General features: G+C 42.0%; 3 protein-coding genes across 3 annotated transcripts; all 3 read right to left on the bottom strand.

Moving 5' to 3' along the window:
- Window positions 1–15,429: 15,429 nt before the first annotated feature.
- Window positions 15,430–16,506, bottom strand: LOC131913764 (speckle-type POZ protein-like). The gene has a single exon (XM_059266548.1). It carries the CDS (start codon window positions 16,504–16,506, stop codon window positions 15,430–15,432), a length of 1,077 nt encoding a protein of 358 aa, XP_059122531.1.
- A 22,015-nt stretch (window positions 16,507–38,521) lies between these two features.
- Window positions 38,522–48,221, bottom strand: LOC131913763 (speckle-type POZ protein-like). The gene is given in 3 exon segments (XM_059266547.1): window positions 38,522–38,732; window positions 38,734–39,622; window positions 47,945–48,221. Coding segments are annotated over 3 exon segments (1,377 nt in total).
- Window positions 48,222–61,310: 13,089 nt separating this feature from the next.
- On the bottom strand, window positions 61,311–62,465 carry LOC131912558 (speckle-type POZ protein-like). Its single transcript, XM_059264863.1, has one exon. The coding sequence runs from the start codon at window positions 62,452–62,454 to the stop codon at window positions 61,375–61,377; it is 1,080 nt and encodes a 359-aa protein (XP_059120846.1). The 5' UTR covers window positions 62,455–62,465; the 3' UTR covers window positions 61,311–61,374.
- Between the last annotated feature and the right edge of the window lie 9,624 nt (window positions 62,466–72,089).

Below are 72,089 nucleotides of genomic sequence, written 5' to 3'. Positions count from 1 at the left end.
GAAGCAGCAGCCAGTGTTGTTACCAATAACACCTGGCTAGACTATGGGATTGGTGGAGCATTTCCAGTGAAACTAGGAAAAGTCAGCATGGTGGCTCAGGCTTTAATACAGCTAAAAATGAGGTGATTGTCAGGTTCAGGGAGGGGAAGTGCTGAGCTATGTTGTATACACTACCCTGTTACTGTAATGGTTTCATTTTTCTCTCCAATGAGTGGGGAACTGAAATACATTTCAGTTGCTGGTCCCAAGCACATTACAATAGGGTTTCTTTGGAGCAACTTGTCTGTATTGGACTGAGCAGAAAATATTGTGAAGGACACAGAAAAAAGAAAATAAACGTGAATATTTGGTTACAAGAGAAGGGGAAGAGAATTAAGGCATTTTTTCCAAACTCAGTGTGTGGGACTGGAGAGATAACTCAGTTAGCTAATGCAATTGTTGCTCTTGCATAGGACCCTTGTTCATTCCTCCTCTTGTTCCCATGGGCACATCCATCTCTGTAGGCTGTACCTACCCAAATAAAATATGAAATGAATAAAAAATTTAAAATCAGCTTGTGGATTCCAGTGGTGTTTCTGTTTGAAGAATGCCATTTTAGTCCATCCAGTGCTGCTCAGCTTTGGAAGTGTGTGCAGAAATCACACACACACACACACACACACACACACACACACACAAGTCAACCCCCAGTTTGCTCATGTATCTCTCATCCATTTCTCTGTTGTTGTTGGGTAATCCTTGTGTCTTTCTTAGGGTCCTGTTTACTAGCCTCCCAGGAATTGTGAGCTGCAGTCTGGTTATCCTTTGTTTTACATCTAGTATTCACTTATGAGTGAGTACATACCATGTTGGTCTTTCTGAATCTGGGTTACCTCAATCAGCATGATACTTCCTAATTCCATTGATTTGCCTGCAAACCTCATGATGTCACTGTTTTTCTCTGCTGAGTAGTACTCCAGTGAGTATATGTACCACATTTTATGTATCCATTCTTCAGTTGAAGGGCATTTGGTTGTTTCCAGGTCCTGGCTATTATAAATAATGCTGCTATGAACATAGGTGAGCATGTGTTCTTATGGTATGATTGAGCATTCCTTGGGTATATGTCCAAGAGTGGTATAGCTGGGTTTTGAGGGAGGTTGATTCCCAATTTTCTAAGAAAGCTCCATATTGATTTCCAAAGTGGATGTCCAAGTTTGCATTCCCACCAACAGTGTAGGAGTGTTCCCCTTGCTCCACATTTTCTCCAACATACAATGTCTTCAGTGTTTTTGATCTTAGTCATTCTGAGGGGTGTCAGATTGTATCTCAGTTGTTTTGATTTGCATTTTCCTGATGATTAAAGATGTTGTGCAATTCCTTAAATGTCTTTAAGCCATTTGAGCTTCTTCTGTTGAGAAGTCTCTTTTTGGAGCCTGGGGCCTATGCTGAGCCACTTTGCTCAGCCTTGATGTAGGGATGAGGGGACTGCCCTGCCTTGGCTGAGTCTACCAGGCAGGTGAGACTTTGCCTTGGAGGAGGTGGGAATGGGTGTGGATTGGGGGGTGGGGAGACTGGGGGCTTGCAGAACTAAGGATGAGGGAATGCATGGCTGATATATGAAATTAAGTGAGTTATAAAATTATATACATATATATATATGAAACTAGCAATAACACATAAAAAACATACAAACACTCCCTGCCCACAGAGACAGAAACACCGAGAGCAATACTCAACTTCATATGGAAAAGAACAGATACTAAATTTCATATGGAAAAGAACAGTACTCAACTTCATATGGAAAACAAGAAAACTTAGGATATCTAAAATAATCCTTTACAATAAAGCAGTTTCTGGAGGCATCACCATCCCTGACTTCATTCTCTGTTATAGAGCTATAGTAGTAAAAAAATAAAAAATAAAAAATAAAAAATAAAAAAAATTTAAAAAAAAAGCTTGGTTTTGGCATAAAAACTGAATTGAAGATCGATAACATTGGCTTCTGGTGAGAAAGTTCAATCAACAAGCTACACTTGTTCCATTCCTGGAGTGAGAAACTATATTAAAAGTCTTGTAATTGAGACCCAGGCAGGAGTCAGTTCCCCATTGAGAGAATTGCTCCCACTCTACAGAAGCATGCTCATGGAAGCTCAGGACTTACAGGTTGAGCACTTTTCTTACAAATGAGGGTTCTTGCAGGAATTGTCTACCTTCATTACAAATGACATATTTGAGGGAAGGGGTTTTCTGCCACCCTGGCCCTAAACACATACAGAAAAGTCACAGAGGCTACTAGTTAGCCACCTGCCAAAGGCTCCTAAATGAGGAACCAAAAATTCAGAGATCAAAACCAATGGATTGATTTATTCTTGATTGAGGGATGAGCAGCATTAGAGCCAGATTTCAGGAGAGCTAGGCTGGAAACTGCTGAGTTGATTGAATCACTGAAGGTATTTCCCAGTCCTCTAGGCTTAGTGAGTCAGCTTGTGGATTCCAGTGGTGTTTCTGTTTGAAGACGACCATTTTAGTTTATCCTGCTGTGTTCATCTGTGGAAGTTAGTGCAGTGTCTTCACTGACGCACACACACACACACACACACACACACACACACACAATCAATGAGACAATACCTAATGAAATTCTGTTAAACTCAGATATTGGTGCTTAGTACAATGGATATCAGCTGGGATTTCTCCAACAGCTGTTGGGAGCAGATACTGAGATCCACAGCCAAACATTAAGCAGAACTCAGTGAACCTCAAGGAAGAGGGGAAGGCAGATTGTAGGAAACATCAAAGACACAAGGGGAACAGAACTCATAGGTTCATAGGGGCTCAGAGACTGTAGAGGCAATTACAGAACATGCATGATTCTGTACTTAGTTCTTTGTGTACATGCTGCGGTTGTTTAGCTCATGGGATTTGTGGGAGTCCTAACAGGGGGAGTGTGGTGAGTGCTGACCTGTTTGTCTGATCTTGGGAACCTTTTCTTCCTTCTGGGTTGGTTCTCTAGTCTTGATATGAAGGTTTGTGCCTACTATTATTACATTTTGTTTTGTTGTGTTCAGTTGATATCCCCCAAAGACCTTTGGTTTTGTGTAGGGAAATAGAGGAGTAGTACATCTCTGTGGAGTGGAGGAAGGGGAGCCTGTGTTCAGATGGGAGTGTATGAGAGAAGAAAAAATAAAAACAAAAAAGGAAATAAAGAAAAATTGGAAAGACATTTGGGGAAGAAGTATTTGGACAGATCTGCAAATCAGTAAAGAATGTGAAAACCCCTGTCCCTTTAAATGCGGATGAAAGATACCTTTATCAGAGGAGGAGGTCATTAATCAAGTAGATAAGATGACCCACTATGTGGACAGTCAGACTCCTTAACTAGCCATCCTCATTATTACCCAATGGGCCCATGTTCAAAGTAGCTGAGGTAGCTGAGATGTGGATTATGCATGGAATGACAACATGGATATCCACTCATCAAGAGTGACCTGGTTACAGCTGCTGCTGAATGCCAGATCTGCCAACAACAGAGACCAATACAGAGCCCCAGATATGTCACTGTTCCCCGGTCTTACCAGTGAACAAGGTCATGAAGGATGAATACATTGGACTACTTCCTCTGTGGAATGGACAACACTATGTCCATCATGGAGGAGATACTTATTCTAGTTATATATTTGCATTTCCTGCCTGTAATGATTTTACCAAACCTACCACGCAGCATCTAACAGAATGCCTTCTCAACTATCATGGTATTCCACACAGTATAGCATGTGACCAGGATACTAAATTCTCAGAGAGAGGTACAACTCTGGCCCACAATCATGCATTCCACTGGTTGTTCCAGATTCACAGACTTACTGGAGCAGCTGTTATGAGCTTTTGAAGAGAAAGTTACAGAGCCAATGAAGTGGCAGCCACCTGGAGGGTTGGTGTAGGATTAGTCAGGAGGCAGGTTTCTCCATAGCCCAGATCCATGGGACCAGGCACCAGGTCGTAGAAAAGGGAATAGTACCACTCACTATCACCCCTGGCAACCTCTTGAGAAAAAATTTCTTCCTGTTTCCATGATCTGAAGTTCTTCTGGCCTGGAAGTTTTGATTCCACTGTGAAAGGTGGTGTGAGCAGTGTTCCTGTTTGGAGCCACAACAAACAGATCATTGAACCAGAAGCTCAGCCTTTTCCCAAACCACTTTGAGCTTCTGATATCCTTAATCCAACAGGCTGAGAAGGAAATAACAATGTCAGGTGGGGTGATTGATCAAGATAAACATCAGCCAATTGGATTCTTTCTCCACAATGGAAGTAAGAAAGATTATGGCTGTCAGGTAAGAAATCCTTTGTAGCTCATCATGGTGCCTCATTTTGAAATGATTAAAGAGGATGGGAAACTGTAACAGCCTAATCCAGGCAGATGACAAAAGGTACAGACACACCAAGAATGAAGAAACATATCACAATTCCAGGAAAGGGGCCAAGATGGGTAGTGATATTCCCACTGAAGGAAAGAACACCCACCCAAATATTTTGAGTCAAATTAAAGAAGCTTTATTTTCTGCCATAATAGATTTTCTCTCTAACCCCAGGTTTGAGAGGAATGCCAGGAAGATAGGAGATGTGGGGTTTTTATAATCCCCAAAACGCAAGGATAAGTGTTTTCCAACAGTTGGTTAGGTTCCAGAGGAATTTTGGTGACATAGGACCTTGACTGAACTTTCTCTTCAGGAGGCAATGACTAACAGAAATAGTGTTTGAGAGTATGCATGTCTGGTCGATGAAGAAACTGAAGATTACCTGTCAGTTTACTTACTGTTGCTCAGCTGTCTAAAGAGTCAAGTTTGGGCAAAGACCCTGAATGCACTGGGGCCATTGACACAGACATAGCCCTCAGCAGCAGTCAGGGCCTGGAGGTCTCCACACTCTTTTATTACTTTTATTATACCTTTGAGGTACAATTTGGAATCAGGAATGGTGATGCTTACAGCAGTTCTTTTATAGTTTTGGAATGTTTTAGCTATCCAATGCTTTCTGTATTTCCATATGATGCTGAGAATGGTCTTTAAAGATATGGAAAGAATTGTGTTGAAATTTTGAAGCAGATTGCTTTGAATCTGTAGATGGCTTTTTGTAGAACGGTCATTTTTAGATGTTAATATTACTAATTCATGAGCATCAGAGATCTTTCCATTTTCTGATATCCTCTTCAATTTCTTTGTCAAAGACTTGAGGTTTTTTTTTAATTTAATTTTATTTCACTTAATTTTTTTCCATAACAGTTTATTTATTTCTTAAAATCAGGTCATTTTCAATTACACTCTGAGTTTGACATTTCTGACACCCTTCTCGAAAAAACTCACCCAAATAACAAACAACACCAACAACAATCCAACAAAATATCCCCAGCTAATATAAGTATATGCTGCAATCATTGTTTACAATGACCTTCCTGTCATAAGCAATCCTCCTAGCCAATCTCAATGGTTTCATGAGATGCAGGCATTAATCACCACACACAAGGAAATACAGCTTTCAGGCTGATTTGGGTTCTTAATCTTTGTTTTTGAAAGGGAGTGTCTTTACATAGCCTTGGCTATCTTGGAACCCAATCTAAAGAGCAAGCTGGACTCAAAAATGCAGAGATCTGCCGGGCAGTGGTGGAGCATGCCTTTAATCACAGCACTCGTGAGGCAGAGGCAGGCAGATGAGGCCAGCCTGGTCTACAGAGCGAGCTCCAGGAAAGGCACCAAAACTACACAGAGAAATCCTGTCTCAAAAAACAAAAAAAAAAGGAGAAAAAAAATGCATAGATCTGAGTACCTCAGCCCCTGAAGGCTGAGATTAAATGCTGGACTCCTTTTTTAATTCAATTTTTTATTGATTCTTTGTGGGTTTCACATCATACATCCAGATCCATCCATCTTCTTGACCCATCATAGCTGCCTACCACCCTTGGAACCTCTCCCACAAAACAAAATAAAATTCAAAAGAGAAACCAAAAAATCAAAACAAAGAGAACCAAACTAACTAACATACAAAAATAAAGTCCCAGGGTGGAAGCTGTAGTGTGACACAGTGAGTCACACAGTACACCCTTTAGTCCATACATCTTAACTCGTAAGTGATCATTACAATGAGTCATTGTTCTGGTTTGAGGTCTCTAGCTTCTGCTACACTGTCAATACTGGGCCCTCAGTGAGACTCCTCTTGGATAACCTTCGTTGTTGCCTTGTGCCATAGAGATCCTGCATCTTTGAATCTGCAGTTCCAGCCCCTTCACATGCTCCAGCATTTCATACATGAGTTGTGTAAGCTGAAACTCTTGGGGTGGCAGGGTGAAAGTATCCTGACGGCTTGGGAAGTCTGGCTATACCTTGAGCTGCTAAGACAGCTGTGGTGACTGGAACTGTAATGGAACAGCTCAGCTCTAAAGGAAAAGGTATCTTGAGTGCTTGTAGAGTCAGGCTATACCTTGAGCTGCTAGGACAGCTGTGGTGGCTGGAGCTGTAATGGAACAATTCAGCTGTAAAGGAAAAGATATCTTGAATGCTCATACAGTCAGGCTGTACCTTGAGCTGCTAGGGCAGCTCTGGCTATACTTTGAGTTGGGGTGTAGTGGAGGATGGTCTCCCAGCAAGATATAGCAATCCTGCTATTTTCCTGGAGACCTGTTACAGCTGAGCTTTGCTGAGCCCCCACTTACGAGGGCTTCTCAGCAGAGCAGTGCTTCTTCTCTGGCCCAAGATGTTGCTTCTTCTGTTTAATTCTGCTAAAAGGGAAACCCCTGCAGAAACATAGCAATCTCCTCTGGCTCCAGAGAAAAATTTTTACTTTTTCTGCTCTCCCTTGCTCAGTCCCCTAAGGGACTTCTCAGCACAGTTCTTCTGTTCTGCTATGACTTGCTCAGCCCCCTAAGGGAAGTCTCTGCAAGTTTTTTTGGTGACAGTCTTCTACAGGACATCTTAGCAAGATTCCTCTTTTCTGTCCCAGCAAATGAAGATCTTCACACCAAGATTTTATTGAGAAAGAGATTTATTTGGGAAGGAGAAATCCAAGAGAGTGGCTGCCTCTACCAGGGTAGGAAAGAACGGTGACAACTAAACAGGCAAGTGGTTTATATAAGATTTCTTAGGGGTGGAGTTTCTCCAGGGACAAGGTTTTCTGCTCAGGGACTGGTTAGTTTCATTGGTCAGGGGCAGAGATGGTTCTGATTTCAGAGCCAAACTGTACTTCCTTTATTTGCTTTTCTAAGCTTTTGGGCTCTAATTCTAGGGCCTGGGCATATTTCTTTCACTGGCTCTGATTCTATGGATAAAGTGAATTTCTTAGGCACTAGTTTCAGAGTCAGGGCATGTTTCTTTGTTTCTGGGTTCAAAGATGAAGTGTTTCTTTCACTGGATCAGGTCCTAGATCTAGGACGTATTTCTTTCCCTGGTTCTGGGCGCCAGGGTCAGGGTGGGTTTCTTTAGCTGGTTCTTTTTCCCTACAAGGTGGATGTTGTGGTGCCAAATTGAGCCCTGGTTCTGGGCCTGGGTGGTAGCTGGGTTGGGCAGTGTGCCAGCTTTCCCTCATGGACACAACAGGGCAAGCTCTCCAGCATTGCTTTTGCTACCTCAACCACTGCAGCTGCCAGCAAGGAGTGTGGTCACTTTTTCCAGCCCTCCTGCCATCAGGCCATCACACACACACACACACACACACACACACACACACACACGCACGCATACACACACACACACAGAGAGAGAGAGAGAGAGAGACAGAGACAGAGAGAGAGAGAGAGAGAGAGAGAGAGAGAGAGAGAGAGAGAGAGAGATACACACAAGCACAACCTCCTGACCAACCCCCATCAACAAGGTCAGATCTGCTGTGTTGTCCTATTAAGGTACAGGGCCAGTTCTCCTGAGTATTGCAGCTGGTGAGGAGCAGGAACTTAGGCCATATAAGAAATTACAGAAAACAGCAATACAGTTGACATGAGTAATTCTGTTGTATTTTGTTAAGAATGTGTTCACATAGATATTTGTGTTTTCTTTCAATTTCTTTATCAAATGACATAACATTCAGTAAGAGATTAGCAATGGCTACCATGTTTAAATTTGAGATAATGAGAGAACATTCATTAAGAGACATCACCAACTATGCTAAATCTTAACGCATTTGTGATTGTATGGGGGACAGTTATATTATGTTAGATAAAATTATAACCTACTTAAATATATATTGCAGTTGCAATTGTATATGGGATAATTAAATTATGTTTAAGTGTAATTATGGTTTTTGCTTTCATCTGGAAATTAAGATGGATAAGGAGATATGATTGTGTGGGAAGTTGACAAGGGGTGAACTAGTAAAGGCTATTCTTGGTTGTCATCTTAACTATATCTGGAATTTTTTAAAATCTTAAAATGAAGGGCACACAAGAGGAATTTTTTGATTAATCTGAATTAGGAAGAATCACCTCTAATCCTTGAGGCAAGGAGACATACTCCTTTATTTTGGATCTTGATGGAAGAAGACACACTTTTAATTGGGCCCCACCTTCTGCTGGGAGCCTATAAAAAGATGAGGAAGAAAAGATTTTGGTCTTTGCCTGCTTGCTCTTTCCAGGTGGCAAGTTTGTCTGCTAGCAGAGTCTACCCAGGTGGCTTTGAAACAACCACACTGGCTGCTACTTCTGGAAGTCACCTGTAGGTCCTGAACATGTCCATGGACTGTTTCAGACTTTTCAGAGGGGGTTCCAGGAAGAGACCCTGTGCAGAAGCAAGGGAACTGTATGCTTCAGCCATCAAGTTGGGGTATGAGCCCACCATTGTCTTCCAGCCTGAGAACTCGGAGACATCAGAAGCATGAACTGTAATGAAATACAGTGCCTGAGTTTTTAGCAGCTCTGCATTGTAATGGTTAGCCAGTATTAGAATGTGGGCAGCATTATCCACAGAGAGGTCCCTGCAGAGGGCGTGCTCAATCATGAACTTCAAATGCTCCAGATCATATTTGTAAGCAGCTGTCAGTACAGCATCTACCATGCTGTAAGGTCTGCTCCCTTCCCAGTGTAAATGAAGCCCATCATTGCCATGACGACTTGTGGCTGATAAGATAAATAGGTAGATTGTTTAATCTGCTTTTAAAAAGGAACTACTTGTTTTAAATAGGACAAGTAATGACACTTTTTTATCTGAATCTGTCAATTGTTAATGGACTGGACATTGTTATTTATTAATGGAGTTTTTTTTCTCTGAATCTGTCAAATGTTAATGGACTAGACATTGTTAATGTAATTCTTGACTGTAACCTTCTTTTATTATATTAGACAAAAAAGGGGAAATGTGGTGATATATTACGTCCACCAATATATTGTGTATCCTAATAACCTTACCTGGGGTCAGAGGACAGAACAGCCACTAGATAGACACAGAAGCCAGAAAATGGTGGCACATACTCCTTTAATCCTAGCATTCTGGAGGCAAGATCCATCTGGATCTCTGTGATTTCAAAGCTACACTGGAAACAGCCAGGCATGGTTTAACCCCAGGAAGTGATGGCAGGAAGCAGGAAGGTAGATAAAGTGTGAGGACCAGGAACTAGAGCCTGGTTAAGCTTTTAGGCTTTTAGCAGCGGCTCAGCTGAGATTCATTCTGGATTAGGACTCAGATGCTTCCAGTCTGAGGAAACAGGATCAGCTGAGGAACTGGCAAGGTGAGATGGCTGTGGCTTGTTCTACTTCTCTGATCTTCCAGGATTCACCTCAATAACTGGCACCGGGTTTGTTTTTATTAATAAGACCTTCTAACAACTTGTGCTACATGTGGCTCCCTGTCATGGATCTCAACCAGGTTCCTTTTGCTCTCCTCCATGTCATGTTCAAACATGGCTCTGAAAACTGAAGACAGCTGCTAAGATGGACTTATGAGCCTGAAATTCCTGGCCAGCTACCACCAGGCAGCAGTTTGTGAATGGGGAACTCTGCCAAAGCTCTCATAGGTCATCTGCCATCATGCACCTGGAACCTGGATCCCTGGCTTCTTGCTCTAATCAGAAATGCAGAAGGAGTCCTTAACCATGATCACCTTGCAGAGGAGGGTGAGTTTGTAATCTAGGAGAAGCCAAAGCCCATGAGAGAAGATAAAATCTCCAAAGAAGAACTTTTTGAATCCTCAGTGTCAGTTTTGTAGGAACCTGATGACTCCTGGGCTCTTCATCATTTCTGTTTTCTCTCATTTGGCATGTAGGATCTACAAATGGAACTTTGCCCACAGTGTGCTCTTTGGACAGGTAGCAACACTAAGTAAGGTGACAGGTAATCTTTGCCTTATTCATCCACCCCATTCAGGTGTACTTTCAAACACCATTTCTGCTTGTCATTGGCTCCAGGTGAGAACGTGGCACTTTTATTGTCTTCCCACATTCCCTCCAGGCAAAAATGGAAGTTGGAGATGGTCCACCAATAGGAGAATTTCTGGACACTGATCTGTGTGTAGCCTCAGCTCTTCGCTGCCAGGTCCCCTGACATATCTGCTTGTGATGGTTTGAAAGTTAAAGCTTATACAAAAGGAAGAACTAGTATATTTTTCTGCTTTTACCTGGTAGTCACAATTACAAATATTTTTTAGATATTCAGTTTCTGTTTCCCCTCTGTTCCTTCTTGAGTGGGGATGGAAACTCTCTCTCAAATTTGCTACCCAGATTCAATATTAGTTTCAGAGAAGACAGTGTAGAGTACTAGGGACTGTTACATCACTCCGTTTTTTCTAGGTTGAATTTTAGGTCAATAGGTAACTAGTTTTGACCATTATTCACAACTGTTGAATAATTTGGGACATCTTATTCACCCATATAAAAAAGTATTGTGCTAGGGTTCTCAAAAGTACCAGAATATAAAGAATAAATCTTTCTATAGATGGGGTAGGGGTATTTATTAGCATGACTTGGGGGTGCAGTCCTGCTAATCCCACAATGGGTAGCCATGAAGGGGAAGTACAAGAATCCTGTACTTATTCAGTCCAGGAGGTTGGACAGCTGAGCTGTATTCAATATTGGTTGGCATCCAGAGAAGTATTCTCTAAAGAGAGGAAAGGAATGGATTTGCTGAAGGTGAGGGCAAGCAGGCAAAGAGCAACAACAGAGGGTGTGGCTGAATTTAGGGTGTGCCTTCCAGCATCAAGATATGGATTAAAGGTGTGTGTCTTCAGGCTCTGAGATCCAGATTAAATGTTTATCTCTTTCTACCTCCAAATACAGATTGGAAGTGGATCTAACTCTGCTACTTAAGCAGAACATCTCAGAGATGTTTTCTCCATTTTGGGATTTTAGTTCTTTCCATAAGAAGTCAAGTTGGAAACCAAGATTAAAAATCATAAGTAAATTTTGATTGTGTTATGTGTAGTCCTAAATGCTTCTCAATTCAATCATGTTGAATGATTTGAATTAGCCTCCCATACTTTATATTTCACATTTTAAACTGTGATTACTGTCTTCGTCAAACTTTGAACTTCCGTGCTTACTCTGTAGGGCCTTAAAAGTGAGAAAGTATTCTGGTTTCTAGCAGAAGATACTAAACAGTTATGAGGAAGGCATTTTGAGATGGTTCCTCTTCAAAATGTGATCTGTAAAATGCTCCCCACATCTATGATGCTCGTTTCTGTGAAATGCAGCATGTGTTCAACAGAAACCATAGAGGGAGGGGCTTTGAATGGATCCCCCTCTGTAGTGTGATCAGGAATATGTTCCCTTTACCTCATCTCTCTCCAGTTAGTCCTGTCTTAGAGAGACTCTCTAAGCCTAAAGGACACAGAAATAAGTTCATATTCCATCAGCTCAGCCATTCCCAGTCTGGCTCTATTGTAAATCTTACTCCAACACTACTTTCTGTTAATATAGGATAAATAATCTTTGGTTTTGACTCCTTGATATTTTATTCATCTGATAGACTCTTTGCAGATGACTAATTAGTAGCATGGGTGACTATTCACCAGGAGAGTTCAGGGTCACAGGAGTAGACACCCCTCCATCATTTGTGTCATTTGAAGGTTTTGTTGGTGATCACTTCAAGAACCATTGTTTGTAAGAAAGGTGCTCTAAATTGTGAGTCCTATGCTCCAGTGAGCATACTCCTGGAAGGCAGGTGTGACTTGCCACAGAGTTACTAAGAAACCTTGGGCAGTAAGCTTAGCCTTTGCTCATAATGTTTCTTATTTGTGGAGAGGCACAGGTGGAGCTTTTCTTTTTCCCATTGGTAGGGGGTTCACAGGGCAAACTGATTTAGTCAAAAATACTCAGATTCCCAGCAGTAGGAAGTGCATGTATTAAGCCTGGAGGGGGATGTCCTCCTAGCTGAGAGAGCCACTGTTCATTAAAAGAAAACAAAGCTGAGAGAACCACATGAAACACACACAAACACCCATACACACACACACACACACACACACACACACACACACACACACACACCAAAAAAAAAAAAAAAAAAAAAAACCTCACAGGACTTTCTAGCATATTTTCATACAACAGAACAGACAGGAGGAATCAGGTGAAGTATCAAACAAATTCTAAACAATGGGGAATAGCCCCATGACACCCCTCTCCTATGTGTCCACGCAGTAAGTACTTTAAGAAAACATTCCTCCAGACTTGAGAGGCCAAATAACTTTCTAATGTGTTTCCTTTTTGTGTGGAAGTGTCAGAGTCCTCTGAAGTGTTATGCAGCAATTGATTATAGGGAGGCTTGGATGCCTAGATTAGAATGGGCACACCCTGGAGCTCGTACTCCATACCCATCCCTACTCCAAGGGGACCTCATTCCATCACTCTATCCACTTCCGGTGTCTGGGATCTCAGTGGTATCTTCTGAAATGTAAGATAGCCACCAGAGAAGATATATTGGGATATACTCCAATAGAAATTATTTACAGGCTGACAATTACACTGGGTACGCAGGAACCTACTGGAGCATAGAGACTTTCTGGGGTAAGCTCTTAAGAACAGATTCTATATTCTGAATTGACATAATTCTGTTAACAAGAACAGTTATAGAGGCCAAACTGTAGGGGTAGAATATATATAGTTTCCACATCAGTATGGATGGTGATGGATTAGGCCCTTGTTTCTTTTGTTTTGGAAGGTAGTGCTGTGTAGGTGATGGATTTTGCAGCCTGAGTGGTACTTCCAACATGGAATATGGTAACATCTCACATTTATTCTGGACACTGAAGCAGCTGGCCATGGCCAACTCTCCTATGTGTCCAAACAGAATGTGTCAATCAGATTCCTCATGCAGAGGTGAGGTGCAGGTGTCAGATTCATCTAAAGCATTAGGCAGAGACTGATCACAGGGACTCTTGGGGACCTGAAACTCAGATTGCACCATTTCTAGATTTCACTGGACACCACACTCTTTTTTCTCTGATATGCTCTGAGAATCCCAGTGTCTCAGGTCTTTTCTCTGGAACCTCATTGGAAACTGCAAAACTATTGTGGGGCATATAATCTCAGGGTTTGAAGATATTTTAAAAGCCAAAAGAGACTATACAGATGTTCAGCAGACTCTAAGAGACCTTCATACAGACGAGACTACTATAGTCAGCAAAACTTTCTATAACCAGAGATAGAAAAATTAAGATGTTCTACGACAAAACCAAATTAAGCAATATTTGTGAACAAATCCAGTCCCATAGTAAGTGGTTGAAGGAAAACTCCAACCTATGGAGGTTCACTATAACCATGAGTAATACAGAGAACAAATCATCTGAGAGCAGTAAAGGCAAAAGTAGGGAAACATAAACAAAAACACAAACATCACCACCACCACCACAAGAACAATAAAGACAAAAATATTAGGAATCAAACCACTTTGATCATTGATATCTCTCAATATCAGTGGCTTGATTCGCAGTAAAATGTCACAGACTAACAGTGTGGATGTGGAAACGGACTGCATCCTTCTGCTGCATCTACAAAATACACCTCAACCTAATGGGTAGAGAATATCTCAGGGTAAAGAATTGGAAATGGATGTTCTAATAAATGGACCTAAGAAGTAAGTAGTAGTTGCTTCCATATCTAACAAAACAGACTTCACAAGAAACTAATCAGAAGACATAAGACACTATATACTCAATAAAGGAAAAGGGCACCAAGATAAAAAAAAATCAGAAACAATAGGTTCCACTTAGCAAAATGAAATCAAGATCAGATATGTATTTTAAATAGACTGATAAACCCTATTAAAATAGCATAATAGCTAAAAGTTTCTTCACCAAATAAAGCCCAGGACCAGATATATTTGGCACAGCTATCTACTTGCCATTGAAAGAAGAGTCAGTGCCCATCCTCCTCAAATTATTCTAGAAATTAGAAACAAAGGATCATTGCCCAATTTATTTTATGAGTCTAAAATTACACAGATAACTAAGTCACACTCTAATTCACTTATGAACACTGCTGCAAAAATACTCATCAAATAATTACAAACTGATCCCCAGAATATTCAAAGAGTACTTACCATGATGAACTAGATTGTATCCTAGATATGTAGGGATGATTAAGTATGCAAAAATAAAAGAAAATGCAATTGACCATATAAACCCCCCAAAGACCAAACCCGGAAGACGTAAACCTCATGATGATATCACTATATGGAGGAAGAACTTTTTTCAATATCTAACACTCTTTTATGAAGAAACTCAAGGAGAGATTGACACACAAGCGACATACCTAAATACAATAATGGCAGTTTAAAACAAGTCCATAGTCAACATCAACTTAAATAAGAGAAACTTAAACAATTCCACTAAAATCTGGAACAAGGCAAGGTTTGACTCTCTCCATTTCTATTGAATATAACAATTGAATTCTTAATAAAATCATAAGGCAACTGACAATAAAAGGGGCACAATTTGGAATGGTATAAGAAAGAATCTTTACTTGTAGAAGATAATATAATACATATAAGTTAGGTAAACAATTCAACAAGGAAATTCCTATAGCTAAAAGCTTTCAGAAAATAAGGTTGACCAAAATCAATGAATATCTTCTTTCTCTTCCCTGTCTCTTGTTAGCAAACATTTATGTTTGTTTACTCATTTCTGAGTCCTTGACCATATCTTTGGCTCAGTCCAATCCAGATAGGTTTCTCCAAAGAAACCCTGTTGTAATGTGCTTGGGGCCAGAAACTAAAATGAATTCCAGATTCTAACTCCTTGGACAAAAATCAAACCAGTACAACCAAAGGGTAGAGGCTGGGTAGATATACCAGAGTCCAAGACTCCCCATCCCTCAACCTGAAATTGACTCCTTTCCATGTGTATTAAGCCTCAGCCACCATGCTGTTTTTCCCTAGTTTCACTGGAAATGTTCCACACATCCCATAGTCTAGCCAGGTGTCATTGGTTAAAAACATTGGCGGCTGCTTCTGGGAGAGAAGTGTAGGAAAAGCCTGACCAGGGCCTAGGATCACTTCAAGCATTTACTAAGTTGCCCCTGGGAAGGGCAGTGAGTAAAAGCCATGGAACCATAAGCTTCAGCCAATAGGTGGGGATATGAGTCCACCATTGTCTTCCAGCTGGAGGTCTCAGAGACCTCAGAAGCATGAGCTGTAATGAAATCCAGTGTCTGGGTTTTCAGCTGCTCTGAGCTGTGGAGGTCAGCCAGGACAAGAGTGTGGGCAGCATTCTCCACAGAAAGGTTCCTGCAGAGGGCATCCTCACACATGACCTTCAAACGCTCCAGGCCATACTTGTCAGCACCTACCAGCAGAGCATCTGCCATGCTGTCCAGGTCTGGTGCCTTCCCAGTGTAAATGAAGTCCATCATTGCCTTGAAGACTTGTGGCTCCAGGTCAGGGATCTCAAAGCGGTTCTTTCTACTCTCCTCCATATCTTGTTCAATCATGGCTCTGAAAACTGAAGAGCGAGCTGCTAAGATGGCTTTGTGAGCCTGGAATTCCTGGCCAGCTACCACCAGACAGCAGTCTGTGAAACAGGAATTCTCCCACAGCTCTCCTAGCTCATCTGCCAATGTGCAGTTGGGAACTTGAATTCCTGGTTTCCTGTTCTGGTCAGAGATGCTCAAAGAGACCTGGACTATGCTGACCTTGCAGACGAGGGTGAGCTGGTCATCTGGGAAAAACTGAAATGCATGGGACAAGAGGAAGTCTCGAGCAATATATTTTTTATAACCCCAATTGCTGCGTGGCACGAACCTAAAGGCTCTTGGGCTCCTCCTGACTTTCATTTTCGCTCCTTCGTTGTTTATGATCCAGAACTGGAACTTTGCCCAAACATGACTCTTTAGATAGCTGAGTAACACTAGGTAAACTGACAGGTAATCTGCACTTTCTTCATCGACTCCGTTCGGGTGTATTCTCAAACACCATTTGTCATTGGCTCCTATTGAGAAAGCTGGGCTCATAAAGCTTTCTGGCATTTCCTCAACAATAAAAGGGAAGTTGCTGATGGTCCACCTATAGCAGAAATCCTGAATGCTGATTTGTGTGTGGTCCCATCTCTGGGCTATCTCATCTCCTGCCATTTCTCCTGCAGGTAGTTTGAAGGTTCAACTGGATCCAAAATGAAGAATTAGCAATTGTTTTCTCTTCACTCTGTGAGACGCAATAACAGACAGGATTTTGATTTTTAGGTTTGGTTCTCATCTGTTCTCTCTTCCATGAGGCTGGAAACTTGGGTCTCTGAAATTTTCTATCCAGATTTTATTACTAATTTCAGAGAATACAGTCTAGGCAACTAGATACTCTTACATCACTCCATTATTTTCTAGATTGAATCTTAGGTCAATAGGTAACTTGTTTTGACAATTATACACAGCTTTTTGAGAGTTTTGATCATACATTCTATTAATTCATGTCAAAAATGTTGCACTAGGGTTCTCTAGAGGAACAGAATATATATAAGGAATCTCTGTATATATGACCAAAGGGGATTTACTAGAAGGACTTTGGGCTGCAGTCCTGGTAATCCCACATTACCTATGAAAAGAAAGACCAAGATTCCAGTACTTACTCAGTCCAGGATGTTTAGATGTGTCTGCTGGTCTTCAGTATATGTTGGTGTTCCAATATTCTCTATTGCCAGGGAAGGGATGGACTTGCTGCAAGGTGAGGGCAAGCAGGCAAAGAGCAAGAGGTTCTTGCTTCCATGTCCTTTTATATGCTTCCAACAGAGGGTGTGGCCAAATTTAGGGTGTGTCTTTCAGACTCAAGATCTGGATTAAAGGTGTGTGCTTCAGGCCCTGAGATCCGGATTAGATGTTTGTTTCTTTTTACTTCCAAAGTCTGTCCTTGAAATGGATTTACCTACATCAAATGAAGCAAAACACTTCTCACTGTTGTGACCTCCATTTTAGGGTTTTAGTTAATTCCATGTCTTGTTAAGTTGGGAACCCCCCAAAACCACCACAAGTGTATTTTGCTTATTGTGGTTCATCTTAAATAAAATAGGGATGGTGTTCATTCCTACACAGCTGTTATTTCCTCTTCTCAGGGTTTTATACTAATCTTCCCACCAACGTGATCGGGAAAGAGGTGGTGCCTTACCCTGTCAGGGGACTCAGTGATCACAACGTGGAGATCAGGGTGGAAGAATTCCTATATGGTGGTCAAGAAGCAGAGCCAGGCAGCAACTCTGAAAGAGACTTTTGAAAATGGATTTAGGGCCGAGCGGTGGTGGTGCAAGCCTTTAATCCCAGCACTTGGGAGGCAGAGCCAGGCGGATCTCTGTGAGTTCGCAGCCAGCCTTGGCTACCAATTGAGTTCCAGGAAAGGCGCAAAGCTACACAGAGAACCCCTGTCTATTGAGAATAGAAAACTATTCTCAATTCACTAAGGGTGTGCTATGAGAAGATCCTAAGTTCTCAATTCCATCATGCTGACTGCCATGATTCAGCTTCCCAATACCTCATAATTATCATCCTCCACTGGTGAGTTCTATCCTCTTTAAACTTTGAACTTCCATGCTTACTCTGAGGGGCCTTAAAAGTGAGACAGTATTCTGATTGTCAAAGGGTGCAGAATATATTCAACAGTTACTGAAGGAGTTTTGAAACAGTTCTTCTTAGAATGTGGTCTGTAAAATTCTCCCCATATCTGTCATCTCTCTCTAGTTCATCAGATCTAGAGGGACTCACTAAGCCTAGAGGACTGGGAAATACCTTCAGTGATTCAATCAACTCAGCAATTCCCAGCCTAGCTCTCCTGAAAGTCTGGCTTTAATGCTGCTCATCCCTCAATCCAGGATAAATCAATCAATTGGTTTTGATCTCTGAATTTTTCTTTGGCAGGTGGCTAACTAGTAGCCTCTGTGACTTTTCTGTATGTGTTTAGGGCCAGGGTGGCAGATACCCTTTGCCTCAAATTTGTCATTTGTAATGAAGGTAGACAATTCCTGCAAGACCCCTCATTTGTAAGAAAACTGCTCCACCTGTAAGTCCTGAGCTTCCATGAGCATGCTCCTGCAGAGTGGGAGCAATTCTCTCAGTGGGGAACTGACTCCTGCCTGGGTCTCAAGTACAAGAACTTTTCATATAGTTTCTCATTCCAAGGATGGACCATGTGTAGCTTTTATTTCAGGTAGGTGGTTCTCTGGGGGACATGACACAGCCAAAGTGATTCAGATTCCCACTAGGAGAAGGCAAAGTCTTAAGCGGCAGTGGTGTCCACACAACAGAGAAAGCCAACAGTCAATACAGCAAAACAAAACTGACAGTAACAAGGACAGGTCCAAGCTCCACCTCCTGGGGGCCTCCCAAACAGTTCAGGCTAATCAACTGTCCCACTTATCCAGAGGGCTCGCTCCAGTTCAATGGGGGCTCCTCAGCCATTGGTTCACAGTTCCTGTGTTTCCACTAGTTTGGCTATTTGTCCCTGTCCTTTTCCCAATCATGGTCTCACTATCTCTTGCTCATACAATCACTCCTCTCTCTCACAGATTGGAGTCCTGGAGCTCCACCTGGGGCTTGGTGGTGGATCTCTGCATAGGCTTCCATCAGACACTGGATGAGAGTTCTATCATGATGGCCAGGGTGTTTGGTCATCCGATCACCAGAGCAGGTCAGCTCAGGCACTCTCTTGACCATTGCCAGTGGTCTACAGTGGAGGTATCTTTGTGGATTTCTCAGGACCTCTCTAGCACTCTGCTTCTTCCTATTCCCCTGGGTCTTTTTCATGGTATCTCCCTCCCCGTTCTCCCACTCAGCTCCTGATCCAGCTAGTACCTCTCACTCCCCTAAGCTCTCTTTCCCCTGACCCTTGTCCTCCATTCTCCCCGCCCCCGACCCCCAGTTTGCTCATGTAGATCTCATCCATTTCTCTGGCATTGGGTGATCCCTGTGTCTTTCTTAGGGTCCTATTTACTAGGTAGCCTCCCTGGAGTTGTGAGTTGCAGTCTGGTCATCCTTTGCTTTACATCTAGTATCCACTTATGAGTGAGTACATATCATGTTTATCTTTCTGAGTCTGGGTTACCTCACCCAGGATGATTTTTCTAGTTCCATTCATTTGCCTGCAAAACTCATGATGTCATTGTTTTTCTCTACTGAGTAGTACTCTATTGTGTATATGTACCACATTTTTTTTTTGTTTTGTTTTTTGGTTTTTTCGAGACAGGGTTTCTCTGTGTAGCTTTGCGCCTTTCCTGGAACTCGCTTTGGAGACCAGGCTGGCCTTGAACTCACAGAGATCCGCCTGCCTCTGCCTCCCAAGTGCTGGGATTAAAGGCGTGTGCCACCACCGCCCGGCATGTACCACATTTTATTTATCCATTTTTCAGCTTAAGGGCATCTAGGTTGTTTCCAGGTTCTGGCTATTACAATTAATGCTGCTATGAACATAGTTGAGCATGTGTCCTAGTGGTATGATTGAGGATTCCTTGGGTATATGCCCTAGAGTAGTATAACTCTGTCTTGAGGAAGATTGATTCCAATTTTCTGAGAAACCACCATATTGATTTCTAGAGTGGGTGCACAAGTTTACATTCCTACCAACAGTGTAGGAGTGTTTCCTTTGCACCACATCCTCTCCAACATAAGCTGTCTTTGGACAACCCCAACATCCACATTGTAGGGAAAAGGGATCAGCTAAAGAAAGCTACTCTGACCTAAGGGACCCTTAACCAGTGAAAAAAACACATCCTAGATCTTGGACCTGAGCCAGTGAGAGAAAAACTTTATCCCTAAAGCTAGAACCAAAGAAACATGCCCTGACTCTGATAACAGTGCCAAAGAAACACACTATCCCTAGATTCAGAGCCAGTGAAAGAAATATGCCCTGGCCTTCGAGTTAGAGCCAAAAAGCTAAGAAAAGCCAGTGAAAGAAACACAGTTTGGCTCTGAAATCAGGGACATCTCTGCCCCGACCAATGAAACTAACCAATCCCTGAGCAGAAAACCTTCTCCCTGGAGAAACTTCACCACTAAGGAATCTTATATAAACCACCTCCCTGTTTATTTGTCAGCCGTTCTTTCCCACCCTGGTAGAGGCAGTCACTCTCTTGGATTTCTCCTTCCCAAATAAATCTCTTTCTCAAAAAAGTCTTGTGTGTGAAGATCTTCATTCACTGGGGCAGAGAAGATAAACCTTGCTAAGATGTCCTGAGCACAAAAAAACCTTGCACAGACATTCCATTATGGGACTAAGTAAGGCAGAGCAGAACAGAAGAACCTTGCTGAGATGTCCCTTAGGGGACTGGGCAAAGGAGAGCAGAAAAAGTAACAACTCTTCACTGGAGCCAGAGGAGATTGCTATGTTTCTGCACTGGATTCCCCTTTAGCAGAGTAAAGCAAAAGAAGCAACATCTTGGGCCAGAGAAGAAGCAGAGCTCTGCTGGGAAGCCCTGATAAGTAGGGGCTCAACAAAGCTCAGCTGTAGCAGTTCTCCAGAGGATAGCAGGATTCCTATATCTTGCTGGGAGACCATCCCACAATATACCCCAACTCAAGGTATAGCTAGAGCTATCCTAGCAGCTCAAGGTATAGCCTGACTGTATGAGCATTCAAAATACCATTCTTTTACAGCTGAATTGTTCCATTACAGCTCCAGCCACCACAGCTGTCTTAGCAGCTCAAAGTATAGGCAGACTCCCCAAGTAGTCAGGACACCTGCACCCTGTCACCCCCAGAGTTGCAGCAGGTACTTACATACCTCATGTATGAACTGTTAGACCATGTGAAGGGCCTGGACCTGCAGATTCAAAGATGCAGGATCTCTACGACACAAGGCAACAACGAAGGTTATCCAAGAGGAGTCTCACTGAGGGCCCAGTATTGACAGTGTAGCAGAAGCCAGAGATCTCAAAGCAGAACAATGACTCATTGAAATGATCACTTACAAGTTAAGATGTATGGACTAAAGTGTGTACAGTATGACTCTCTGTGTCACACTACAGCTTCCACTTTGTGACTTTATTTTTGTATATTAGTTAGTTTGGTGTGGGAGACCAGCCCCCACACTTACTTACCCCAGGAACTCTTGAGGATTGAGGAATAAGAGACTTAGTTAGAAATAGAGAAGAGAGAAACAGAGAGAAAACACAGGATAGACTCAGGTGGGCCTGGATCTTTATCCAAAGGGGCCCTGACTGTATCTGCCCCAGGGTATTTATAGAGATGCCTAGGGGTGGAGCAAAAGACCTGACCACACAGCAGAGCCAAGTGCAGACCATTTCAGACTCCTGCACTCAGGTGGTCCTAATCATCCTCAATGCAGACCTGTTGGGTAAAGACTCAAGGAACCTGAAAACAGGCTCCCACAGTTTGGTTGTCTTTGTTTTGATTTTTTTGTTTCTCTTTTGAATTTTGTTTTGTTTTGTGGGAGAGTTTGTAAGGGTGGAGGGCAGATATAAAGGGTCAGGGAAATGGATGGATCTGGATTATGATGTGAAACCCACAAAGAATCAATAAAACACTGAATTAAAAAAAAGAAGTCAAATTTCTTGAGTTCTTTATATATTCTGGATATCAGTCCTCTGCCAGATGTAGGGTTGGTGAAGACCTTTTCCCATTCTGTAGGCTGTCGCTTTGCCTTGTTGACCATATCCTTTGCTCTACAAAAGCTTCTCAGTTTCAAAAGGTCCCATTGATTGATTGTTTCTCTAAGTGTCTGTGCTACTGGTGTTATATTTAGGAAGTGATCTCCTATGCCAATGCATTCAAGACTACTTCCTACTTTCTCTTCTATCAGGTTCAGAGTAACTGGATTTATGTTGAGGTCTTTGATCCACTTGGACTTAAGTTTTATGAACGGTGACAGATATGGATCTATTTGCAGCCTTCTACACATTGATATCCAGTTGTGCCAGCACCATTTATTGAAGATGCTTTCTTTTTTCCATGGTACAGTTTTGGCTTTTTTGTCAAAAATTATATCTTCATAGGTGTGTGGATTAATGTCAGGGTCTTCAATTCAATTCCATTGGTCCACATGTCGGTTTTTATGCCAGTACCAAGCTGTTTTTATTACTGTAGCTCTATAGTAGAGCTTGAGGTCAGGGATGGTGATGCCTCCAGAAGTTGTGTTATTGTACAGGATTCTTTTGGCTATCCTGGGTTTTTTGTTTTTCCCTATGATGTTGAGTATTATTCTCTCCAGGTCTGTGAAGAATTGTCAAATTAGACATCAAAATGCCCAACAGTCCAACTAAGAAATGGGCTATTGAGATTACAGGGTCTGCTGTGGGTCTTAGAGAAGGGGAGCGCTCCTGGTGGGGGTGGAGTGGATCCTGCCTGATGGCCAGAACCTGGGGCCAAGTTGGGCAGGTCTTCCCCGGAATGGCTGGTGCCCAGGGATGAGATCTAGGCTGAGCCCAGGCACTCACCTCTTGTCCAGATTGGAGGTCCAGGGCAGCTTCTGGATTTGAGTTTTATTCATGGCGACAGATATGGATCTATTTGCAATCTTCTGCATGTTGACACCAGTTATGCCAACACCATTTGCTGAAGATGCTTTCTTTTTTCCATGGTACAGTTTTGGCTTCTTTGTCAAAAATTATATCTTCATAGGTGTGTGGATTAATATCATGGTCTTCAATTCAATTCCATTTGTCCACATGTCGATTTTTATGCCAGTACCAAGCTGTTTTTATTACTATAGCTCTATAGTAGAGCTTGAGGTCAGGGATCATGATGCCTCCAGAGGTTGTTGTATTATACAGGATTCTTTTAGCTATCCTAGGTTTTTTGTTTTTGCATATAAAGTTAAGTATTGTTGGTGGAGCTCAAGGAGTCCAATTGGTGAGAAAGAGGAGGGTTTGTATGAGCAAGATTGTTGAGACCAAGGTTGGATAAGCACAGGGACAAATAGCCAAACGAATGGAAACACATGAACTATGAACCAATAGCTGAGGAGCCCCCAACTGGATCTGGCTCTCTGGATAAGTCAGACAGTTGATTAGCTTGATCTGTTTGGGAGGCATCCAGGCAGTGGGACCGGGACGTGTACTCAGTGCATGAGTTGGCTGTTTGAAACCTGGGGCTTATACAGGGACACTTGGCTCAGCCTGGGAGGAGGGGACTAGACCTGCCTGGTCCTCAGGGGAGTCTTTGCCCTGGAGGAGATGGGATTGGGAGGTGGGCTGGGGGGAAGCCAGCAGGGGGGGCGGGATGGGGGAGAACAAAGGAATCAGTGGCTGATATGTAAAATTAAATTAAATTATAAAATTTAAAAAAAGAAATGTGCTATTGAACTAAACAGAGAATTCTCAACAGAGGAAGCTCAAATGGCTGAAAGGAATCTAAGGAATTGCTCAACATCCCTAATCATCAGGGAAATGCAAATCAAAATGACTCTGAGATACCACCTTACAACTGTAAGAATGGCTAAAATTAAAAACACTGAAGAAAGCTTATGCTGGAGAGGATGTGGAACTAGGGGAACTCTCCTCCACTGCTGGTGGAATGCAAGCTTGTACAACCACTTTGGAAATCAATATGGCGCTTTCTTAGAAAATTGGCAATCATCCACCCCCAAGACCCAGCTATACCACTCTTGGGCATATACCCAAGGAATGCTCAATCATACAACAAGGGCACTTGCTCAGCTATGTTCATAGCAGCATTGTTTGTAATACCCAGGACTTGGAAACAACCTAGATGCCCTTCACCTGAAGAATGGATAAATAAAATGTGGTACATATACACAGTGGAATACTACTCAGCAGAGAAAAAATGACATCATGACATTTGAAGGCAAATGGATGGATCTAGAAAAAATCATCCTGAGTGAGGTAACCCAGACTCAGAAAGACAAACATGGTATGTACTCACTCACAGGAGGATACTAGATGTAAAATGAAGATGACTAGACTGCTACTCACAACTCCAGAGAGGCTACCTAGAAAACAGGACCCTAAGAAAGACACAGGGATCGCCCAGTGACAGAGAAATGGATGAGATATACATGAACAACCTGGATGTGAGTAGGGTAATGAATGGCAAGGTTTGAGGGAAAGAGAGCTTAGGGGAGCCGGAGATCCCAGCTGGATCAAGAACAGAGAGAACAAGGAATAAGAGACCATGATAAATGAAGAGCACATGAGAATAGGAAGAAGCGAAGTGCTAGAGAGGTCCCCAGAAATCCACAAAGATACCTCCACAATAGACTACTGGCAATGGTTGAGAGAAAGCCCAAACTGACCTACTCTGGTGATAGGATGGCCAAACACCCTAATTGTCATGCTAGAAACCTCATCCAACGACTGAGGGAACCAGAGGCAGAGATCCATGGCCAAGCCCCAGGTGGAGCTCCAGGAGTCCAATTGGCAAGGAAAAGGAAGGTTTGTATGAGCAAGAATTGTTGAGATCAAGATTGGAAAAAGCCCAGGGACAAATAGCCAAATGAATGGAAACACATGAACTATGAACCAATAGCTGAGGAGCCCCCAACTGGTTCAGGCCCTCTGGATAAGTGAGACAGTTGATTAGCTTAATCTGTTTGGGAGGCATCCAGGCACTGGGACCAGGACCTGTACTCAGTGTATGAGCTGGCTGTTTGGATCCTGGGGCTTATACAGAGACACTTGGCTCATCCTGGGAGGAGGGAACTGGACCTGCCTGGACTGAATCTACCAGGTTGAACTCAATCCTCAGGGAAGTCTTTGCCCTGGAGGAGATGGGAATGTGGGGTGGGCTGGGGGGAAGGCGGGGCAGAGGGGGTGGCGGGAGGACGGAGAACAAGGGAATCAATGGCTGATATGTCAAATTAAATTAAATTATAATTTAAAAAAAAGAAGTCAAGCATTTCATCACAGAAAGAGAAAGAAACCAAATCAGCCTTAAAGCTGTATTTCATTGTGTGCGGTGGTTAATGTCTGCAGCTCATGATAGCATGGATATTGGCTCTGGAGGACTTCTTATATACAGGAAGGTTATTGTAAACAAAGTTTCAAGATCCTGTCTAGAAATAAGTCAAAATAACTATGTTTTCTCCATGTGTGTAATAAAAGTGATATTGGGCCTGTATTAGGAAACAGAGGCAGCAGGAATGCTGGGTGTTTGATAGATATGTCTTGGCATACCAAATGAGATCTCGTCTCCAAAACCGAAACAAACTCAATAAGACTTCCTCAAAGTCCACATCCTTAAATATGATCCCCTCCCCAAAGGTCTGATTCCTAACCTGGAAACACTGCTGTTCTTCAGGAATTATATTCAGGAGGCAAAGGAAGAACAACCTAATCTTCAGTGGCATCCTGGAATACACAGGGAGTTTACGGGGGTCTTGGGAAACACACTTCATCTGAGTTGAGGCTGTCCTTCTTAAATGACCTAATCTCTAAAAACCAACCAACAAAATTTAAATGAAAGAAAAAATAACCCGAAACAAAGGTCCAGCATAATTTTCAAAACAAGAGTTGAGCAGAGACCTAAGCATCAAAAAGTAAATGTAAATGATGAATAAGAAAATGAAGAGGCTCTCAACTTTATTTGTCAATAGAGAGATGAAAATTAACAATTATTTATCTCTATTATCTTTAAAAATCTGTTAGAGCCATGAGTGTTAAATCTGTGGACAAACTGGGATCTTCATTTTCTGGTCTTGAAAGGTCTAATTTGATAAAATTACTAAATAGACAGTCCCACCAAACCTGAAGCATAACAGGATGCCATAGTCTGGCAATTTCACTCCTATGATATCCTTATTGGAAATGAATGAAAAGTCAAGCAGGACTCTGCCCAGTGTCTTCCATTAATCTAATGCTGAAGTAGAAGCAAGCTAGGTTACTGTCAGCACCACAGGGATGAAGAAAAGGACCTTCCCATACAGCAGCCTGAGTGAATTTTACAGCTCCAGTTCAGAGAAGCATCTCAACATACAAGAGTCCATTCATGTTCGATTCACAGGTAATTCAAACTGGACAAAGGCATTTAGAACGAGAACAAAAAAATAGTGTTTGTCTTGAGGAGTGGAGGTCCACCAGGAAGGGCCCAAAGACCTCACCAAACAAGAACCACAACAACAACCAGATAGATAGATAGATAGATAGATAGATAGATAGATAGATAGATAGATAGATAGATAGATGGATGGACAAAAAAAAAAACAGGGTAAGATGGCTGTGGCACCAAATTCTATCAGATATCAAATTAAGAGTTAACATCAATACTAATCATATTATTCTGTAAAATACAAACAGGAGAAACAGTGGCCAATTCATTAAATAGTACCACAGTTACCATGATACCCAAACCACACAAAAACCCAACAAAAAGAGAACTACTGAACAATTTCCCATATGAACACAGATGCAAATATACTCCATAAAGTTTTTGCAAACTGAATCCAAGAACACATCAACAATATGAATTGCCATGATCCAGTAGGCTTCATCCCAGAAATTCAAGTATGGTTCAATAGACAAATATCAATAAATGTGATCCACCATGCAAACAAACATCCAATAGAAAACCTCATGATCATCTCGTTACATACAGAAAAGGCCTTGGAAAAAATCCCACACTCCTTCTTGGTAAAAGTCCTGGAGAAGTTAGGGATACAAAGTACATATCTAAACATAAAAAAGACAGTTTACAACAAGATCATAGAAAGCATCAACTTAAATGGAGAGAAACTCAAAGTAATTCCACTAAAACTAGAAATGAGATAATGTTGTCAACCTCTCTCCATGCCTATTCAATATAGTGCTTGAAGTCTTAACTCAGCAATAAGGAAACTGGCTGAGATCAAGGGGATATAAACTGGAAAGGAAGAAGTCAAGATATTGTTCTTTGCAGATGATACAATAGTATACATAGGTTGCCCTAAAAATTCTATCAGAGAACTCCTACAGCTGGTAAACACCTTAAACAAAGTAGCTGCATACAAGATCAACAACAAAAGAAATTCAGTAGCCCTTCTATAGAGAAATGAGAAGCAAACTAAGAAAGAAATCAGAGAAACACCCTTCACAATAGTTTCAAGTACTATAAAATTGGGTTAAGCAATGAAAGACTCCTATGTCTAAAAACTTCAAGTCTTTCAAAAAAGAAATTGACATAGATATTAGGATATGGAACGATCCCATGATCATGAATCAATAGGATTAACAGTACAAATGGCCACCCTACAAAAAGCAATCTACAGATTCAATGAAATCCCCATCAAAATTCCGACACAATTCTTTGTATATATTGAAAGGACAATTCTGAGCTTCATAAGGAAATAAAAAAAAAAAAAACAGGATAGCTAAAACAGACCAGAGCAAATAAAGAACTGCAAGAGGTTCTACATTCTACATCTCAAGGTGTAGTATAACTATCTAGTAATAAAAACATCTTGGTATTGGCATAAATACAAACTTATTGGACAACAGAATCAAATTGACTATCCAGATGTAAACCCACACATGTACAAATAACTGACTTTTTACAAAATGCCAAAAATACACTCTGGAAAACAGACAGCCTCTTCAACAAATGAGGCTGGTCAAACTGGATAGCTGTATTGAAGAAGACAAATAGATCCATACCTACACCCTGCACAAAACTCAACTCCAAATGGGTCAAAGACCACAACATAAAACTAGATACACTGAACATGATAGAAGAAAATGTGGGGAATAACATAGAACTCATTGGCAATGGAGAAGACTTTCTGGACAGAACACTGATAGCGTAGGCACTAAGATCAACAATAAGTAAATGGGACCTCATGAAACTGAAAAGCATCTGCAAGGCAAGTAAATGGTCATTTGAAAAAAGCAGTAGCGTACAAAATGGGAAAAGATTTTTACTAACTCACATGATAGATGGCTAATATATATTATATTTTACGATATACCATATATAGTATATTATATATGTTATCTCCAGCCAGTCCTGATGGTGCACACCTTTAATCCCAGTACACTACAGGCAGAGGCAGGTGGATTCAAGGACAGAGTGAACAACAAAATGAGTTCCAGGACCCCTTGGGTTTTTACACAGAGAAATCCTGTGTCAAAAATATCAACCCCCCAAAAGAAACCCAAAACAAAGAAAAACAACAATAACAAAAACCTCTGGAAGTTTGTTATAAAAAAAAAAAACAGATAACCCAATTAAAATGGGCTACAGATTGAAACAAAATTTCAGATGCCTGAGAATCACTTAAAGAAATGTTCAAGATTCTTAGCCATCAGGGATATGCAAATAAAAACTAAGTTATTGAAATTCCATCACACATCTGTCAGAATGGCTAAGATCAGTAACACAAGTGACAGCTCATGCTGGTAAGGATGTGTAGCTCCTCCAGTGTTGGTGGGAGTGCAAACAAGTGCAGCCACTGTGTAAATCAATATGGTGTTTCCTCAGAAAGATCAATTTACCTCAAGATCTGCCTACACAACTGTTGGGCAGATGCCCAAAAGATGCTTCTTTCTACCACAGGGACCCTTGGTCAACAATGTTCATTGCTGTTCTATTCAAAATATCCAGAATTTAGGAAACAGCCTAGATGTCCCTCAACAGAGAAATGGATAAAGTAAATGAGGAATATTTGCATAATGGAGTTTTACCCAGCTGTTAAAAAATGACATCATGATATTTGTAGGCAAATGGATGGAACTAGAAATATCATGCTGAGTGAGGTAACCTATATCTAGGAAGATAATTATGGTATGTGTGGTGGTTTAAATAGGAATGGCCCTCATAACCTCATATATTTGAATACTTGGCATTAGGAAGTATTACCACTTGACAGGGATTAGGAGATGTGGCCTTGTTGAAGGAAGTGTGGCCTTGTTGGAGAAAATGTGTCACTGGGGATGGCCTTTGGGGTTTCAAATGCTCAAGCCAAGCAAGATGTCTCTCTGGCTGCCTGCCATTTGGATATGCAACTCTCAGCTACCTCTCTGGTACCATATCTGTCTGCTTGCTGCCATGCTTCCATGTTGATAATGGACTAAAACTCTGACACTGACAGCCTCAATTAAATATTTCCTTTGATAAGAGTAGCTGTGGTCATAGTGTCTCTTTACAGCAATAGAACACTGACTAAGAGAGAAGTTGGTACCAGAAGCTAGGGTATTTCTGTGAGAGGCCTGACCATGTGGTTTTATTCCATCAATGAGGGATCATATCAACATTTGCACAGCTATTATTCACCCTTGCAATGATTGCAGCTATAAACACCATCAGGGAATAGGAGTTTTCCTTAACTTGTCAGTTGACTTGGTTTTCACAACATGGATAGCAGGTAAAGAGCTCATACATGGTGAGCAGAAAGGAGAGCCTGGAACCCCTGAGATGGCTCTCTTCTTTCCTGCCTTTCATTCCATCCAGACACACAGTCTCAGGATGACTCCATAAACTTTAGTGGTGGTCTTTCCGATGCCTCTCAGATAATTCTACTTGGAATCAGTCTTCCAGATCCATCTAAGGGTGTGGTTTATGAATATCCTAAATCCTTCTCAAGTCAACCACTTAGATTGACCAGATTTAGCTTCTCATTAGCTCATATTCTTCATTCTCCCCTGGCAGGATCTGTCCTTAACATCAGAACTGCCATGCTCATTTTGCTGGTCTTTAAGAGTGAAAGATTATGCTGATTTCCATGAAGTGTAGAATTTGTTCAACAGAAACCATAGAGAAAGGGACTCTGAAGGCATCCCCCTCTGTAGTGTGATCAGAAATATGTTTCCTTCACCTCATATCTCTCCAGGTAGTCCTGTCTTAGAGAGACTCTCTAAGCCTAACGGACACAGAAATAAGTTCATATTCAATCAGCTCAGCCATTCCCAGTCTGGCTCTTCTGTAAGTCTGGCTGCAACACTACTTTCTGTCAATATAGGATAAATCATCATTGGTGTTGACCCCTTGATTTTTTATTCATCTGGTAGACTTTGTGCAGATGACTAATTACTAGCATGGGTGACTCTTCACCAGGAAAATTCAGGGTCACTGGGGTAGACACCCCTCCATCATATGTGTCATTTGAAGGTTTTGTTGGTGATCACTTCAAGAACCATTGTTTGTAAGAAATGTGCTCTAAATTGTGAGTCCTATGCTCCAGTGAGCATGCTCCTGGAGGGCAGGTGTGACTTGTCACAGAGGAACTAAGAAACCTTGGGCAGTAAGCTTAGGCTTTGCTCATAATGTTTCTCATTTATAAAGAGGCACAGGTGGAGTTTTTCTTTTTCCCATTGGTGAGGGTTTCACAGGGCAAACTTATTTAGTCAAAAATACTCAGATCCCCAACAGTGGGGGGTGCATGTATTAAGCCTGGGGGTGCATGTCCTCCTAGCTGAGAGAGCCACTGTTCATTAAAGGAAAACAAAGCTGAGAGAACCAAAATGAAACACACACACACACACACACACACACACACACACACACACACACACACACAATCACAGGACTATCTAGCACATATTTATACACCTGAACAGACAGGAGGAATCAGGTGAAGTATCGAACAAATTCTAAACAATGGGGAATAGCCCCATGACACCCCTGTCCTATGTGTCCACACAAAAGTGCTTTAATAAGACATTCCTCCAGATTTGAGAGGCCAAATAACTTTCTAATCTGTTTCCTTTTTGTGTGAAAGTGTCAGAGTCCTCTGAAGTGTTACACAGCAATTGATTAAAGGGAGGCTTGGATGCCTAGATTAGAATGAGTACACCCTGGAGCTCTTGTACTCCATACCCATCCATCCCCATTCCAAGGGGCTCTCAGTCCACCACTGTATCCATTTCTGGTGTCTGGGATCTCAGTGGTATCTTCAAAAATGTAGGATAGCCACCAGAGAAGGCCTCTGGGACATGGATATACTCCAATAGAAAGTCTTTAGAAAGTCTTTATTTACAGGCTGACAATTACACTGGGTATTCAGGAACCTAGTGTACCTTAGAGACGTTCTGGAATGAGCTCTCGAGCACAGAGTCTATATTCTGAATTGGTAAAATTCTGTTAACAGGAAGAGTTATGGAGGTCAAACAGTAGGGTAGAATATTTATAGTTTCCCCATCAGTAAGGATATGATGGATTAGACCCTTGTTTTAGTTTTGGCAGCTGGTGCTGTGTAGGTGATGGAGTTTGCAGCCCTGAGTGGTACTTCCCCCATGGAATCTGGTGACATCTAACATATATTCTGGACACTGAAGCAGCTGGCCATGGCCAACTCTCCTATGTGTCCAAACAGAATATGTCAATCAGACTCTTGATGCAGAGGTGAGAGACCAGGTGCAGGTGTCAGATCCCTCCAAAGCATTAGGCAGAGACTGATCACAGGGACTCTTGGGGACCTGAAACTCAGGTTGTACCATTTCTAAAGTTCACTGGCCACCACACTCTTTTTTCTCTGATATGCTCTGAGAATCCCAGTGTCTTAGGTCTTGTCTCTGGACCTTCAATGGAAACTGGAAAACTATTGTGGGGCATATAATCTCAGCGGTTGAAGATACTTTAAAAGCCAAAAGAGCCTATACAGATGTGAAGCAGACTCTAAGAGACCTTCATGCAGACTCAGACTACTATAGTCAGCAAAACTTTCTATAACCAGAGATGGAAAAATTAAGATATTCCACAATAAAACCAAATTTAGGCAATATTTATGAACAAATCCAGCCCTACAGTAAGTGGTTGAAGGAAAACTCCAACCTAAGAAGGTTCACTATAACCATGAGTAGTACAGAGAATAAATAATCTGAGAGCAGTAAAGGCAAAAGTAGGGAAACATACACATACACACAAACACCACCACCACAACAATAAAGACAACAAAATATTAGGAATCAACCCTCATTGGTCATCGATATCTCTTAATGTAAGTGGTCTTGATTTCCCAGTGAAGTGTCACAGACTAACTGTGTGAATGTGGAAACAGATTGCATCCTTCTGCTGCATCCAAGAAATACACCTCAATCTAATGGGTAGAGATTATCTCAGGGTAAAGAATTGGAAGTGAATATTCCAACCAAATGTACCTAATAAGTAATAGTTGCTTTTATATCTAACTAAATAGACATCACAAAAAACTAATCAGAAGACATAAGTTAAGACACTATATACTCATTTAAGGAAAGGGGCACCAAGATAAACAAAATCAGAAACAATAGGTTCCACTTAGCAAAATGAAATCAAGATCAGATATGTATTTTAAATAGACCAATAAACCCTAGGAAGATATCATGATAGCTAAAAGTCTCTTCAGTAAATAAAGCCCAGGACCACATACATTTAGCACAGATATCTACCTGTCATTCAAAGAAGAGTTAATGCCCATCTTCCTCAAATTATTCCGGAAATTAGAAACAAAGGATCATTGTCCAATTTATTTTATGAGTCTAAAATTACACAGATACCTAAATTACACTCTAATTCACTTATGAACACTGCTGCAAAAATACTCATCAAATAATTACAAAATGAGTCCCAGAATATTCAAAGAATATTTACCATGATGAACTAGACTATATCCTAGATATGTAGGGATGGTTCAATATGCAAAGATTAAAAAATGTAATTGACAGTATAAATTCCCAAAATACCAAACCTCAGAAAGACACAAGACTCATGATCATATCATTATATGGAAGGAGACCGTTTTTCACTATGTAACACACTCCTTTATGAGGAAACTCAGGGAGAGATTGGCACACAAGTGACATACCTAAATACAATAATGGCAGTTTAAACAAGTCCATAGTCAACATCAACTTAAATAAGAGAAACTTAAACAATCCCACTAAAATCTGGAATGAGACAAGGTTTGACTCTCTCCATATCTATTCAATATAACAACTGAATTCTTAAGGAGATCTTAGGGGAGCGGGAGATCCCAGCTGGATCAGGAACAGAGAGGGAGAACAAGGAAAGAGAGACCATGCTAATGAAGACCCCATGGGAATAGGAAGAAGCAAAGTGCTAAAGAGGTTCCCAGAAATCCATAAAGATACCTTCATAATAGACTACTGGCAATGGTCGAGAGAAAGCCTGAACTGACCTACTCTGGTGATCAGATGGCCAAACACCCTAACTGTCATGGTAGAACTCTCATCCAATGACTGATGGAAGCAGATGCAGAGATCCACGGCCAGGCCCCAGTTGGAGCTCCAGAATCCAATATGCGAGAAAGAGGTATGAGTGAAAATTGTTGAGACCATGATTGGAAAAAGCACAGAGACAAATAGCCATATTAGTGGAATACACGAACTATGAACCAATAGCTGAGGAGCCCCCAACTGAATCAGGCCCTCTGGATAGGTAAGACAGTGGATTAGCTTGAAGTGTTTGGGAGGTCCCCAGGCAGTGGGACCAGGACGTGTCCTTCATGCAGAGCTGGCTCTTTGGAGCCTGGGGCCTGTGCGGGGACACTTTGCTCAGCCTGGGTGAAGGGAGGAGGGAACTGGACCTGCCTCCATTGGATCTACCAGGCTGGACTGCATCCCCAGGGGAGTCCTTGCCCTGGAGGTAATGGGAATGTGGGGTGGGGTGGGGGGAGGAGGCAGTAGCAGGGAGGACAGGGGAATCTATGGATGATATGTAAAATTAGATTAAATTATAAAATAAAAAATAACAACTGAATTCTTAATTAAATCATAAGGCAACTGACAATAAAAGGGATACAAATTGGAAAGGAAGAAGAAAGAATATTTACTTATAGAAGATAATATAATACACATAAGTTAGGTAAACAATTCAACAAAGAAATTCCTATAGCTAATGAAAACTTTAGAAAATAAACTTGAAAAAATATAAGGGAGTGAAAACTTTGGTTGGGATGCATTGAATGACAAATCTATTTTCAGTAATATTATAATAATAAAAAAAATAGTAGTTTACCAATGTACAAATGAGAGACAGACTTGGAAAGAAATCAGAGAAAAACACTTTCAAAGTAACATCAAATAGCATAAAATATCTTGGGGTTAAGTCTAACCTAGCAAGTGAAAGACTTCATAAAAACTTCAAGTCTTTGAGGAAGAAATTGAAGAAGATATCAGAAAATGATCTCCCATGCTCGTGAATCAGTAAGATTAACATCTAAAAATGGCCATTCTACAAACAGCAATGTGTGGATTCAAAGCAATCTGCTTCAAAAATTTCAATACAATTTATTCCATAAATTTAAAGACCATTCAAGCTTCATACAGAAATACAAAAATCATTGGATAGCTAAACAATTACTAAACAGTAAAAGAACTGCCGGACGTATCACCATTCCTGATTCCAAATTGTACTTCAAAGCTAATAAAATAAAAGCTAATAATAAAAGTAATAAAAGAGTATGGTGATCTCCAGGCACTGACTGCTGCTGAAGGCTATGTCTGGGCCAAAGGCCCCACTGCATTCAGGGTCTTTGCCCAAACTTGACTCTTTGGACAGCTGAGCAACAGTAAGTAAACGAACAAGTAATCATTGCTTTCTCCGTCAACCAGTCATACAGACTCTAAAACAGTATTTCTGTTTGTCATTGGCTTCTGGTGAGAGAGTTCAGGCAAGTTCCTATATCACCAAAATTCCTGTAGAACCCTACCAACCTTGGAAAACACTTAGTCTTGCATGTTTTGGATTATAAAAAACCCACATCTCCTATCTTCCTAGCTGTCTTCGCAACCTGGGATTAGGGTGAAAACCTATTATGGCAGAAAATAAAGCTTCATTAATTTGACTCAAAATATTTGGGTGTTGGTGTTCTGTACTTCAGTTGGGGACATCACTACCCATCTTGGCCCCTTTCATGGAATTGTGATGTATTTCTTCATTCCTAGGTTGTCTGTACCACTTGTCATCTGCCTGGATTAGGCTGTTGAAGTCTCTCATCCTCTTTAATCATTGGAAAATGTAGTACTACGAGGAGCTTTAATGAATTTCTTTTTATATTTTTTATTTTATACTTTAACTTAATTTTACAAATCAGCCACGAATTCCCCTGTTCTCCCTCCTCCAGCCAACCCCGCCCTCCCACCAGACCACCCCCCATTCCCATATCCTGCAGGGCAAGAACTCCCCTGGTGATTCAGCTCAGTCCAGGCAGGTCCAGTCCCTTCCTCCCTTCCCCCAGGCTGAGCAAAGTGTCCCTGCATAGGCCCCAGGTTCCAAACAGCCAGCTCATTCACTAAAGACAGGTCCTGGTCCCACTGCCTGGGGGCCTCCCAAACCATTCAAGTTAACCAACTGTCTCACTTATTCAGAGGGCCTGATCCAGTTGGGATCTCCTCAGCTATTATGAATTTCTTTCCTGACAGACATAACCTTTCTTAACTCCATTGTGAGGAAGCAATCCAATTGACCAATGTTTATTTTGATCAATCACCCCCCTAACACTGTTATTTCCTTTTAGACCTGTTGAATTAAGGACACCAGAACCTCAAAGTGGCTGGGAGAAATCTGAGCTTCAGTTCAATGGAATGTTTGTTGTGGCTCCAAACAGGAGCACTCCCCATACAACCAATCACACTGGAATCAAAACTTCCAGGCCAGAAGAACTGAAGGTCATGGAAACAGAAAGAAATTTTTTCCCAAGAGGTCACTAGGGGTCATAGTGAGTGGTATTATTTCCTTTTTTACCACCTGGTGCCTGGACCCATGGATCTGGACTATGGAGAAACCTGCCTACTAAGGTATCCTTAACCAGCACTCTGGGGTTGCTGCGATGTAGTGGGTAGCCATTCCAGCTTTGATCTGGAAGTTCCAACCCCCATTGAGGCTCTGGTAACTGCCATGCCTACAAGGCAGGCTGAGAGAGCACTCTGAAGACCTGAGATCCAGATGGGCGGGCTCTCTTGGTTCCGGGACCCTAGAGGTAGACTGAGCAGAGTTCTCCAGAGAACACTGCCAGATTGCGCTACACCTTTCCCAGACCATGTAACCTATCCCTTCACTTATAAGTTACCACAAAATAAACCTACTTATAACTACATGGAGTGGCCTTAATAATTTCACCAATACTGCTACTTCATTGGCTCTATAACTGTGTCTTGAAAGTTCATAACAGCTGCTTCATCAACAGGACCACTCTCTGTCAGCGCCCTCTGCTCTTTGGACCCCTTGACATGCTCTTCCAGCACCCACCCAAACACCAGGCTTTTCTGCTCTGACATTCAAGCATGATGGAGAAAAACTCCATCATTCTGCAGACCAAGAACCTACCAGGAGGTTGTTGAACCTGGTACAACCAGTGGAATCCATGATTGTGGGCCAGAGTTGCACCTCTCTGTCTGAGAATTTAGTATCTTGGTCAGAAGCTATACTGTGTGGAATACCATGAGAGTTGACAATGCTTCCATTAGTCCCTGTGTGGTAGTTTTGGTAAAATCATTACAGGCAGGTAATGCAAATATATAACTAGAATAAGTATCTACTCCAGGAAGGACAAAGTAGTGTCCATTCCACAGAGGAAGTGGCCCAATGTAGTCATCCTTTCATGACTTTGTTGGCTGGTCAGACCGGGGAATGGTGACATATCTGGGGCTCTGTGTTGGTCTCTGTTGTTGGCAGAGCTGGCATTCAGCAGCAGGTGTAGCAGCAGCTATAACCAGGTCACTCTTGATGAGTGGATACCCATGTTGGGATTCCATGCATAACCCCTATCTCAGCTACCACAGGTACTTTGATCATGGGCCCATTTGGTAATAATGAGGATAGCTTATTAAAGAGTCTGACTGTATACTAAGTGAGTCATCCTATTTACCTTGATTATTGAACTCCTCCTCTGATGAAGGCAATTTTTATGAGCATTTACAGAAGACAAAAGAACTTCACATTCTCTGTTCCTTTGCAGATCTGTCTAAATACTACTTCCCCAAATGTATTTACATATTTCCAGTTTTCCTTTTTCCCTTTTTTTTTCTTCTCTTATACAGTCCCATCTGAACATAGTCTCCCCTCTCTCCACTCCACATATATGCACTACTCCTCTGTTTCCCTTCAGAAAAGCAAAAGGCTCCTGGGAACATGAAATGAACACAAGATAACAAAATGTAATAATAGTAGGCACAAACCCTCATATCACGGCTGGAGGAGCCAACTCAGAAGGAGCCAATATCCAACAAAGAATTCAGAGACTCCCCACACTCTTGCCGTTAGGACTCCCACAAAACCCTGAGCTAAACAAGCACAGTAAGTACACAGAGGATTTAGTACAGACCCATGCAGGCTTTGTGATTGCCTCTTCAGTGTCTGTGATCCCCTATGAACCCTGTTTAGTTGACTCTGTAGGTTCTGTACCCTTTGTGTCTTTGATGCCTCCTAAAACCCTGACTTCCCCTCTTCCTTGAGGTTCACTGAGTTCTGCTTAATGTTTGGCTGTGGATGTCAGTGTCAGCTCACAACACATGTTGGAGAAATCCCACCTGATGTCCATTGGACTGTGTCAGTCTCTGAGTGTAACAGAATTCATGAGGTATTGTCTCACTGATTGTGTGTGTGAGTGTGTGTGTGTGTGTGTGAGTGAAGACACTGCACCAACTTCTACAACTGAGCACAGCTGGATAGACTAAAATGGCCCTTTTCAAACAGAAACACCACTGGACTGCATAAGATGATTTTACAATTTTTATTCATTTGATATTTTATTTATTTGAGATGGATGTGCCCATGGAGAAAAGAGGAGGACTGAACAAAGGGTCCTCTGCAAGAGCAACAATTGCTTTTGCCAGCTGAATCATCTCTCCTGTCCCAAACACTGAGTTTGGAGAAAAACTTACTTCATTCTCTTTCCTTCTCTTGTAATCAAACATTCCTGTTTGTTTTCTCCTTTATAAGTCCTTGACCATATCTTCCGCACAGTTCACTCCAGTTAGGTTTTTCCAAAGAAACCCTGTTGTAATGTGCTTGGTGCCAGCAGTTAAAATGAATTTCAGATTCTAACTCCTTAGACAAAAATCAAACCAGTACAATAACATGGTAGAGGCTGCATAGATTGTACCAGAGTCCAAGGCTCCCCCTTCTTCAACCTGACATTGATTCCTTTACATCTGTATTAAGCCTCAGCGACCATGCTGTTATTCCCTAATTGCTCTGGAAATTTTCCACACATCCCATAGTCTACCTAGGTATCATTGCTAACACCACGACTGCTGCTTCTGGGAGACAAGGGTAGGACAAGGTTGGCCAGGTCCTAGGATCGCTTCAAGCATTTAATAGGGTGCTTCAAGAAAGGGCAGTGAGCAGGCATGAAACCATAAGCTTCAACCACTAAGTGGGGATAAGAGCCCACCATTATCTTCCAGCCTGAGGTCTCAGAGACCTCAGAAGCATGAGCTGTAATGAAATCCAGTGTCTGGGTTTTCAGCTGCCCTGAGCTGTGGAGGTCAGCCAGGAAGAGTGTGGGCAGCATTCTCCACAGAGATGTCCCTGAAGAGGGCATGCTCACACATGACCTTCAAACGCTCCAGGCCATACTTATCAGCAGCTGCCAGCACAGCAGCTGCCATGCTGTCCAGGTCTGGTGCTGTTCCTGTGTAAATGAAGTCCATCATTACCTTGAAGACTTGTGGCTCCAGGTCAGGGATCTCAACGCGATTCTTTCTGCTCTCCTCCATGTCGTGTTGAAACATGGCTCTGAAAACTGGAGAGCGAGCTGCTAAGATGGCCTTGTGAGCCCAGAATTCCTGGCCAGCTACCACTAGGCAGCAGTCTGTGAATTGGGAATTCTTCCACAGCTCTCCTAGCTCATCTGCCAATGTGCATCTGGGCACCAGAATTCCTGGCTTCTTGTTCTGGTCAGAGAGGCTCAAAGAGACCTGGGCCATGTTCACCTTGCAGACAAGGGTGAGCTGGTCATCTGGAAGAAGCATAAATGCACGGAAAAAGAGAAAATCTCAAAGAATAAACTTTTTGTAACCCCAGTCCTGGCCTGGCACGAATCTAAAGGCTCTTGGGCTCTTTATGACACTGGTTTTCTCTCCTTTGGCACTTATGATCCAGAACTGGAACTTTGCCCAAACATGACTCTTCAGACAGTTGAGCAACACTAGGTAAACTGACAGGTAATCTGCGCTTTCTTCATTGACTCCTTTCCGGTATACTCTCAAACACCATTTGTCGTTGGCTCCTATTGAGAAAGTTGGGCTTCTAATGCTTTGCCGCATTTCCTCAGCAATAAAAGGGAAGTTGCTGATGGTCCACCTATAGGAGAAATCCTGAACGCTGATTTGTGTGTGGTCCCATCTCTGGGCTATCTCATCTCCTGCCATGTCTCCTTGAGGAAGTTTGAGTGCTCAACTGGATCCAAAAAGAAGAACTAGCAATTGTTTTCTCTTCACCCTGTGAAACACAATAACAGACAGGATTTTGATTTTTAGTTTTTGTTTCTCATCTGTTTCCTCTTCTACAAGGCTGGAAACTTGGGTGTCTGATATTTTCTATACAGATTTCAATGCTAATTTCAGAGAACACAGTCTAGGCTACTAGATACACTTACATCACTCCATTATTTTCTAGATTGAATCTTAGTTCAGTAAGTAACTAGTGTTGACAATTATACACAGCTTTTGAATAGTTTTGCTCATTCATTCTATTAATTCATATCGAAAATGTTGCACTAGGGTTCTCTAGAGGAACAGAATACATACAAGGTATATATATATATCATCAAATGGGATTTATGAGAATGACTTTGGACTGCAGTCCTGCTAATTCCACATTACCTATGAAAGGAAAGTCCAGTATTACAGTACTTACTCGGTGCTGGATGTTGGATGTGTCCACTGGTTTTCAGTATATGCTAGAGTTCTAAATACTCTCTATTGCCAGGGAAGGGATGGACTTGCTGCAAGGTGAGGGCAAGCAGGCAAATAGCAAGAGCTTCCTGCTTCCATGTCCTACTATAGGCTTCAAGCAGAAGGTGTGGCCTAATTTAGGGTGTGTCTTTCAGACTCAAGATCAGGATTAAAGGTGTGTGTCTTCAGGCCCTGAGATCTGGAGTAAGTGTTTGTGTCTTTTTACCTCCAAAGTCTGTACTTGAATTGGATCTACCCACATCAAATGAAGCAAAACACTTCTCACTATTATGACCTCCATTTTAGGGTTTTAATTAATTCCATGTCTTGTTAAGTTGGGAACCCCCAAAAACCATCACAAGTGTATTTTGCTTATTGTGGTTCATCTTAAATAAAATAGGCATGGTGTTCATTTTTACACAGCTGTTATTTCCTCTTCTCAGGGTTTTATACTAATCTTCCCACCAACATGATCGGAAAAGAGGTGGTGCCTTACCCTGTCAGGGGACTCAGTGATCACAACGTGGAGATCAGGGTGGAAGAATTCTTATATGGTGGTCAAGAAGCAGAGCCAGGCAGTAACTCTGAAAGTGGCCTCTCCTTTCATCCAGACTCACATTCCCTTGGATGGTTCCACACACTTTCATTGGTGATCTTGCCCCTCCCCCTCAGATAATTCTCCTTGGAAAAACTATTCTCAATCCACTAAGGGTGTGCTATGAGAAGATCCTAAGTTCTCAATTCCATCATGCTGACTGCCATGATTCAGCTTCTCAATACCTCATAATTTTCATCCTCCACTGGTGAGTTCTGTCCTCTTTAAACTTTGAACTTCCATGCTTACTCTGATGGGCTTTAAAAATGAGACAGTATTCTGGTTTTCAAAAGGTGCAGAATATATTCAACAGTTACTGAAGAAGGGGTTTGAAACAGTTCTTCCTAGAATATGATCTGTAAAATGCTGCCCACATCTATCATCTGTCTAGTTCATCATGTCTAGAGGGACTCACCAAGCCTAGAGGACTGGGAAATACCTTCAGTGATTCAATCAACTCAACAATTCCCAGCCTAGCTCTCCTGAAATCTGGCTCTAATGCTGCTCATTCCTCAATCCAGGATAAATCAATCCATTGGTTTTGATCTCTGAACTTTTGGTTCCTCATTTAGGAACCTTTGGCAGGTGGCTAACTAGTAGCCTCTGTGACTTTTCTGTATGTGTTTAGGGCCAGGGTGGCAGAAACCCCTTACCTCAAATACATCATTTGTAATGAAGGTAGAAAATTCCTGCAAGACCCTTCATTTGTAAGAAAAGTGCTCTACCTATAAGTTCTGAGCTTCCAGGAGCATGCTCCTGCAGAGTGGTAGCAATTCTCTCAATGGGGAAATGACTCCTGCCTGTGTCTCAATTTTAAGATCTTTTCTTATAGTTTCTCATTCCAGGAATGGAACATGTGTAGCTTTTATTTCAGGTAGGCCATTCTCTGGGGGACATGGCACAGCCAAAGTGATTCAGATTCCCAACATGAGAAGGCAAAATCTTAAGCAGCAGAGGTGTCCATAAAACAGAGAAAGTCAACAATCAATACAGCAAAACAGTAATAACAGTAACATGTAGAAAGACTTGCAGAAACACACACACACACACACAGAAACAGAGAGAGAGAGAGAGAGAGAGAGAGAGAGAGAGAGAGAGAGAGAGAGAGAGAGAGAGAGAGAAGAGACTTTGAAAATGGATTTAGGAAAATAGAAAGTCCTTCTTAGCCAGTTGGCAAACACATGAGGTATTTGGGATTCCAGTGCAGTAACTAGCCTTTCTCAGTGTGGGCTTTTAAGCAAAATTCCCATATTCTGGGTTGACAAACTTTAGTTAAGAAGACGTTAGCCCAAAGTAGCACTACAGAAGCGAAATGTGGTACTATATTTCAAGCAAGGTTTGAACATTTAGAGATATTCCTAGAACTATGGACTTTGGTGCATTAAGCCTTTGTTTTATCTGTGGTAGGGGTTACTGTTTTTTGTAGACAAGTGCTGGGTTGTACAACTAGAATGGTACTTCCTTCATGGAGACAGTTGTGCTTACCTATGGGGGCCTGCTAATGTCTGGGCCCTGTTACACATGTGGGTCAGTGCACCATGAGCATATGGTACCTCAAAGGCTGAAAGAAGCTGTTGGATCCCCTGGATAACTGGATAACTGCAGTTACTGACTGTTGTCAGCTGACCTATTAATGAAGTGAATTGGATGACAGTCTTCTGGAAAGGTATTCAGCACCTTTGACTCCTGAACCATTTCTCCATACCATCACAGTTACTTTCTTAAAGAGGATGGAACAACTCTGAAAGACTAGTCAAATTGAGAATCCTGTATAATAAAACAACCTTTGGAGGCATTATGATCCCAGACCTCAAGCTCTACTATAGAGCTACAGTAATAAAAACAGCTTGGTACTGGCATAAAAACAGACATGTGAATGAATGGAATCCAGTTGAAGACCCTGACATTAATCTGCACACCTATGAAGATATAATTTTGACAAAGTAGCCAAAACTGTACAGTGGAAAAAAAAGAAAGCATCTTCAACAAATGGTGCTGGCACAACTGGATGTCAACATGTAGAAGGCTGCAAATAGATCCATATCTATCACAGTGCATAAAACTGAAGTCCAAGTGGATCAAAGACCTCAACATAAATCCAGCTACTCTGAACCTTCTAGATGAGAAAGTAGGAAGTAGTCTTGAATGCATTGGCATAGGAGATCACTTCCTAAATGTAACACCAGTAGCACAGACACTGAGAAAAACAATCAATCAATGGGACCTCTTGAAACTGAGAAGCTTTTGTACAGCAAAGGATGCAGTCAACAAGGCAAAGCAACAGCCTACAGAATGGTAAGAGGACTTCACCAACCCCACATCTGACAGAGGACTGATATCCAGAATATATAAGGAACTCAAGAAATTAGACATCAAAATGCCCAACAGTCCAATTAAGAAATGGGCTGTAGAGCTACACAGAGAATTCTCAACAGAGGAAGTTCAAATGGCTGAAAGACATCTAAGGAATTGCTCAACATCTCTAATCATCAGGGAAATGCAAATCAAAACAACTCTGAGATACCACCTTAAGCCTGTCAGAATGGCTAAGATCAAAAACACTGAAGACACCTTATGCTGGAGAGGATGTGGAGCTAGGGGAACTCTCCTCCACTGCTGGTGGGAATGCAAGCTTGTACAACCACTTTGGAAATCAATATCGTGCTTTCTTAGAAAATTGGGAATCAATCTCCCCCAAGATCCAGCTATACCACTCTTGGGCATATACCCAAGGAATGCTCAATCATACCACAACGGTATATGCTCAGCTATGTTCATAGCAGCATTGTTTGTCATAGCCAGAACATGGAAACAACCTAGATATCCTTCAACTGAAGAATGGATAAACAAAATGTGGTACATATACACAGTGGAATACTACTCAGCAGAGAAAAACAATGACATCATGAGGTTTTCAGGCAAATGGATGGATCTAGAAAAAATCATCCTGAGTGAGGTAACCCAGACTCAGAAAGACAAACATGGTATGTACTCACTCATGGGAGGATACTAGATGTGGAACAAGGATGACTGGACTGCTACTCACATCACCAGGGAGGCTACCTGGAAAACAGGACCCCAAGAAAGACACGGGGATCACCCAATGACTGAGAAATGGAAGAGATCTACATGAACAGCCTGGACATGAGTGGGGGTAATTAAGGGCGAGGGTCGAGGGAAAGAGATCTTGGGGAAGCGGGAGATGCCAGCTGGATCAACAACAGAGAGGGAGAACAAGGAATAAGAGACCATGGTAAATGAAGACCACATGAGAATAGGAAGAAGCAAAGTGCTAGAGAGGCCCACAGAAATCCACAAAGATACCCCCACAACAGACTGCTGGCAATGGTCGAGAGACAGCCCGAACTGACAAACCCTGGTGATGGGATGGCCAAACACCCTAATTGTCATGCTCGAAACCCCATCCAAAGACTGAGGGATCTGGGTGCAGAGATCCATGGCTGGGCCTCTGTTGGAGCTCTGGAAGTCCAATTAGTGAGAAAGAGGAGGGTTTATATGAGCGAGAATTGTTGAGAGCAAGGCTGGATAAAATACAGGGACAAATAGCCAAACGAATGGAAACACATGAACTATGAACCAATGGCTGAGGGGTCCCCAACTGGATCAGGCCCTCTGAATGGCTGACATAGTTGATTGGCTTGATCTGTTTGGGAGGCATCCAGGCAGTGGGACCGGGTCCTGTGCTCATTGCATGAGTTGACTGTTTGAAACCTGGGGCCTCTGCAGGGTCCCTTGGCTCGGCCTGGGAGGAGGGGACTGGACCTGCCTGGATTGAGTCTACCAGGTTGATCTCAGTCCTCAGGGGAGGCTTTGCCCTGGAGAGGCTTTGCCCTGGAGAGGCTTTGCCCTGGAGGAGGTGGGCTGGGGGAAAGGTGAGGAGGGCGGGAGGGGGGAAAAGAAGAGAATCTGTGGCTGATATGTAGAACTGAATTGTATTGCAAAACAAAAAAATAAGAACATGGAATCATTAAAAAATAAATAAATAAAAAATAAACCTCCTAGTAAATATATATATATATATATATATGTATATATATATATATATACATATATAAAAGAATATTGGTATTAACACTTCTTTGAAGATCTGTTAGAATTCTGCGCTGAAACCATCTGGTCCTGGGCTTTTTCTGGTTGAGAGACTTTTAATGAATGATTTTATTTCCTTCGGGGTTATTGGACTATTTAAATAGTTTATCTCATCTTGATTTAACTTAGGTATGTATTGCCTATCCAGAAAATTATCCATTTTTTAGGTTTCCAGTTTTGTGGAGTAGAGGTTTTTGAAGTATTACCTGATGATTTTCTGGATTTCCTCAGTGTTAGTTGTTCTGTCTCCCTTTTCATTTCTGATATTGTTAATTTGGATGCTCTTTCTCTACCTTTTGCTGGATTGGATAAGGGCTTGTCTATCTTGCTGATTTTCTCAAAGAACCAACTCTTTGTTTCATTAATTTTTTGTATTGTTCTCTTTTTTTGTATTATATTGATTTTAGCTCTCAATTTGATTAATTCCTGGCATCTATTCCTCCTAGGTGAGTTTGCTTTTTCACAGACAGAAAACAAAAATGCAAGCAAGCATTTTCTGAAATTCTTGTGAGAATAGACAGAGACAGTTGGCAGCCTGGACAGTCACCTAAAGTTCCTAGGCATTATTATGGCAACCGATTTATCTACAGACCTAGAATATCTGACAGACCATTTTCAGAAGCAGGAATTTTTAAAGACAATCTTACCTTGTCTTGGCAAAGTTCAATAGTCACTTTTCCTTGTTTTCCTTAACTTGTCAGTGGTCTTAGTTTTTACAATATGGATGACAGGTGAAGAGCTCATACATAATGAGTGGGAAACAGAGCCAGGAACCCCTGAAGGTGACTCTCTTCTATGCTGCGTTTTATTCCATTCAGATTCATAGTACCGGGATGACTCAGCACACTACAGTGCTGATCTTTCCCTTGCATCTCAGGTAATTCTACTTGGAAACACTCTTCCAGATGCATCTAACCACTAAGATAAACAAAATCAGAAAGAATAGGTCCCAGTTATTTCCTTCTTGGTCTGTTGGATTAAGGACATCAGGAGCTCAAAGTGGCTTGGGAGAAGTCTGAGCTTCCAGGTCAATGAACTGTTTGTTCTGGCTCCAAACAGGAGCACTGCCCCCACCTGACCACTCACACTGGAATCAAAACTTCCAGGCCAGAAAAACTTAAAATCATGGAAACAGATAACAATTTTTTCCCCAAGATGTCACTAGGGGTGATAGTGATTGATTGATTTCTTTTCTATTTCCTTTTCTAACACCTGGTGCCTACATCCAAGTCAGGGCTTTGGAGAAAAATACTTCCTGGTAAATCCTATCCCACGTTGTCCATTCCACAGAGGAAGTGGCCCAATGTAGTCATCCTGTCATGAAGTAGTTGGGTGGCCAGGCTAAGGAAACGGTGATACCTCTGGGCAGATCTGGCATTCAGCAGCAACTGTAATCAGGTTAAAAGTGAAGACAAATTTTGTGGACATTTACAAGGGACAAAATAATCTTCACATTCTTTGCTCCTTTGCAGATCTGTCCAAATACTTCTTCCCCAAATGTCTTTCTCATATTTCTTTCTTTTTTGTGTTTTTATTTTTTCTTCTCTCATACAATCCCATCTGACCATAGTCTCCCTACCCTCCACTCCAAATATATGCACTACTCCTCTGTTTCCCTTCAGAAAAGCACAGGTCTCCAGGGCATATCAAATGAACAAAAGATAATAAAATGTAATAATAGTAGGCAGAAACACTCTTATCAGGGCTGGAGGAGCCAATCCAGAAAGAACAAAAGGTTCCAAGATCAGACAAATAGTTCAGAGACTCCCCATACTCCTGCTGCTAGAACTTCCGTAAAACCCATGAGCTAAACAAGCACAGTGTGTACACAGAGGACTTAGTACAGACCCATGCATGCTCTGTGATTCCCTCTTCAGTCTCTGTTAACCTCCATGGACCCTGTTTAGTTGAATCTCTGTGCTCCTTTTACATGATATCTTTGATTCACCCTACAGTCATGCCTTTTCTTCCTTGAGGTTCCCTGAGCTCTATCTAATCTTTGGCTGTGGACCTCAGTATCTGCTCTCATCAGATGCTGGAGAAAGCCTAACTGATGTCGATTGGGCTAGGCATCAAACTATGAGTATAACAGAATTTCCTTAGGGATAATTTCACTGAATTTTGTGTGTGTGTAGGAGTAAGGATTCAGCACAAACTTCCACAGCTGAGCAGAGCTGGATAGACTAAAATAGGATTCTTCAAACAGAAACACCACCAGAATCCACTAACTGATTTTAAAATTTTTATTCATTTGATATTTTATTTGGTTAAGTACTGTCTACAGAGATGGATGTGCCTACGGAGACAAGAGGAGGACTGAAAAAAGGGTCCTCTGCAAGAGAATCTGCTATTGCAACTGATTCATCTCTCCAGTCCCACACACAGAGTTTAGAGAAAAAGTCTTCATTCTCTTCTACTTCTCTTGTAAGCAAACATTCATTTTTGTTTGGCCCTTTGCTGACCCCTTGGTCATATGTTCTTCTCAGTCCAATCCAGACAGGTTTCTCCAAAGAAGCCCTCTTGAGATGTCAATGGAGCCAGCAACTAAATTGAATTGCAGTTTCCAACTCATGAGACAAATTATCAAACCACAAAATATGCCAGAGTCCAGTCTCTGCCTCTCTCTAACTGTCCATTCAACACATTAACAGGTGTATTAAAGCCTGAACCACCATCTGTCTTTCCCTAGTTTCACTGAAAATGCTCCACAAATCCCATAGTCTACCCAGGTGTCATTGGTAACAACACTGACTGCTTCTTGGAGACAAGTATAGGTCATAGCTGACCAGGTTCTAGGATCACTTCATGCGTTTGAGTGGGGGCTCCAGGAAAGTATCCTGTGCAGAAGACAGGGAGCCATATGCTTCAGCCACCAAGTGGGGATATGAGCCCTCCATTATCTTCCAGCCTGGGGTCTCAGAGACCTCAGAAACATGAGCTGTAATGAAATCCAGTGCCAGGGTTTTCAGCTGCCATGAGCTGTGGAGGTCAGCCAGGAAGAGAGTGTGGGCAGCATTTTCCACAGAGAGCTCCCTGCAGAGGGCATCCTCACACATGACCTTCAAACGTTCCAGGCCATACTTGTCAGCAGCTGCCAGCAGAACATCTGCCATGCTGTCCAGGTCTGGTGCCTTTCCGGTGTAAATGAAGTCCATCATTGTCTTAATGACTTGCGGCTCCAGGTCATGAATCTCGACATGGCTACTTTTGCTCTCCTTCATGTCATGTTGAAACATGGCTCTGAAAACTGGAGAGTGAGCTGATAAGATGGCCTCTTGAGCCTGGAATTCCCGGCCAGCTACCACCAGGCAGCAGTCTGTGAAGTGGGAATTCTCCCAGAGCTCTCCTAGCTTATCTGCCAATGTGCAGCTTGGAACCTGCATCCCTGCCATTGTGTTCTGGTCAGAGATGCTGAAGGAGTCCTGGACCTCGCTCACCTTGCAGGGAAGGATGAACCCATAATCTGAGAGAACCAAAGAAGCATGGGATAAGAGGAAATTTCAAAGGATGAACTTTTTGAATCCCCAGTGATAACATGGCAAGAACCTAAAGCCCTTCTGGCTCCCCCACCTTGGATTTTCTTTCCTTCAGTGTTTAAGACTTTGCCCAAGTATGACTCTTTAGACAGCTGAGCAACACTAGGTAAACTGACAGGTAATTTACACTTCCTTCATCCACTCCCTTTGGGTTTACTCTCAAACACCATTTGTCATAGGCACTTATTAAGAAAGTTGGGCTTCTAATGTGTTCCTGAATTTCCTCCAGAATACAACAAAAGTTGCTGATGGTACACCTCTAGGAGAAATTCTGGATAGTGATCTGTGTGTAATCCTAGCTCTGGGCTATCCTGTCCTCTCACATTTCTCCTGGAGGTAGTTTGAAGGTTCAACTGGATCCAAAATGAAGAACTAGCAATTGTGTTATCTCTACCCTGTGGGACACAAGAATACACACAGATTTAGATTTTTAGTTTCTGTTTCTCATCTGTTCCTTCCTCTATGAGTGTGGAAACTTGAGTCTCTGAAATTTTCTATCCAGATTTCAATAGTAGATTCAGAGAAGACAATCTAGGCTACTAGAGACTGTTACATCACTCCATTTTTTTTCTAGATTGAACCTTAGTTCAATAGGTAACTAGTATTGACCATTAAATACAACTTTTGAAAAATTGGATCATTTTATACACTCATATCAAAAATGTACTTCAGTTCTCCAAAGTAACAGCACATGTACACGGAATCTCTCTGGGTATGAAGGAAGTGGATTTATTAGAATGACTTAATGCTTCAGTCCCACTAATCCCACATTGGCTAGCCTTGAAGAAAAAATCCAACAGTCAGGTACTTAATCAGTCCAGGAGGTTAGAAGTGTTGGCTGGTCTTCAGTATATGCTGGAATTCCAAAGAGAAATTCTCTAACATCAGGGAAGGAATGGACTTGCTGCAAGGTGAGGGCAAGCAGGCAAAGAGAAAGAGCTTCCTTCCTCCATGTCCTTTTATATGCTTCCAGCAAGGGTGAGACCCAATTTTGGGTATGTCCTCCAGGCTCAGGTTGTGGATTAAAGGTGTGTGTTTTCAGGCCTTGAGATCTGGGTTAACTGTTTCTTTCTATCTCCAAAGTCTCTATTTGAAGTGGACCTACCTACTTACCTTAAGCACAACATTTCTCACTGTTGTGCCATGAATTTTATGATTTTAGTTAATTCCAGGTGTAGTCACATTGAGAAACAAGAAAAACCACCACAAGTCTATTTTCCTTAGTGTGGTTCGTCTGTCCATTCCTACAAAGCCATTTTTTAATCTTCTTGAGGTTTTGCACTAATTCTTCCTATGACCTGGATCTGGAAAGAGGTGTTTCCCTTACCCTGTCAGGACTCACAGTGTCCACAAGATGCAGGTCATGGTTGAAGAATTCATATAGAGAGGGCAGGATACAGAGCCAGGCAGAAACCTCTGAAAGTGGCTGTCTTATTTCTGGCCTTTCATTCCTATCAGATTCACAGTCCCCAGGATTGGTCCACCAACTTGCATTGGTGATCTTGCCCCTCACCCTCAGATAAATCTTCTTGGAAACAATCTTCCAGATCCACTTAAGAGTGTGCTATAAGAAGATCCTTAGTGCTTCTCAATTCCATCATGGTGAGTGCCAAGATTCAGCTTCTCAAAACTTCATAGTTTTCATCCTTCACTGGTGGAGTTCTATCCTCTTTACACTTAGAACTTCTGTGCTTACTCTGCTGGGCTGTAAAAATGAGCCAGTATTCTGGTTTCCAAAGGATATGGAATATATTCAACAGTTACTGAAGAAGAGGTTTTGAGACCATTCCCCTTGAATTGTGATCTGTAAAATGTTCTCCACATCTATCATCTCTCCCTAGTTCATCATATCAAGAGGCTGTAAGCCTAGAGGACAGGAAATTAACTTCAGTGATTCAATCTCAGCCTGCATATCTGGCCCCAATGCTGCTCATCACTCAGTACAGGTTAAATCAATGAAATGGTTTTGATGACCAAAATTTTGTTTCCTCTTAGGAACCTTTGGCAGGTGAAAACTAGTAACATCAGTGACTATTCTCTATGTGGTTTTGAGGTCAGAGTGCAAGTACTGATTCCCTCAAATGTGTGATTTGAAATGAAGTAGGCAATCCCTGCCAGACCCTTTATTTGCAAACCATATATTTTACATTGCCAGCACAGACCTCCCATGGGGAAGGAAGGGTGGAGGTAGAGAACACAGGAGAAACAACTGGAAATGGAGGAAATATAGGTGGAGATTGGAAACCTAGTACAGTAGAAATTTCCTATAACGTGTGAGAGGGTGACCTTAGGAAGGATTCCTAGTAATGTAGGATAAAGAGCCTGAACCAGCCATCTTTGGTAACCAGAAAAGGCTTCCAGTGGTGGAACTGGGACACAAACACATCCACAAAACCTTGAACCTGCAACCTGCATGCAAGAGTACCTGGGACAATTTTGGCTCAGAGCTTGTGGGAGTCATGAATCAATGACTGGTCTATCTTGAGAGCCAAGCCAAGCAAGGGAGCTGATGCCCAACACTATGTGGACGGTCAGGAACCAGAAGCTGGGTGGCACAGAGACCTAGATGGAACCAAATAAGACATTTGACAAAAAAATCAATGAAATGATACCCAATAATATTCTCTTATACTCAGATATTGGTACCTAGCCCAATAGTTATCTGTTAGGTTTCCCCAGCAGCTGATGAGAACAGATACTGAGATCCACTGCCAAACATTTGGCAGAACTTGGGGAACAACAAGGAAGAGGGTGAAGAAGGATTGAGGGGCCAGAGGGGTCAAGGTTACAAGGAGAACACAGCCCACAAGATCAAATAAGCAGTGTTCATAGGGGCTCACAGAGATTGAAGAGGCAATCATAGAGCGTGCAGATGTCTTTACTATGTCCTCTGGATACAGGTTGTAGTTGTTTAGCTTTGGGGGTTTTATGGAATTCCTAACATTGGGAGCATGGTGTGCCTCTGACTCTGTTGCCTGTTCTTGAGAAACTTTTCTTCCTTCTTGATTGTCTCCTCCAGCCTTGATATGAAGGTTGTTATGCTGAGTTTGGTTGATATCTCCAGAAAGCCTGCTCATTTCTGAAGAGAAATAGAGCAGTAGTAGATCTGAGAAAAGTGGGGTGTTTTGACTTCATGGTGTATTGAATGAGAAGCTTAAATAAAAAGAAGAAAGGAAAAAAATGGAGAGAAAGACATTTGAGGAAGAAACACATGGACAGATGTGGAGAGCAAAGAATGTGGAGATTAATGTGTCCCACATAAATGCCCATCACAAGGTGACTTCAACACAGGAGGAGTTCAATAATCAATAGCTACAAAGATCCATTCTGTGCACAGTCAGCCTCTTTCCCAAGCCATCCTTGTTATTGCCCAATGGGCCCATGATCAGAGTAGCCATGCTGAGATGAGGATTTATCCATGGGATCAACCACATCGACATCCGACATCCACTCATCAAGACTCACCTGGATTGCAGCAGCTGCTGAATGCCAGATCTCACAACAGCAGAGATAAGCACAGAGCCCAAGATATGTCCCAATTTCATCAGGCTGACCAGCCAACCACTTCGTGACAGCATGATTACATTGGACCTCTTCCTCTATGAAACAGATAACACTTTGTCCTTATTGGAGTAGATACTTTTTCTAAGTATAGATTTACCTTTCCAACATGTAATGATTTTACAAAAACTACCACACAAGGACTAAGAGAATGCCTTGTCAACCATCATGGTATTCCACACAATATGGTTTCTGACCAAGGACCTAAATTCACAGACAGGGAGGTAAAACTGTGGCCTGCAAACATGGAATCCACTGGTCTTACAATGTTCAGCAATTTCCTAAATCAGCTGCCATGATAGAAAGATGGAATGGCCTTTTGAAGACACAGTTACAGAGCCAATGATGTGGCATCAACCTTGAGGACTGGGGTAGAATTCTACACAGTATATGCTTTGAACCAGTGACCAATAATGCTAAGGTTTTTCCATGGGATCATTCATGGGTCCAGGCATTAAATGGTAGAAGAGGGAATAGTTCCACTCATTGTCACCCCTAGTCACATCCTGGAAAAAAAATTGCTGCCTGTTCCCATAACTTTACATTCTGTTGGCCTGGAAGTTTGGTTCCAGGGTGATGGTGTGGAGGCAGTGTTCCTGACTGATGCCACAACAAACATTCTATTCAACTGGCAACTCAGACATCACCCAGGCCTCTTTGGGCTTCTGATATCCTTAAACCAACAAGTTAAGCAAGAAATAACAGGGTTAGGAGAGGTGATTGATTAAGATTACCAAGAGGAAATTGGAGTGCTGCTCCACAATGGAGGTAAGAAAGATTATGGCTGTTGAGCAGGAAATCCTTTAGGACTACACTTGATGCCACCTTGTTCTATAATTGAAGACAATGGCAGACTGCAACATCTTAATACAGGCAGGTAATGTGGCAGAGACACACCAGGATGAACACATAGGTCACACCTCCATGAAAAGAGCCAAGAGTGGGTAGTGTCATTCCTACTGAGCAAGAATAAATGGCATTAGCTCAAAAATTAGTCTAATTGTGTAAGCTTTAATTTCTGCAGTAATAGGTTTTCTCCCTAAACCCAGGTTTGAGAAAGTTGCAAGCAACATAGTAGAATTGGGGTTTTTATATCCCCCAAAATTCAAGGCAAAGCATTTCCAAGGCTTGTGGGTTCCGGAGATATTTTGGTGATGTGGGAACTTAGCAGAACATCTTACCTTCTGAGGGTGGAGATCAGGGTAGAGGGTGTGGAACGTCAAATTCCAGAAACCTAAGTTTTACAGTAAATAGAAACAAACTACTTTTGACCCAGAAAAAGATGGTTTCTGATCTTAATATGGAGACAAGCTGGTCCACCAGTAGTAGAGAATGTAGTTACAAAAACAGGATAAGTGTTTGTGAACAGTTTCAGAAAGGAGGATTATAGCTGGCATGAATGATTCTGTTGTGCTTTGTTAAGAAAGTTTTCATACACATATTTGTGATTTTATTTAATTTCTTTATCCTGTGATATAACACTCAAAAAGGAGTACCAATGGTTATCATATTTAGCTTTGAGATACTCATACAATATCCTTAAGACACATCACCATCTATACTAAATTAATAATGCTTTTGAGGTTTTATTATTGACAATTATATCTTGTGGCATAAGATTATATGTAAGTGTTCATGGATAATTAATTATATTTATGTGTAATTATGAGCTGGTTATTGGTTTTATTTGGAAATTATGACAAAGAAGACTTTTTTTTTGCTTTTTCATGCTTGATTGCCTTTACTAGCATTAGAGACTGCTTCTTTGGAATTCCTGTATCTACTGAAGACCAGCTGAGACATCCAGCCTGATAGACTGAGCATATTCTGAGTTCTTGGAATTTCTGCTCATAGCCAGCCATTGTTGGATTAGCCAGGCCACAGCATACATGGCATTCTAATAATTACACTACAGTGTAATACAGTATGTAGTGTTATTATTGCATATATAGTAATATATAGGTAATTATATATAATAATATACATACACATATTTATTTATAGTCCCATTCCTTATGTCTGCTCAGGTGTATGATTGTGTAGAGACCACCTCTAGTGGTCATTATAGTGTCTTCCTCTCTGGTCTTTTACTGTCTCTCTGTCTCCCTCTATTTCTCAGTCTCATTTTTCTGACTGTCTTTTCTTCTCCTCTAACTGTGTCTCTCAAAGTTTCTGGCTCTTTCACTTATTCTCTCTCTTTCTCGATCTTTCTGTCTCTTTCTTCCCATCTCTCTTTCTCTGTCTCTCTGTGTGTGTCTCTTTATGTATCCCCACGTCACCTGTGTGTGTCCTTTTGCCTGCATCTGTTTCTATGTGTTTCTCTCAGTTTGTTTTCCTGTGGTAACCAGTGGCTTTCTTTGGTATGAGGACACTCTTGCCAATAAGACCTGTGCCAACCCTGTTGAGGTCCTGAACACCTTTGGCTCTGTTAGATTACCCAGTGAACTACCTACTCCAAATGAAAGTTCCACCAGTCACAACCCTGGAACAAGAGTCTATAGGGAGACAGCTAGTGCTGTCTGCCCCCAGGAGCCTCAGTTCCCTTGTGAGAGGTGGCACCCATTCTCCAAGAGCATGCTCATAAGAGCTCAGGACTGGCAAGGGAGAGCATTTTTTCTTGCAAATGAGGGGTCTTGAAGTGATTGCCTATTTTCAAATGACAGATTTGAGGGAAAGGTTTGTACCACACTGAGCCTAAACCCACACGGTGAAGAATCTAGTAATTAGTCACCTGCCATAAGTTCCAGCTGTGGAACCAAAAATTCAGAGATTAAAACTAGTTGACTGATTTATCCTGTTATTAGGGATAAGCAGCATTGGAGCCAAATTATCAGGGGAGCTAGGCTGGGAATTGCTGAGTGGATTGAATCACTGAAGTTGTTTTCCTGTCCTCCAGCCTTAGTGAGTCGTTCACGACATGATGAGCTGGAGAGAGATGATAGATGTGGGGAGAACTTTACAGACCACAATTAGAAGAGGAACTGTCTCAAAATGCCCTCCTCATAACTGTTTAATATCTTCTGCTGCAAACCAGAATACTTTCTACAGAGTATGGAAGCATGGAAGTTCAAAGTATGAAGAGGACAGAACTCACAGTTTAAAATGTGAAATATAAGGTAATGACAGGCTAAATCAAATCAGTCAACATGATTGAATTGAGAAGCATTTAAGACTTCACATAGCACAAAGCAAAATTCACTTATGGTGTTCATTCTTGGTTCCCAACTTGACTACATCTGGAAAGAACTATAGTCCTAAAATGGAAGAAGCATCTCTGAGATTTTTCTGCTTAAGTAGCAGAAGTAGATCCACTTCTAATAAGTATTTGTAGGTAGAAAGAGATAAACATTTAATCCAGATATCAGGACCTGGAGACACACACACCTTTCATCCAGATCTTGATGCTGGAAGGCACACCCTAAGTTCAGCCACACCCTCTGCTGTTGCTCTTTGCCTGCTTGCCCTCACCTTCAGCAAGTCCATTCCTTCCCTGGCTTTAGAGAATGCTTCTCTGGAATGCCAAGAGATACTGAAGACCAGTTGACCTGTTCAACATCGTGGACTGAGTAAGTACTGGATTCTTGGACTTTCCCTTCATGGCTACAAATTGTGGGATTAGCAGGACTGCTGTCCTAAGTCATGCTAATAAACACCCCTCCCTCATCTATAGAAAGATTTATGCTTTATATTCTGGTACTTTTGAGAACCCTAGCACAACACTTCTTTATATGGGTGAATAAAATGTCCCAAATTATTTAACAGTTGTGAATAATGGTCAAAAGAAGTTACCTGTTGTACTAAGATTCAGTCTAGAAAATAATGGAGTGATGTAACAGTCCCTAGTAGTCTAGACTGACTTCTCTGAAATTAATATTAAAATTTGGATAGCAAATTTGAAAGAGATACAAGTTTCTATCCCCCACTGAAGAAGGTTCAGAGAAAAAAACAGAAACTAAAAATCTAAAAAAATATTTGTAATTGTGACCCCAGGTTGAAGCAGAAAAAATACCAGTTTGTCATTTTGGATCAGCTTTGATTTCAAACCATCACAAGCAGATAAGTGAGAGTTCCTGGTACTCAAGAGTTGGGGCTACACACAGATCAGCATCCAGAATTTCTCCTACTAGTGGACAATCTGCAACTTCCATTTTTTGCTTCTAGGGAATGTGGTAAGATATTAAACATCCCATTTTCTCACCAGGAGCCAATGACAAACAGAAATGGTGTATGAAAGTACACCTGGATAGGGTTGATGAATAAGGCAAAGATTACCTGTCACCTTACTTAGTGTTGCTAGCTGTCCAAAGAGCCCACTGTGGGCAAAGTTCCAGTTGTAGATCCTCCTTGCCAAATGAGAGAAAACATAATTTATGAAGAACTCAGGAGTCATCAGGTTCCTGCAAAACTGACACTGGAGATTCAAAAAAGTTCATCTTTGGAGATTTTGTCTTCTAATGGGCTTTGGATTCTCTTAGATGACAAGCTCACCCTCCTCTGCAAGGTGGTCATGTTTCAGGACTCCTTCTGCATCTCTGATCAGAGCAAGAAGCCAGGGATCCAGGTTCCAGGTGCATAATGGCAGATGACCTATGAGAGCTTTGGCAGAGCAGAGTTCCCCATTCACAAACTGCTGCCTGGTGGTAGCTGGCCAGGAAATCCAGGCTCACAAGGCCATCTTAGCAGCTCACTCTCCAGTTTTCAGAGTCATGTTTGAACATGACATGGAAGAGAGCAAAAGGAACCGAGGTGAGATCCATGACCTGGAGCCACAAGTCTTCAAGGCAATGATGGGCTTCATTTACACTGGGAAGGCACCAGACCTGGACAGCATGGAAGATGCTGTGCTGGCAGCTGCTGACAAATATGATCTGGAGCATTTGAAGGTCACGTGCGACCATGCCCTCTTCCGGGACCTCTCTGTGAGTAATGCTGCCCACATCCTAATACTGGCTAAACAGTATTATGCAGAGCTGCTGAAAACTCAGGAACTGGATTTTATTACAGCTCATGCTTCTAATGTCTCTGAGTCCTCAGGCTGGAAGACAATCTTGGGCTCATACCACGACTTGGTGGCTGAAGCATACTATTTCCTTGCTTCTGCACAGGGTCTGATCCTGGAACCCCCTCTGTCAAGTCTGAAGCAATCCAAGAACATGTTTAGCTCTGACCTACAGGTGACTTCCAGAAGTAGCAGCCAGTGTGGCTGTTTCAAAGCCACTTGGGTAGACTCTGCTAGCAGACAAACTTGCCACATGGCAAGAGCAAGCAGGCAAAGACCAAAATCTTTTCTTCCTCATCTTTTTACAGGCTCCCAGCAGGAAGTGGGGCCCAATTAAAAGTGTGTCTTCTTCCATCAAGATCCAAAATAAAGGAGTATGTCTCCTTGCCTCAAGATCCAGATTAGAAGTGATTCTTCCTACTTTAAATTAATCAAAATATCCCTCACTTATGTGCCCTTCATTTTAAGATTTTAATTAATTCCAGATGTAGTCAAATTCACAAATAAGAATAGCATTTACAAGTTCACCCCTTGTCAACTTCACCCACAATCCTATCTCTTTATGTCATGCTTAATTTCCAAATGAAAACAATAACCAGCTCATAACTACACCTAAACATAATTTAATTATCCCATATACAATTGCAAATGCAGTATATATTGAAGCAGGTTATAATTTCACCTAACATAACTGTCCCCCATACAATCTCAAATACATCATAAATTTAGCATAGTTGGCAATGTCCCTTGATGAATGTTCTTTCTTTCTTTCTTTCTTTTTTTTTATACTTTAATTTAATTTTACATATCAGCCACGGATTCTCTTTTCTTCCCCCTCTCTTCCCCCGACCTTCCCTCCAGCCCACCCCCCATTCCCATCTCCTCCAAGGCAAAGACTCCCCTGGGGATTGAGTTCAACCTGGTAGATTCAATCCAGGCAGATCCATTCCCCTCCTCCCAGGCTGAGCAAAGTGTCCCTGCATCTCAAATTTAAATATGATAATCATTAGTACTCTATTATTGGATGTTATATCATATGATAAAGATATTGAAAGAAAACACAAATATCTGTATGAACCCATTCTTATTAAAATACAACAGAATTACTCATGTCAACTGTATTGCTTTTTTCTGTAATTTCTTATATGGCCTAAACTCCTGCTCCTCACCAGCTGCAATACTCAGGAGAAGGGTTCCTGTACCTTACCAGGAAAACACAGCAGACATGACCTTGTTGATGGGGGTTGGTCAGGAGGTTTTGCGTGTGTGTGTGTGTGTGTGTGTGTGTGTGTGTGTGTGTGTGTGTGAATGTGTGATGGCCTGATGGCAGGAGGGCTGGAAAAGTGACCACACTCCTTGCTGGAAGCTGCAGTGAGTGAGGTAGCAAAAGCAATGCTGGAGAGCTTGCCCTGTTGTGTCCATGAGGGAAAGCTGGTACACTGACCAACCCAGCTACCACCCAGGCCCAGAAACAGGGCTACAATTTGGACAAGCTCAACATGCACCTTGTAGGGAAAAGGGATCAGCTAAAGAAACCCGCTCTGACTCACGGGATCCATAACCAGTGAAAGAAACACAGCCTAGAACTGGGACCTGAGCCAGTGAAAGAAACACTTTATCCCTAAAGCTAGAACCAAAGAAACATGCCCTGACTCTGATAACAGTGCCAAAGAAACACACTTTATCCCTAGGTTCAGAGCCAGTGAAAGAAATATGCCCTGGCCTTAGAATTAGAGCCAAAAAGCTAAGAAAAGCCAGTGAAAGAAACACAGGTTGGCTCTGAAATCAGGGACATCTCTGCCCCGACCAATGAAACTAACCAATTCCTGAGCAGAAAACCTTCTCCCTGGAGAAAGTCCACCACTAAGGAATCTTATATAAACCACCTCCCTGTTTATTTGTCAGCCGTTCTTTCCCACCCTGGTAGAGGCAGCCACTCTCTTGGATTTCTCCTTCCCAAATAAATCTCTTTCTCAAAAAAATCTTGTGTGTGAAGATCTTCATTCACTGGGGCAGAGAAGATAAACCTTGCTAAGATGTCCTGAGCACAAAAAAAAAAAAAAAACCTTGGACAGACATTCTATTAGGGGGCTAAGTAAGGCAGAGCAGAACAGAAGAACCTTGCTGAGATGTCCCTTAGGGGACTGGGCAAGGCAGAGCAGAAAAAGTAACAACTCTTCACTGGAACCAGAGGAGATTGCTATGTTTCTGCAGGGGATTCCCCTTTAGCAGAGTGAAGCAAAAGAAGCAACATCTTGGGCCAGAGAAGAAGCAGTGTTCTGCTGGGAAGCCCTCGTAAGTGGGGGCTCAGCAAAGCTCAGCTGGAACAGTTCTCCAGGAAAATAGCAGGATTGCTATATCTTGCTGGGAGTCCATCCCCCCATTACACCCCAACTCAAGGTATAGCTAGAGGTGTCCTAGCATCTCAAGGTACAGCATGACTCTACGAGCATTCATGATACCGTTTCCTTTAGAGCTGAGCTGTTCCATTACAGCTCCAGCCACCACACCTGTCTTAGCAGCTCAAGGTATAGATAGACTCCCCAAGTAGTCAGGATACCTGCACCCTGTCACCCCAAGAGTTGCAACACACGCTTACACACCTCATTTATGAACTGCTGGAGCATGTGAAGGGGCTGGACCTGCAGATTCAAAGATGCAGGATCTCTATGACACAAGGCAACAATGAAGGTTATCCAAGAGGATTCCCAGTGAGGGTCCACTATTGACAGTGTAGCAAAAGCCAGAGACCTCAAACCAGAACAATGACTCATTGTAATGATCACTTACAAGTTAAGATGTATGGACTAAAGTGTATAATGTGTGACTCACTGTGTCACACTAGAGCTTCCACTCTGGGACTTTATTTTTGTATATAAGTTAGTTTGCTGTGGAGGGACCAGCCCCCACACTTATTTACCCAGGAACTCTTGAGGATTGAGGGATAAGAGACTTAGTTAGAAATAGAGAAGAGAGAAACAGAGAGAAAACACAGGATAGACTCGGGTGGGCCTGGATCCTTATTCAAATGGGCCCTGACTGTCTCTGCCCCAGGAAATTTGTAGAGATGCCAAGGGGTGGAGCAAAAGACCTGCCCCCAAAGCATAGCCAAGTGCAGACCATCTCAGACACCTGCACTCAGGCCCCTAGTCCTAATCATCCTCTATGCGGATCTGCTGGGTAAAGCCACGAGGAACCTGAAAACAGACTCCCACAGTTTGGTTGTCTTTGTTTTGATTTTTTTGTTTCTCTTTTGAATTTTGTTTTGTTTTGGGGGAGAGGTTGTAAGGGTGGAGGGTGGATATGAAGGGACAGGGAGATGGATGAATCTGGATGTATGATGTGAAACCCACAAAGAATCAATAAAAATTTGAATGAAAAAAAGAAGTCAAGCATTTAAGCCAAGCTCTCAAGAGACTGAGGCAAGCAGATCTCTGCATTTTTTTAGTCCAACTTGTTCTTTAGATTGGATTCCAAGACAGCCAGGGCTATGTAAAGATATTAAAGATATTTCCTTTCCAAAACAGAAAGAGAAATAAACCAAATCAGCCTGCATTCCTCTCTTCCTTGAGGTTCACTGAGTTCCGCTTAATATTTGACTGTGGATGTCAGTATCAGCTCCCAAAAGCTGTTGGAGAAATCCCACCTGATGTCCATTGGACTGTGTCAATCTCTGAGTGTAACAGAATTCATTAGGTATTGTCTCATTGATTGGTTGATTGTGTGTGTGTGTGTGTGTGTGTGTGTGTGTGTGTGTGTGTGTGTCAGTGAAGACACTGCACCAACTTCTACAGCTGAGCACAGCTGGATGGACTAAAATGGCCGTTTTCAAACAGAAACACCACTGGAATCCATAAGCTGATTTTACAATTTTTATTCATTTGATATTTTATTTGGGTATTTTATTTATTTGAGATGGATGTGCCCATGGAGAAAAGAGGAGGACTGAAGAAAAGGTCCTCTGCAAGAGCAGCAATTGCTTTTGCAAACTGAGTCATCTCCCCTGACCCAAACACTGAGTTTGGAGAAAAACTTTCTTCATTCTCTTTGCTTCTCTTGTAATCAAACATTCATGTTTGTTTTCTTCTTTCTAAGTCTTTGACCATATCTTCTGCACAGTTCAATTCAGGTAGGTTTATCCAATGAAACCCTGTTGTAATGTGCTTGGTGCCAGCAGTTAAAATGAATTTCAGATTCTAACTCCTTAGACAAAAATCAAACCAGTATAACAACAGAGTAGAGGATGTGTAGATTTACCAGAGTCCAAGACTCCCGGTCCCTCAACCTGACATTGACTCCTTTACATCTGTATAAAGCCTCAGCCACCATGCTGTTATACCCTAGTTTCACTGGAAATTTTCCACACATCCCATAGTCTGCCTAGGTATCATTGGTAACACCATGACTGCTGCTTCTGGGAGACAAGTGTGGGAAAAGGTTTGCCAGGTCCTAGGATCGCTTCAAGCATTTAATAGGGTGCTCCAAGAAAGGGCAGTGAGCAGGCATGGAACCATAAGCTTCAACCACTAAGTGGGGATATAAGCCCACCATTGTCTTCCAGCCTGAGGTCTCAGAGACCTCAGAAGCATGAGCTGCAGTGAAATCCAGTGTCTGGGTTTTCAGCTGCCCTGAGCTGTGGCGGTCAGCCAGGAAGAGAGTGTGGGCAGCATTCTCCACAGAGAGGTTTCTGAAGAGAGCATCCTCACACATGACCTTCAAACGCTCCAGGCCATACTTATCAGCAGCTGCCAGCAGAGCAGCTGCCAGGCTGTCCAGGTCTGGTGCTGTTCCTATGTAAATGAAGTCCATCATTGCCTTGAAGACTTGCGGCTCCAGGTCGGTGATCTCAACTCGATTCTTTCTGCTCTCCTCCATGTCATGTTGAAACATGGCTCTGAAAACTGGAGAGCGAGCTGCTAAGATGGCCTTGTGAGCCCAGAATTCTTGGCCAGCTACCACTAGGCAGCAGTCTGTGAATTGGGAATTCTTCCACAGCTCTCCTAGCTCATCTGCCAATGTGCATCTGGGCACCAGAATTCCTGGCTTCTTGTTCTGGTCAGAGAGGCTCAAAGAGACCTGGGCCACGCTCACCTTGCAGACAAGGGTGAGCTGGTCATCTGGCAGGAGCCAAAATGCATGGGACAAGAGAAAATCTTGAAGAATAAACTTTTTGTAACCCCTGGCCTTGCGTGGCATGAACCTATAGGCTCCTGGGCTCTTCTTGACTTTGGTTTTCTCTCCTTCAGCACTTATGATCCAGAACTTGAACCTTGCCCAAACATGACTCTTTGGACAGCTGAGCAACACTAGGTAAACTGACAGGAAATCTGCACTTTCTTCATCGACTCCATTCAGGTGTACTCTCAAATACCATTTGTCATTGGCTCCTATTGAGAAAGTTGGGCTTGTAATGCTTTCCAGCATTTCCTCAGCAATAAAAGGGAAGTTGCTGATGGTCCACCTGTAGGAGAATTTCTGATAGCTGATTTGTTTGTGGTCCCATCTCTGGGCTATCTCATCTCCTGCCATTTTTCCTGCAGGTCGTTTGAAGGTTCAACTGGATTGAAAATGAAGAACTAGCAAGTGTTTTCACTTCTTCACCCTGTGAGATGCAATAACAGACAGGATTTTGATTTTCAGGGTTTTTTTTCTCATCTGTTCCCTCTTCTAGCAGGCTGAAAACTATGGTCTCTGATATTTTCTATCGAGATTTCAATGCTAATTTCAGAGAACACAGTCTAGGCTACTTGATACACTTACATCACTCCGTTATTTTCTAGATTGAATCTTAGGTCAATAGGTAAGTAGATTTGACAAATATACACAGCTTTGGAATAGTTTTGATCATTCATTCTATTAATTCATATAAAAAATGTTGTACTAGGGTTCTCTAGAGGTAGAATATATGCAAGGAGCCGGGCGGTGGTGGCGCACTCCTTTAATCCCAGCACTCGGGAGGCAGAGCCAGGCGGATCTCTGTGAGTTCGAGGCCAGCCTGGGCTACCAAGTAAGTTCCAGGAAAGGCACAAAGCTAAACAGAGAAACCCTGTCTCGAAAAACCAAAAAAAAAAAAAAAAAAGAATATATGCAAGGAATCTCTCTATATAAGATGAAAGGGGGTTTATTAGAATCAATTTGGGCTGCAGTCCTCTAACTCCCACATTACCTATGAAGGGAAAGACCAAGATTCCAGTACTTACTCAGTGCAGAACTTTGGGTGTGTCTACTGGTGTTCAGTATATGCTGGTGTTCCAAATAATCTCTATTGCCAGGGAAGGGATGGACTTGCTGCAAGGTGAGGGCAAGCAGGCAAATAGCAAGCGCTTCCTGATTCCTTGTCCTTTTATATGCTTCCAGCAGAGGGTGTGGCCCAATTTAGGGTGTGTCTTCCAACCTCAAAATCTGGATTAAAGGTGTGTGTCCTGATATCCGGATTAGATGTTTGTTTCTTTTTACTTCCAAAGTCTGTCCTTGAAATGGATCTACCTACATTAAATGAAGCAAAACACTTCTCACTATTATGACCTCCATTTTAGGGTTTTAGTTAATTCCATGTCTGATTAAGTTGAGAACTAAGAATAACCATCACAAGTATATTTTGCTTACTGTGGTTCATCTCCATAAAATAAGGTATGGTGTCCATTCCTAGACAGCTGTTATTGACTCTTCTAGGGATTTTGCACCAATTCCTCCCATAAACATGATCCAGGAAGGGGTGATTTCCTTATCTGTCAGGGGTCTCAGTGTTCACAAGATGGAGGGCAGGGTGGAAGTATTCATATATGGTGTGCAAGAAACAGAGTCAGGCAGGAACTTCTGAAAGTGACTGTCTTCTTCTGCCGTTTATTCCATCCAGACTCATAGTCCCCAGGATAGCTCCACCAAATTTCATTGGTGGTCTTTCCCCTCCCCCTCAGATAATCCTCCTTGGAAACACTCTTCTATATCCACTTAAGGGTGTGCTATGAGAAAATCCTTAGTACTTGTCAATTCCATCCTCCTGACTGCTAAGATTCAGCTTCTCAATACCTCCTAATTTTTATTCTCCACTGGTGAGTTCTGTCCTCTTTAAACTTTGAACTTGCAGGCTTACACTGTTGGGCCTTAAAAGTGAGACAGTATTATGGTTACCCAAGGTTGCAGAACATGTCTGCCACATATCAAAGAAGAGGCTTAGGGATGTTTCCCCTTCTAAAAAGTGACTGGTAAAATGCTTCCCACATCTCTGGTCTCTTTCTAGTTCTTCATGTTTTTGAGAGACTCACTATGCCTAAAAGGCACTGAAATATGTTCAATGATTCAATCAGCTCAGAAATTGCCAGCCTAGCCCTCCATAAGTCTGGCTCCAATGCTGCTCATTCCTCCATATTGTTCATGTATCAGTTGGTTTTGAATTATTCATTTTTGGTTTCTGAACTTAGACTACCCACAGGTGGCTGAAAAGTGTCATCTGCTTGTCTTCACCCGTGGGTTAAGGTCATTGAAGTCAGGTCCCTACTCCCTCAAATCTGTCATTTGAAAAGTCTGTATTTGATCACTTCTAGACTTCTCATTTGCTTGAAAGATTGTTAAATGGTAAGCCCAATGCTCCCTTGAGATCCTGGAGAGTTGTGTGAGGGAGCTCTCTCTCACAGGGAAAAAGACCATCTGAGCACAAATCATGGGCTCTGCCCATGAGATTTCTCATTCCATAGCAAACAACAGTTGTGGTGGCATTATGTTCCCCCAAAATATTGTGCATGCTAATAAACTTATCTGGGGTCAGAGACAGAATAGCCACAATGTTAAACATAGAAGACAGGCAGTGGTAGCACACGCCTTTAATCCTAGCATTCCACAGGCAGAAATGCATGTGTTCAAGGATACAGCCAAGCACGGTGACTCACGCCTTTAATCCCAGAAAGCAAGCCTTTAATCCCAGGGAGTGATGGTAGAAAGTAGAAAGGTATATAAGGCATGAGGACCAGAAACTAGAAGCTTTTAGCTGGTTAAGCTTCAGGCTTTCGAGCAGCCGTTCAGCTGAGTGCCATTGGGATGAGGACACAGAAGCTTCCAGTCTGAGGAAACAGGATCAGCTGAGGAATTGTCGAGGTGAGGAAGCTGTGGCTTGTTCTGCTTCTCTGACCTTCCAGCATTCACCCCAATCCCAGGCCCTGAGTTTGTTTTATTAATAAGACTCTTTAAGATTTCTGCTACACACAGTCTTGAAACCCTCTCCTACCAGCAGGGAAGAAGAAACTATGGTAGAAAGAAGAGCAAAAGTCAGATTATCATTGCAGTAACATCCTTTGCAATTTCTTACTGCTGTGTTCATGAGGTGTGTAGAGCTCTGAGTCACCTGTGCTTAGTAGTCGGCACCATGGCTTACTGAGAAGCTTCCACAACGGAGACAGGCAGTGAAGGAGCACAACATATTCTTGACATCATGCTGAATTCTCATTGGTTTATTTAGATTACCATTTTTCCATATACTTTTCTTATTAATTCTTTGAGAATTTCTCCCATGCACACTATGAATCTTGATTCTGTTCATCCATGTTCCTCCCCAACAGCTCCAAATGCACTCCCACTTTCTCTTAACTTTATGTCTTCTTTTATTTTGCTTTTTTTTTTTTTTTTTTTTTTTTGGTTTTTCAAGACAGGGTTTCTCTGTTTAGCTTTGTGCCTTTCCTGAACTCACTCTGTAGCCCAGGCTGGCCTCGAACTCACAGAGATCCGCCTGCCTCTGCCTCCCGAGTGCTGGGATTAAAGGAGTGCGCCACCACCGCCCGGCTTTATTTTGCTTCTTTAGTAACAGAATCCAATGTGTGCTGTCATTATACTTGAGTGTGTGGCCACCCTAGAACCAGGGACAAACCCAGAAAAAGCTGACTCCCCTCCTGCCTGGACAGTTGGATTTTCAAAGATGTTACAAACAGCTCAAAAAGACTACTGAAATTTCTTTTAAATTTTATGTATTTATTTATTTGTTCATTATTTATTTACGTATTTAATGGCTATTGTGTTTGCATTTATGTTTGTGTAGCAATTGTGTGCCACATACCAGAGGAGTCCAGAAGAAGGTTTAAGATTTCCTAGGACTAGAGGAATAGACAGTTGAGATCTTCCATGTGGTTCCTGGGAAGTGAACTTGGTTCTTGTAGAAGAGCACCCAGTGCTCTAAACATTAGCATCTCACCATACCAGTAGTATACTTTCGGAAGACCACACACAGTATGTTATTAAGCAGTATTAAAACAACTCTGTTTCTCTAAGCAGCTGTGCTAGTGGCCTTGGCATGAACTTGACACAAGGTATGGTCATCTGGAGACAGGAACCTCACTTGAGAAATGCCATCAGATTGTCTATAGGGCTGTCTCTAAGGCATTTTCTTGCCCCTCCCCCACCATTTAGTTTTTGTTTTTTGATGCAGATTCTTTCTACATAGCTGGGGCTGTCCTAGAAATCACTCTGTAGCCCAATCTGGCCCCTAAGTTACAGAGATCTGTCTGCCTCTGCCTCCTGATTTCTGGGCTTAAAGGTCTTCGCCACCAGACCTGGCTAGAGCATTTTCTTGACAATGATTGATGTCAACCTATTGGGGGCAGAGCCACCCTTTGCCAGGTGGTCCTAGGATATATAAAAAAGCCAGTCAGTAAGCAGCACGGCTCAGTGCCTCTTCTTAGGTTCCTGACCTGCTTGAGTTCCTTCCCTGACTTCCCCTTGTGATGGACTATAAGCTGGAAGCTGAGACAAAGCCTTTCTTTTCTAAGTTGCTTTTGTAATGGTGTTTCATCAGAGCAATGGATAAAAAATTAAGACAGTAGGTTCATGAATTTTAATCACATCATCACAGTTATACTTTGGTCTTTTATAAATTATATTGAAAATTTATAGCTGTCATCTACATATGGAGCACCTTACCATTTTGAACATTTGCCACAGAAACTCAGTGAGATGTGCTGTCTTCTTGGTGGTTCCAGGTTTCTATGGAAGGCCAATGAAGAAGGAAGAAAGAAAAGGAGAGAAAGATGGATGGATGAAAATGCAACTCGGGTATAGAGAAATAGCCTAGTATGTGGGAGGCACTGATTTATGTCTCCAACAAGACTCGCACGTGCTCACATGCAAGCACACACATATACATGCATCCATTCAAAGGAGAAGAGAAAGTAAAGCTTCCTTTGAACATGTGAAGGGTAACAGAGGCCCACTGAAGATTTTAATTGATTGCTATGCAAGTTATTACTACCTCTGAGACCATGCTCCCAGAATCCCTTACCTACAGATGTGTGTGCTGCACTGGATACAGATATCATATTTTATGTTCTTAATACAAAGGAGCAATTTTTATACCACACAGAAATTGAGTAAAAAGTATAGATGGTTCCACTCACAGAGTTTCTTCTCTTAGTAGCATCTTTATCAGTGTGTTCCAGTGTTATAAGTGATATTTCCATAGTGATGTATTAAACGAAGGGCATGCATTCCAGTTTCTTTCTTGAAAGATTCATTCTGTTGCAGGTGTGCTAGTAAGAGTTTAGAAAACAATTCATGCTATGCATCTGTCGTTCTGTAAAGCACTTTCTCTAAGAAGGCCTAGTCCAGTCTCCACTAGAAAATAATAAGAAAAAAATAGAAAAAGAAAATTGGTCTGCTGCATGCAGCTTGCCCTCATCTGTTTCTAAGACCGACATCTCAAGAAAAGGACTTGTTGAGCTCTTGGGGAGGGGATTCTAGGGAACACTAATGAAGCATCGTTGTGGTTTCACATGGTAATACCTTGTAACATCTCTTAAAATAGGCAGGTGACACCAAAGTTCAGTGAAATAAATTCAAGGGTAGTTGAGGACACACAGAGGGGCAACCAAATACCACAGGATAGATTTGCAGCTGTCCAATTTGGTAAAGAATTCATTGTAACTGAAACACTCCAGACAGCCCTGCCTGACTTCACAGATACCAAGAACCAACATTAATGTCTTGTGAATCTGAGTGCTCCTTACATATCTGTCAATTACAAGCTTCCCATCTTTTGCCATGGTGCATTAGAAACAACAGCAGATTTTTGCAGGTTGTTATTGCCCCTTTGTGTGTTTATGTAGAACTCTGTAATTTCATTTCTTAAAACTGGACTGTCTTATTCCTACCACCTGATTTCTTTTTAAAATGATAGTATCCCTTGCTTTTGAAATTCTACTAGAGCATCAGTCTCTAGACACAAAGCAAAAGTAACAGAACTTGCTGACAACTTTCATATTCTGACCAAAGTGCAGTTTAGCACCAAACAGCCAGAACAATATGTAATAGTCTTCTAACCCTGCTGTAGCGAGTGGGCAACAGTCTACAAGCACAGGAATTCATTAGTTTAGAGAACTTAAGGTCATGGTTTCTAAAGGGCTCATGGAACCATCAGTATTCTACTGGAGGCTGTCCCCTTTTGGCCTCTAGAGGGCACCAGTTCCCTTGCCTTGGGCTCATAGGCCACCACTGGGAAAGTATCTTAGCTGTTGATTCTTTTTCTGACTCTTGCTCCCACCCCCATCCCCCAAGTCCTTAGGACCCTTGTGATGCCATTATCCCAGCCACAGAAAACACAAGATGATCTCTCTCAAGACCTCAACACTGTAGAAGCAAATAAGGGAAGACCAGGGCTTCAAGCTCAGCCTAGACTTATAGTGAGTTTGAGGTCAGCCTGGCTTGCATGAGACCTGCCTACCAACACACAAACAAACAAGCAGATAAACAAGTAAATAAATGAATCAAAATTAAATTAACAATATATAGAGGAAAGAACTATCATGAAAAATTGACACCAACAAAGTCAGCTTAGACATGTGCAGGCTCTTTGGGACGTGGCCCTTCATATCACTAGTGTACTTGAAATAAATTATCTAATTTTTCACTTTTCCCCTAAACAGTAATCATTTATCAGTTCAAAGGAAAAATTAATACTGGGGCTGGAGAGATGGTTCTGTGGTTATGAGTATCTACTCTTCCAGAGGCCCTGAGTTCAATTCCCAGCAACCATATAGCCATTTATAAGTCTAGCTACAGAGAATCCCAGGCCATCTTTGTCCTACATGGGCTCCACACCTGCGTGTCCAACTGATGTCCGAGCATTCAAAACACATACACATAAAAGAAACGAAAATCATAAAAAGTTAAATTTAAGTGGAAAAATTACTATCCAGATCTTCTTTCCTGAGAGAAGAGAAGCTAATCAAGAGGAGCAGCTCTAACTCCTGCTCAAAGGCTACATCAGATAGCAATGATAATAAAACTTGCTCTTCTTTTTGTTTTTGCTCTCACTGGTTTATTCATGTTAGTAAAAAATTGTTGTAAACAAACAAAAATCTCAGTGTCTCCCCAAGTAATGTACAAGCAAAGCAGAAGTAACAGAAAAGTCTATTTCTTTTTACAAAATGGATGTGACATGACACAAACCCAGCCACCAAGTGCATACATAGAGAGAGAGAGAGAGAGAGAGAGAGAGAGAGAGAGAGAGAGAGAGAGAGAGAGAGTGAGTCAGGTCTTTATCCCTAACCCAAAGGAGAGCTTAGCTGCTCCTTGTTGTCTGAGGTTCAACCTCAAACTCTACGTCTAGACGCTAGCTTGGAAACCTGGGGTGGAGAAAGGAGAGCAAAGGGATTGAGTGGGAAGAAGGCACATGAGGAGAAGCAGATACTGGCCATCAACCTAAGTGCATGAAAGACTGAATTCTCCAAAGAGAGGGGAGTGAGGACAAACAAAGTCAAGATAATGCTGGAACATTTCCCCCAGTAGCTAAAACCAGACCCAGAGTTCTCATGAAGACAGTGTGAGTGCTGAGCTGAGATTTCCAGTGTTGAGCAATGAAAGAACCCAAGCAAAACCACTGAACTAGACCATTCTGTAGGTTTTTTAAAAAAGTTTCTTGGGGGAACAAACTGCAGAGCTGTTTCTGTGGGAGAGGGGAACAACAGCTTGCAAATCAAGCAGATCTTACATGGTGGTCAGGAGGATAGGGTCTTTGAGCTGACTCGGACTGTTGGACAATGTCCGGAGCTAGGTGGACTTTGCCCAGTGTAGGTGATCATGAGGTGTGGAGAAAGAAAGTGGTGGATTTCCTGGCAAACAAACCCACATCTTGAGGTTTCTGAGGAGTGCTGAGTTAGGTTTCTGTTTGACTGGTATGAATCCTGCCATAACATTTGCTTCACTTTGAGCCCAAAGTGACCTAGACAGTCGGCCTTGGACTGAAATTTCTGAAATTGTGAGTGAAAACAAACCTTTGCTCTTCTGAGTTGTTTCTCAGGCATATTGTTGCAGTCACAAAAAAGCTGAGTATCCTGCCGGTTTGGTGGGCTGTAATGGACCCGCCAGCAGGTGGGGCTGTCTGGCTATACTCAACACGCCAGCAGATAGGGTTGTCTGGCTTCTGGAGGCTCTACAGAAGACCTCGGTCTTTCTTTTTCTATCTCCCTCTCTCCCGTCTTTTTCAATCTCTGTTCTGTTCTTTTTGTTGTTGTTGTTGTTTTCTTCTTTTTTTGTGGTTACATTCTAGATTGAGTCTCACTATGCAGCTCTGGCTGGCCCAGACCAGTCCTTCCTTTTGAGAGATGGCATAACAGGTACGCATCATCACATCAGGCTTAACTTTTGTTTCTTTCCCCTTGGGGCTTTGAGAGAATAGTCACATATACTTCTTAGCTTTGGCCTTTCCTCCATCTTTAAAGCCATCAGTGCTGGAGTTCTCTGAGCCTTTCTTTAATAATTCTATGTTCCTTGGCTCTCCTCCCTCTTTTGGGGACTGTAGTGGCTATATTAGGAAATAGACTCATCTGATTAATCTTAATTCCATCCTTAATTCATAGCATATAATCTAACATATTTGTAGGTCCTGGGTTTAGAATGCGGCATCTAAAGGCAGCATTATTATCGCTACTTTTTTAAACACCAACATTGTTTACATCTCTTTTCTTTATTTCCTTCCTACCTTCCTTCCTCTCTCCCTCCCCCCTCCTATTGATGTTTCAGGGATGAACTTTGAGGTTTCCAGGAAACAGACTTTTCATACTATGTATTTTCTCTATATCATACTATGTATTGATATAGTCATTATCAATATGCTGATATGCTGTGAAGACAACTGGCTTCTTGTATTGGTGAAGCCCTTGGAAGAGCCAAAGCTCAAGATGCCACACCCGTTTCAGAGAGCCAACTTCAGCTTGGTAGTTCAATAGACCACCCAGGTCTCCCTTACAGGTGGAGATGACACCATAATCCCCAGTGCACACACCATTGTTTTCCTGACCCTGATGAGCTATGGCTCCAACCTGGACCATGTAGCATGGTCACTATGGGTTGCAGGTCGTGCAGCACTTCAGCAATGGGACCATTGGTCCAGAGGCAGCCAGGCCAGTGACATAGTAGGTGTGGTCTGTGAGACAGCAGGTCTTGATGGTGTCACTCAGACCCGCATGCTCTGGCAGCTTAATGACAGCAGTGTTGCTGTATATCAGGAGGAGCTTCCATTTCTCATGAACATAAATGTCCATCCCACATACATGGTGTCTTTTTAGTCCTCCACCACCATGAGGCTGTGCTTCCCCAGACAAACATGGTGGTCAAGGATTACTGGTTTCTCCTGACTATTTTTCTCAATTTGAAATTCATTTATCTAAATACTTTAGTTACTGGAACAAATTGGCGATTAATAAATTCTTTTTTACTTTTTAATTCTTACTAAAAATTTTACGTGTGTGTGTGTGTGTGTGTGTGTGTGTGTGTGTGTGTGTGTGTGATGGTATCCGTGCATAGAAATCAGAAGACAACTTGCGGGAGTTGATTGTTCTCTACTTCCAATAAGTGAGTGAGTTCTAAGCATAGAACTCAGGTCATCAGGCTTGGAGGAAAGCCCCTTTACCCCTTGAGTCTTCTTGCCAGTCCATGAAATTTTTTTTTGAAAATGTGGGTTCTGTGTATCCTTTCATTACTTTTAGTACAAAGTCTCCTCTCATAGCCAGTACTTTGTCATGTTGCATTGGCTCTCCTGAAACATAATCCACTGATTATGTTACATGACTGGAAAACCAACCATCATGTAAGGGTAAATAAAAGAGAGATCATTTATAATATTATAATAAAATCAGTTCCGCAATGCAATTGTTCAAGCATTATAATGTCGGAAGACATAATGATGG

This window comes from Peromyscus eremicus, chromosome 6 (genome assembly GCF_949786415.1).
Source record: "Peromyscus eremicus chromosome 6, PerEre_H2_v1, whole genome shotgun sequence".
Classification (NCBI taxonomy): domain Eukaryota; kingdom Metazoa; phylum Chordata; class Mammalia; order Rodentia; family Cricetidae; genus Peromyscus; species Peromyscus eremicus.
The sequence above is the reverse complement of the archived record's forward strand: the minus strand, read 5'-3'. Positions and strand labels throughout refer to the sequence as shown.

Coding starts and splice junctions, on each gene's coding strand:
- LOC131913764 (XM_059266548.1), bottom strand. CDS start 16,506: ATGGCAGGAGATGAGATAGCCCAGAGATGGGACCACACACAAATCAGC.
- LOC131912558 (XM_059264863.1), bottom strand. CDS start 62,454: ATGGCAGGAGATGAGATAGCCCAGAGATGGGACCACAAACAAATCAGC.